The 60,572-nt window shown below is 50.9% G+C and overlaps 1 protein-coding gene across 2 annotated transcripts; it reads right to left on the bottom strand.

The window, feature by feature from the left end:
* Positions 1 to 20,377: 20,377 nt before the first annotated feature.
* On the bottom strand, positions 20,378 to 51,683 carry KIAA1755. 2 transcript variants are annotated; one of them, XM_081148675.1, is made up of 14 exons: positions 51,538 to 51,683; positions 40,927 to 41,124; positions 37,737 to 39,087; positions 37,068 to 37,265; positions 35,709 to 35,832; positions 33,086 to 33,179; positions 32,092 to 32,178; positions 30,701 to 30,817; positions 28,970 to 29,068; positions 27,637 to 27,785; positions 25,453 to 25,591; positions 25,210 to 25,332; positions 24,454 to 24,675; positions 20,378 to 21,584 (listed from the first exon to the last, which is right to left on the bottom strand). In XM_081148675.1, the coding sequence occupies exons 1-14, from the start codon at positions 51,538 to 51,540 to the stop codon at positions 20,883 to 20,885; spliced, it is 3,606 nt and encodes a 1,201-aa protein (XP_081004801.1). In that variant the 5' UTR covers positions 51,541 to 51,683; the 3' UTR covers positions 20,378 to 20,882. The 2 variants fall into 2 exon arrangements, with proteins under 2 accessions (XP_081004801.1, XP_081004802.1); XM_081148676.1 differs by having other exon boundaries at positions 40,945 to 41,124.
* Positions 51,684 to 60,572: the final 8,889 nt, after the last annotated feature.

Genomic DNA, 60,572 nt, shown 5'->3' with positions numbered 1-60,572 from the left:
GTAACAGAATGTTCTGGATTCTATGTAGGGAGTAGATTGGACTGATGGGGGAGGCTCAAACCAATGGACAAGTTAGGGGGTCACTGCAATAATCCAGGCAGGAGATGATGGTGGTAGCTGGGGTGGGGGGCAGTGAGAAAGGGTCAGGTTCTGGATCTATCTTAAAGGCAGCACAGGTCGGATGTGCTAACTGATGGAAGGTGAGAGTGAGAGAGGCATCCAAGATGATCGCAAGGGTTTTGACCTAAGGAAGGAGGAACTTTTCATTTTCTGGGGCGGGATGGCTGTGGGAGGAGCTGGTTTGATGAGCGAGAGCAGTAGTTTAGTTCAGGATATGTGAAGTTAGAGTTGCCTCAAACGTCCAAGTGGGAATGTCAAGTTGAACTTCATTAAATAAATAAATGCTGTTGCTGCTCTCCGAGGAGCACATGACTTCCACAGCATGCCCTAGACTCTCTGGTGGTAGCTTGGTCAAAAGTCGGTGTCTACCTCCAGAGCACCTAGCCCTCTACCGCTCCCTCATCTCCCACCTGCCTCTCTCCTGTGCCTCGGTTTCAGCCACACTGAAGGGTAGCTGCCTTCTCCCTGAGATGCTCTGAGTAGACCTGAAAGCCCAGAGTGAGTTCTGAGTACTCAAGGCGGCCTATATTTAAAATCAGATCATCCCTACCATGTAAAAATCCACTCAGTTGTTTTTGTACAATATAGTAACAAACAGGCAGTCTGTTTTATTTAAGTGGATTCTTATGTTTACAGAGGGCTCGAACCCATCCCTACCGCTGAAGGTGAGGAATTATTACTGACCCATGTAGTCTCTGATCCTGTTTTCTCATCTGTGAAATGGGCGTAAGGTCTTTGCCGGGGCTGAAGGGAAGAGAGAGCTGTGTCTTCCCGCCACTGGCACAGAGTTTGACAGGCTCCTAGGCTGGTTTTCTGGGGTCTAGCCCCAACCATTGATTGTGTTGGAAGCAACCCCCCAAGACTAGGTGGCTCTGGCTCCTGGTCTCCAAGAAATCAAGGGCCTAGAGATGAGCAGTGGCTTTCCTGGGTCCCATAGCAATGCAGGTCTGAGCTGGGGCTGGGGCCCAGGCTTTCCTGACCCCAGTCCAGGGCATTGCCTTCACCCCTGTCCGACCCCAACCACATGCTCACACTCTCAGGGGCTTTTAACGCAAAGCAGTCCACCCTCCCAGTCAAAGAAACAACCCATCCACCTACCCCATGTTCTACCCTGTCCAGAGCCTCCCTCTCCCCTCCTCCCCTCCTCCCTGGACAATCTCCCTGTGTGTCCTGCTGCCCACGTGTTTGGCATTACTCAGGCCCCAGTGAGCTGGACTTTCAGAGAAGGAGCTGAACTTCTGGTCTCCCACAGGTCCATGGACCCAACCAAGTGCAAGCTTATTATAGAGCACTGGCTGTGTGCCAAATGCTGTTATAAGCAAATAATCATGTACTATTAGCCTCATTTTGTAGATGAGTAAACTGAGGCCCGGAAAAGTTAAAAGGCAGAACTGAGATTCAAAAGAGTGGCCACCAGGCTCTTAACCACCATGCTATGATATCCAGAAATCTTACCTTGGTCAATTCCTGTGGTCACTGCTCCAGGCAGCCCCCTTGGCCCTAACCACTGCAAGTCCCTAGTCTAAGGGAGCCAAGCCCCTGGAGGTAGCCCCTAGGGAAAATGTGACCCTGCTTTTTAAATCAGGGAAGGCCAAAGCAGGGCCAGGTCAGCATCAGGGCAAGAAACTGGGGCCTGGCCAGAGTCATCCCCTGGTACCTTCAACCCCAGGCAGAGGCCTGGCTGTGCCAGGGGCTGGGCTGAGCCCTGCAGGCCAAGGAGGGGCCGCCCCCAGGGAAGGCCAGGCCCTGCAAAACAAGCCTCCTCCCTCTGCCAGCTCAGCCTGCCCAGCCCTGCTGGGGGCCTCAGTGGCAAAGCCACCCTCCCCTGGCCCAGGCTAGGCTTGTCAGGACATTCAGCCCCAAGACTGTGAGGCCCTGACACTCTTGGGGCTGAATGACACGTATTTTGGCCCTTTATTTTTGCCAGGGGCAAGAGATTGAGAGAGGAGCTCCAGAATGCCTGCAAGGACCTCAAATTGTCCACTTAACAACTGGGGAAACTGAGGCAGCAAGCTGGGAAGTGACTTACTCAAGGTCAATTAGCTAGTAAAGTGACAGGCCTAAGACTCCAACTCAGATCTGTCTGACTTTGAGTCCAGCTCTCCACAGCACTGCAGGACCTCACAGAGAAGGTGGGAAGAGGCTGGGAGGGTACAGTGTGTGCTGGGAACTTCCCAAAGGGGAGGGTGTCAGCAGCTCCCCCAACCCTGCCAGGTGTTCCTGTAATGTCAGGGCCCGCACATTCCTGGTAATGACAGAGTTAGGGCAGGGCTCTTCAAGACTCAAGTCATTTCCTTAGAAAATGAAAAAAACAAAAATGAAACAAAACCCAAACCAGGCAAACCAAGATGAACAGTTGCACCTACCCCTATCCCACCCCCAACATGTGAGCTACAAACTTAGCAGGGAGATCTGGAGTGTGTTCATCCATCCATCCACCAAACATATGACCACCTACTCTATTATAGTCCCTGTGCTGAGAGTTTGGGATTCAGTTGTGAGCAAACCAGTCCCAGTTCTCCAAGAGACAGAAAAAAATGCACAAATGTGGCCAGGTCTGTGTTGGGCAAGAACAGGAGATGTGGGCGCCCAGAGAAGGCACTAAATCCAGCCTGAGGAGGAATGTGGTCCCAGAAGTCTTCCAGGAGGAGGTATAATGTTAGAGCTGTGCTTTGAAGGATGTGTAGGAGTTAGCCAGGCAGGCAAGTGAAAATAGTGGGTACAAAGACCTAGAGGAGCAAGAGAGTACAACTTTTTTTAAAAATATTTTTGTATTGATTTTAGAGAGAGGGGAAGGGAGAGGGAGAGAGAGAAACGTCAATGAGAGAGAAACATGGATCAGCTGCCTCCTGCACACTCCCAGATCAAGCCTGAAACCCAGGCATGTGCCCTGACTGGGAATCAAACCAGTGACCTTTTTGGTGCATGGGGCGATGCTCAACCAACTGAGTCACACCAGCCAAGGCTAGAGAGTAGAGCTTCTTTAGGGAACTGCCAGGAAGCCAGTACAACCAAAGCAAGGCTTAGGGAAAGATGAACCATGGCCAACATGAAGATCTTCTAGGGCACCCAAGCCCTGATTGTTCATGTTTCTGACTTCCCCAGGACCTGCTCTCACCCAGACAAGGGTCAAGAAGATGCTAGTGGGTGCTGGGGACTGGGCCAAGGACACTCAGTAGGGGTGGGAAAGCTGAAGGCCAGGCAGTTTCTTTAGAACTTTCTAGAACAGATCCCTGAGCTCCTGGCACGTTCACAGCGCAGGGCCAGGGTGGCTGCTTTTCTGAACTTGTATTTTCCACCCGAGGCTTCAACAGGCAGTACAACCCAGGATGCTTAGAGTTAGGAAATGCTGGTGGCAGTGATGAGCACTTACCCCTCACTGAGACCCACGGTGGGCCTGGCCCAGGTCAGACCTTCACAAGTACCATTTCTAACTCTTGTCACAGTCTCTTGCAGAGGTGGCCAGGGAGGTCAATGAAATTGCTGAAGGCCACACAGTTGTCAGAAGCAGTTGGTGTAAGACCCAAGTATGTGTATGACTCACGCTTCAGCCAGGGGTGAAGGGGGTCCTGAGTGAGATGACTGTCTTAGGTGGGGCCTCCAAAGCAAACCCCGAGACAGGATTTGTGTGAAAGTGGTTTATTAGGGAGTGTCTCCAGAAAATACCAGAAGACCAGGGGGAAAGTGAGACAGAGCAAGGCAGGAGGTCAAGCAAGGGTGTTATCAGCCAGGTAAGTCCCCTGCTGAGCCAAGGTACAGATACCAGGGTCTCTCTATTACCCTGTACCCAGCAGACCTTAGCGGGGGACAGGGTGTGACCCCCCAGGAGTGGCAGGGGCATCAGTTCCCAGGCACTTTCAGCTCCCCCAGGGCATAGATATAGGGGCTCTGACAGTCTGAGCAGCCCCCAAAAGACATGCAGGGACAGGCTGCTGGAAATGAGTGCATCTCAGGAGCTGGTGTGCAGGAAACCGGCAAAAGACCCGAGGATATGGGCAGAGCCCAGCCCGAGAGCTTCTGCTGCCGGCATGAGGGAAGCTGAGCGACCATCTCAGTCCCCAGGCCGTTCCCTGTGGCGGCCTCGTCAACTGCATTGGCCACCTCCACACATCCGCACACTCTACACACGTTCATTCAACCAACAGTCACTAAGACCCGGCCATGCGCCCACCACGCACCAGGCTCTGGGGTCAGGGTGGTGAATGGAACAGCTTTGCCCGGTCCCTGCCCTCGTGCAGCTCAGAGCCTGGCTAGGGGCACAGATGGCAGATCGTCACTATGAAGAGAGACAGGCCCTGAAGGGAAAGACTGATTCTCTGAGAACAGAGGAACTTGACATAAACCAAGCGTATCAGTGACGGCTTCCCTGAGGAAGTGACGACTGAGTGGGTCTGAAGGGGAAAGAGGCACGACGCGGGCGGTGGGAACAGTCTGCGGCGCTTCCTGGACTGGGTGGCTCTCAGCCCAGGAGCTCCTGTGAGAGGCGGGCCCTGCTCAGGACACGTGGACAATCCAACTCCCGGGGCTGGGCCTCAGTTTCCTCATCTGTACAATGGTGCAGAAAAGGCTTGGGCTTCCAGATCTGACCCCTGGCTCTAAGTGTCACTGAGAAGTGGGAAGAATGGCCATCTCAGGATGCTCAGTGACCTCTTGTCCCTGTGACCCAGACCTTCCTCTCTGTACCCTCCATGGCCAGACGGTGACCTCTGGGCTTAGTCTGACTCTCAGGGCCCTCCAATATGACGTCCGTGTTGCAAAACAACTGCCAGTTTCCCTAGAAGTCTATCAGTTCTGCTTCCTCGCCCACACAGCTCGTCTTACCTGCCCAGGAAATATCAGGCCCCTGGGGAAGCTGAGCTTGGCTTTTTCAGAAACAGCCCTATTTCTGGAAAAAGCCTGGCCTCACTTTAGCAACAAACCTGGGTCCTGGATTCAGAGCTGACAGAGCCTTGGGGTAAGCCCTTGGGCAGCCTGTGACCTCTCGGCCGTCATATCTAATCCTTTCAGGGGCCTTTGATTCTTTGATGTGAGTGAGTTCATTAACTCGAGAAATGTTTACTCAGGACCTACTATGGCCAAGCACTGTTCTAGGCACTAGGAGAGAGAGCAGTAAAAAACAAACAAACACAAACACACACACACACAAAACACCACAAGCCCAAAACAAAACTCCTCCCCTGTGGAGCTTACATTCTGCTAAGAGAGTTTACAATGAACAGATAGACAAACGTCTACTATAATGTCGGGTGGTGAAAAGGGTTTTGCAGAAAAATGCAGAAGGATAGAAGCTACTAAATAAGACAGGGAGGTCAAGAAGTATTCTTTGAAGAAGTGACGTTTTAATAAAGACCTGAAGGAAGTAAGAGAGGGAACTATGTGGTTGTCTGGACAAATGGTATACCAAGCAGAGGAAAAGCAAGCGCAAAGGTCCTGAGGCAGGAATGTGCTTAATGTGTGAGAAATGGCAAGAAGGCCAATATAACCAAAATCCAGAGATAGAGATGGAGAGTGTGTTGGACATTGGGGTTGAATTTAGGAGTGCATTTTGTCAGTGTGTGTGTGTGAGAGAGAGAGAAAGAGAGAGAGAGAGAGAGAGAGAAACCTGAAGATTCGTAGTCTTTCTTTCACTTCCCTTCCCCATCTTGGCATCATCAAAATTAAGAGAGGAAAAAACACAGATGATTAAATGGTTTAAATGGTCAAGTAAAATAACACCTCAGTGAGCACATTATGCAAATCTATGCAATTAACATTACAAATGAGGTGAGGCCACCAGGGCCCAGGAACTAACTTCCCTGGGGGCTCCAGCTCCATTCTTGCGCCGCACAGAGCCGTCTCCGGGTGGAAGGGAGGGGAGGGTCAGCACCGGTGGGGGTGAGCCAGAGATTGCGCAAAGAGGGGCTTTCTCTCGTTACTTCCTCCTTCCCCCCAGCGCGTCAGAGGCAAGGAACAGTCATTGTCTTATTTTGCAGAAGAGAGTTGGAAAGAAAGAGATTTGAATCCGTGAGTAATTTGGGTCTCCTTAAGTCAAACTTAGAGCTTTTTGCTAAAAATGTTCCAATTTTTACTTTCTGTAAAAGGCCAGGTAGTCACAAGGCAGGCCTGACAAACTTGGTGACCAAGAGTAACCACCACAGGATGATCTGATCACAAGTTCCTAACCAGGCAGGTTTTCGTGGGCTGTCACGTCCCAGGCCCGTATCTTCCTTAGCAAAGGTCAGGCTTTACCTTAAGTGAGCTCCGTTCAGGAAAACATGCCTTTGAAATGTCAGAGTAATTTTCTTTCCCTCCCCTTAAAAGGCATGACCGCCAGCACCAGAGAACAAAGCCACGGAGCCCTCACGGCTCCCGCGTCCTCCCAGAGGCCACCTCTACGTGCCGTAAATATTCCTTGTTCACTACCCTGTTCCCACCAACGCCAAAGAAGCTTGTGTCTGGGCGTTTTCCTCCTATCCAGGCCTGGAGATGGCCCCACTGTGCTGTCTCCTGCCTCCGTAATCTACCACCGGCTTCCCTGAACTACCTCGTATCTTCCCCGATTCTTATCTTGCATATGATAAGCTACAAAACTGTCATTCTCTGGAGCACTTGAGATCGTGCTCTCCGGCATATGCTGTCAGTTTGGCTCAGATAAACTCATAAAAATTCTCTACAAGTTTGGACAGTTCTTCTGTTTTGGGTTTTGTGGGCCGTACTCAACTATGCCCTTGTAGTGGGAAAGGCAGTGACGTGTAAGTGATCTGCATTGTTACCTGGGGAACTGGGTGTCTTCTTCCCCACTGGGGGCTGGGAGTGGGATCCTTAAGAGTTTTCTGAGACTCGCATGGGTTGATGAGTGATTTTTATTTGCGTGGAATTACATCGCTGGGTTTCCAAACCATTTCCCTTAGTCAGTCACAGAAGAAGTGTAGCTGGGGCTTCAGTGAAGCTAGAAGCAGAGCCAGTGTCCAGTTGCCCTTCCCGGTCAGCTTCGGGGGAGTTGCGGCCCAATAGTCCATCGTGTGCGGGCAGCAAGGGCCTGGGAGCCCCGCCACCAGGAGTCAAGCGCGACACTCCGAGAGGAGCCAAGAGCACAAGAGGAGCAAGTTCCTTTGTTTAGGGACTAAAGTATCCCAGATTTCCGTGTACTTGCCATGGCCAAACCTATTCTGGCCAATGACCTGTTCCCAGGTGTGACTGGTGGGCAAGTTCCTTCCAGATGCCAGCCCAACTTTACTGGGCCTGTGTCTCTCTCCTCCCTGTCCAGTCCCTTCCCTCAGTGACCTGGGGAATAGACCGGTGCTCCCTGGGGAGTGTAAAGCTTTAGCTTCCTGGTGAAGCGGCCCAGATGACATGCCTATAATGGCTGGCTTCCCCCTTTGCTCCTTTCCTGTTATTAATAACTAGGTTAATTACAACGGTATCAGTATTACAATAAAACTATTTACAGCCCGGCTGGGCGTGGCTCAGTGGTTGAACATTGACCTAGAATCCAGGAGATGGTGGTTTGATTCCCAGTCAGGGCACATGCTCGGGTTGTGGGCTCGATCCCCAGTTGGGGGCGTGCAGGAGGCAGCTGATCAATGACTCTCTCATCATTGATGTTTCATCTCTCTCTCCCTTCCTCTCTCTGAAATCAATAAAGATTTTTTTTTTTTTTTAAACACCTCTATTTACCAAAGTAGGCAATGGGCCAACAAGGCGGCTGTCTTGTTGATTGCTCTGGGATCTGGTTTAATCAGAACCTCTCCTGTAGCCGGGCAGCTAGCCGCTGAAGGCTGTGGGGCCCTAGGCAAGTCTCTGGCTCCTCTGAATCTGTGTCCTCGCCTGAACAATTAGGGGGTGTTCTGGGTGAGGTCCAGCGATGAGAGGGCATGAGACTGACTACAGTGAGGGAGGGTCAGAACTTCTGGTGGGGCAGCTCCCTGGAAGGCACACTGTTCCGGTTCCACCTCTGAGTCACAAACTGCCCAGAACTTTGAGGTAAGATGACCATTTTGTAATACTCCCAGATTCTTTAGGTCAGGAATTCGGATCTGGAACTATTTGGGGCGGTTTGTCTTGATCCACGACATCAGCTGGCAATACCTGAAGGGTGACTCAGTGACTGAAGGCTGGAGCACCCTCACTTGCAGGTCTGGAGGCTGGCGCTGGCTCTCAGCGGGGAGCTCCGAGCGGCTGTCGCCAGAACACCTCCGTGTGACCCCTCCAAGTGGTCTCTCTCCACGTGGACTAGTTGGGGCTTCCTGGGCTCCAAGAAAGCAACGTGGAAGTGCATTTTTATGTTCTACCTTTGAAAGCCACATGGTGTCACTTAGGCTGGTCAGAATCACAAAGGAGGCAGGACCTAGACCCCACTGCCCAATAGACGGATAGTTAGGGTCACAGCATAAGAAAAGCACCTGAGTTTATTCCCAGGTGTTTTATTGTTCTTGTTGCAATTGCAAGAGAAATTGTCTTTGAAATTTCTTTTTCTGAATTTCATTGTTGGTATGTAGGAAGGCAATGGGTTTTTGTGCATTGATTTTATATCCTGCAACTTCACTATATTTGCTTATTGTTTCTAACAGTTTTTCAGTGGAGTCTTTTGGATTTTCTATATGTAGAATCTTGTCATCTGCAAAAAGTGACACTGTTACTTCCTCATTCCCAATTTGTATGCTTTTTATTTTTTCTCGATTGCCTAATTGCTCTGGTTAAAATTTCCAGAACTATGTGGAATAAGAGTGGTGAGAGTGGGCATCCTTGTGTTGTTCCTGATCCTAGAGGAAAAGCTTTCAGTTTTTCACCATTGAGGATGATTTCAGCTGAGGGTTTATCGTATATGGCCTTTGTTACATTGAGGTACTTTCCTCCTGTACCAATTTTATTGAGTGTGTTAATGGAAATGGTTGTGGATCGTATCAAATGCTTTTTCTGCACCGAATGATAAGATCGTATGATTTTTGGCCTTTTGTTTGTTAGTGTGGCAGATCACACTGATCCACTCATATGTGCCCTTGGAATGAACTTGATCGTGATGTGTTATTTTTTTAATGTATTGTTGTATCTTATTTGCTAGTATCTTGCTTAAAATTTTTGTATCTGTGCTCATCAGAGATATTGATCTGTAGTTTTCTTTTTTTGTGTTATCCTTGCCAGGTTTTGGTATCAGGCCTATGTAGGCCTCATAAAATGTGTTAGGAAGTATTGCCTCTCCTTCGATGCTTTGGAAGAGTTTGAGAAGGACCGGTATCAATTCTTTGAATGCAGTGAAGCCATCTGGCCCTGGACTTTTGTTTTTTTTGGAGATTTTTGATGGTTGTTTCACTTTCCTCACTGCTGATCTATTTAGATTTTCCAGTTCTTCATGGTTCAGTCTAGGAAGGTTATATATTTCTAGGAAGGTATCCATTTCTTCTAGGTTATTGAATTTGGTGGCATATAGTCTTTCATAGTATCCTAGTGTGATCCTTTGTATATCTGTGATGTCTGAGGTGACTTCTCCTCTCTCATTTCTGATTTTGTTTATATGGGTCTTTTTCTTTTCCTTACTGAGTCTAGCCAGGGGCTTGTTGATTTTATTAATCTTGTCAAAGAACCAGCTCTTTGTTGTATTAATTTTTTGTACAATCTTTTTGTTCTCTAGTTCATTCAGTTCTGCTCTAATTTTTACAATTTCCTTTCTCCTGCTGACTTTGGGTTGCTCGTGTTCCTCTTTTCCTGGCTCTTTAAGATGCAGTGTGAGGTTGTTTCCTTGGGAATGATTCCTCCTGTTTCTTGAGATAGCCCTGTAATGATACAAACTTCCCTCTTATTGCTGCTTTCGCTGCATCCCAGAAGTCTTGATATATCATATTGTCATTCTCTATATATCTTTTGATCTCACCTTTTATTTCTTCTTTGACTCAGTCATTTTTTAGTGACTTAACAAAGGCTGTAAAGGACCTATATACTGAAAACTACAAAGCATTACTAAAAGAGATTGAAAAAGACACAATGAAATGGAAAGATATTCTGTGTTCATGGATTGGAAGAATTAACATAGTTAAAATGTCCGTTTTACCCAAAGCAATATACAGATTTAATGCAATCCCCATCAAAGGAAAGATGAAACACTGCCATTTGCGACAACATGGTTGAAACTCGAGAATGTTATGCTAAGTGAAATAAGTCTGTCACAAAAAGCTAAGAACCATATGTTTCACTCATATGTGGGATATAAAACTGTAACTCATAAGGGGGTAAGGGGTAATAAAGGGTAAAGGGAGCCAAATATATGGTGATGGAAGATGATTTGACATTGGGTGGTGGGCACACAATGCAATATACAGATCATGCATTATAGAAATCTACACTTGAAACCCATGTAATATTATTAACCAATGTCACACCAATAAATTTGTTTTTTTAAAAGACTTTGGCCCATGGTTCTCTCAAAAAAAAATAAAATAATAAAATAATAAAAGCACTGAGCTCAAAAAAAAAGAAAGAAAGGAAGGAAGAAAAGCATGCGAGGACCCCATAGTGGGTCAGGGCCCAGCGTCTCCCTTTGTGGGTTCAAGGCCACATCAACGATGCCCTGGGAGCCCATGCTGCTCAGACCCCTCCTTAGAACCCAGTCAAGCTCTTTTGGTCACATCCAGCCCAAGCCCAATCTTGGATCTATTTCTAGAGCTAGTCCTGGGCTTTTCTTACTGTGGGAACATATTAACAGTCAGCGTGATTAAGCCTTTTTCTTACAAACAATGAAGGAAACAAAAGCAAACACCCCACCCACACAACTGCCCTGGTGACCCCGCATTTGCAGGAAGGTTGGCCAAGCAGATGGGGAAATGTTGAGACGAAAGCAGCTGCGAATTGCCTCCCCAAGCCAGAGGATGTGATTACATGTTGAGGGCTGGAGGTTGGAGTGGGGTCCTGGCCTTGATCCATCGAGTGGAGAACCTCAGAGCCGATGGTGGAAATAGGGCCCCTGAAAGAGGCCAGGGGCACACGTTCAGAGTGGAAGGAATCATTGAGATCAGGGTTGCTGAGATCCCGACGGGGGATGTTAGAGGCAGACCAGCCCCCAGTTAGATTAACAACAGCTTTGTTCCAGATGCCACCTCCCCCATCACTGATACTCAGCCCAGCAATGGGAAGAGAAACTAGGGCTCAGAGAAGGGGGGCGGGTTGCCTGGGGTCTCCCAGGAAACCAGGGACTAGCTGGGCCTGGAACCCTGGGTCCTGCCTCCTTCCACTGAGGTGGTCCAGCAGAGGCCTCTTATGGTTCAGAATCCCTTGCTTAAACTGGTCTAATTATTACTGATAATGCCACCTCCCACCCAGGGCACTTCGTGTGCTGAGCATCTCTTCACCCAGCCACACAACTGGCACCCCCTGAAGGGAAGGATACTGGTACCCACATTTTCCAGAGGAGGACATGTGACTGTACAGGGAATAAATGGTTGAGCTGGGGTGAGACCCCAAGCCTGGCACTCACACTCAGGAGCACATTTAGAAGGAGGGAAGTGGCCCTCCCTGAGGGCGCTGAGGATGCTGGAGTATTCCCAGCCCTTGCTCAGGTGCATTGGAGCTTTCTGTCCCAGGTCATTGGAAACTAGAATCCCCAGGAGCCCCAACCAGACTTGGCTACATCAACAGGAGCTCCTTAGGGGTGCGGAAGCAGGTGGGCCCCATCTGAGAGAGGTAGCGCTCTCCCAACACCCTGGCAGTTGGAGTCAGGATAAATTCTCCCCATTTAAATAGATGGACAAACTGAGGCCCAGTGAGGAAAAAAAGTCACCCCCACTTCCAGAGGACTTGAGAGTAGGAAGCAGAAGCTGCAGCTGGACCCTGGCTGACATTCCCCAGCGTGAGTGGGATGCATGGGAATGATGGAGAAACAGAAATGAGCCAGCAGCTCTCTACTTGCAGACTTCAGCTGGTCAGACAGTCCTCATGATTCATCCCCACATCCTGCTGGCCCTGAGGCTGCTCTGGCCTCAGCCCTCCTGGCCCAGCCTTGTTCTTTAGCAGAGAGGAGGGCACCAGACCTGCTCACACCCACCCCCCATTCCCAGGGAGGGACTGCTCTTCAGAGAAGGCACCAGATGGGCAGGGTAACCATGTAATTTATTGTCCAAACCAAAACACTTTGGGAGCTATTAATAATTATGTGGGGACAGTAGGCATTCACAGAGACTGTCTTAGGCAAACAGGGATGTCTGGTCACCCTACTGATGGGTTGTTGCTTAACCCAAGTTATTAGAAACACAAATGTCAGGCACCAAGGCACCAGCCACAGGCTAGGGCCAGAGTTCTGGGGTAGGTACGTTTTTGAGAACTCAAGTCATGGGGCAGCCCTAGGGGATTCAAATCTATATGGAGAGGTTCGGAGCACATACTCTGAAATGACACAGCCTGGGTTCACGGCCTTGTTCTATATCTTATGGCTGTGTGACCTCAAGCCTGTTACCTAACCTCTCTGGCCCACAGTTTTCTCGTTCATAAAACTGACTCACCCCCATAGAACTGTTGTGAGAATGAAATGAGATAACCCAGGTAAATCATCTACAACAATGCTGGCACAGAATGAATGCTCAGTAAATAAGAGGCTGTTGTTATTTTGTTAGTTTTATTGTTAACTAATGATGCCATGTACCAAGAGGGGCAGACCTGCAGACCATACATACAGCCCTGCCCTCGGGTTGTACACAGCTTTGTGGGAATAAAGGCCAGGTTAAGGGAGTGAGTGCTGGACATGAAGGACAGACAGAGTTTCTGACTTGGGTGGGGGCATCAGGGCAGGCTTCTTGGAAGAGGTGGCCTCTGGGCAGAGTTGTATCATAGTCCAGGCTCTTTAGAAGAGAACAACAGCTCCTATTTCTGAAGAGCTCCTGATGTCCCCCTTTCTCAGTACGAGTACCAGAAAAAGACAGTTCACTGAAGTTTGGCTTTTTATCTTCATGACCAACTTCCATGTTCTCTTTGAGATGTCAAATTCTTTGCCCCCTAAAGTTCTTTTGGGGTCCTTGAGCTCACAGTTCACCTGTCTAATGCTTTGTCCTGACTGCAAGGAACGTAAGTCCCTAGAGCTTGCTGAAGCATGAAGGAGGAGACAGGGCAAGGTGGTGCGGGGTGGGGTGGTGAACGGTGGAGCCCGTGGTGAGCAGGGCAGCCTGACCTGACTGGGGGAGGGGAGGTCGCTGCCTCTGGGCCTCTGGAGTCTGGCTCTGGCCCATCAGCTGTAGTCCTTCCCCACCAAGGACTTCTTTTGTGCCTTCTATGGACGTGGTTGGACACAGTGGCCTTGCCCTTGAGTTTACGCATGCTCAGTTCAGAAGCGGCCTAGCAGCTGATTTTGAAATCCAAATCCTGGAAAAGAATCCTGCTGGTGAGCTTGGGTCATGTGTCCATGTCGTCATCCAACCAGCTTATGGCCAACCAGCCTGCGATGTAACATCAGCAGAGAGATAATGGGGGGGGGGGGGGCTTGGACATTCACTCTCAGCAAAGGGAGGCTTTCCAGCAGGAGGGCACAGCCTGGGCAAAGGCTGAGAGGGGGATCCGGGCTTTGCGTGGAGAGCCCTGAGGGCTGCGTTGATGTCAGCTCTCCTGTGGCTGTGGAAAGGGAAGTCACCAGTGAATCAGCAGCAGGACCAGAGCTCGGGCGCCTCTTCTCCTCTAGCCCAGGCTTGAGTGCCTGAGGCGTAGGAGGGAGTGGGGGTGAGGGAGCAGGGAGAATGAAATAAAGAAACAACCGCCTTCCCAGGAGAGATAATGACATTTTAACTTGAAAATTGCAAGGAGACAGGGCTGTGGAGGCGTATGCAAATTTACATGCAGATGAGATGTAAATGAACCTGCCTGCTCTTGCCAGGCACACCTGGATGTGGCTCAGTGACAAATCCTAAAGGGCATTGCAAGGCTGTGTGATTGATTATCAAAGCCAGCTGGGATGACAACTGCCCTCCCCTCCTGGGAGCCGGGGGAGAGATGAGGCTGTTTCTAGAGCGCCCTCTGATGGGAGACCCTGAGGCATGGCCCTGTCTAATTCAGGAATGGCAAGTTTGGGGCACATCTGTTACCTCTCTACCCTGCTGGCATCCATGGCAGACATGATTAATCGATCATAGAATTTTTTTCTTACCGAGCCAACCAGGTGCTCTAGGCAGTTCCCACTTATCCATCAAAGTTGGCATTCATTCATTCATTCATTCATTCATTTTCATTCATTTATTCATCCCATCCATTCACTTAACGGTTTTGTTGAGTTTCTTCCCTGTGCCAAGGATACATTGAACAGGTAGATTCAGTTCCTACCCTCAGAAAACTCACAATTTAGTAGGCGATACAAGCATTAGTAAAATACTACAAAATGGCCATTGAGATAAATACCGTCGAGGTACATGGTTATAAAAGGCTCTAAGTACGTGAAGGAGAAGTACATGGTTTTTATAAAAGGGAGTTCTTACTCATCCAGAGAGGCCAGGAAAGGTGGCCAGTGGCTGACAGCTGAAGGATAAGGGAGGCTTAACGAGCTGCAGAGGGAGGACGGGGGAGAGAACATTCCAGGCCTTGCGACCAGGAAGAACTTGCAAGCAGATATTGTTGGTGCTACACCCAGGTGTCCTAGGATCACTTTTTGTTTCCTTGTATCCCTTCTCTGGCTTTTAAAAAAATAGTTTTATTGACCTATAGATCACATTACCATGCAGTTCCCTCATTTAAAGTGTACAGTTCAATTATTTTTATTTTATTTTACTTTTTAGTGTATTCACAGGCACGTGTAACCACCATCATCACTTCTGAACCATTTTCGTGAAATTCTTTACACTTTAGGTATCCATACCCTCCCACCCACGCTCTCGGCTCTGAGCAACTGCTAATCTGCTCTCTATCTCCACAGATTTGCCTGTTGTGGGCGTTTTATATAAATGGAATCATACCCTGTGTAATCTTTTATGACCGGCCCTTCTCTTAGCCTAAAGTGCATACGGTTCCTCCATGTCGTGTATGTATCAGTACTTTATTTTTTTATTTTTTTTTTAATATATCTTTATTGATTTCAGAGAGAGGAAGGGAGAGGGAGAGAGAGAGATAGAAACGTCAATGATGAGAGAGTCATTGATCGAGCCCGCAACCCGGGCATGTGCCCTGACCGGGAATCGAACCCCGATCGCCTGGATCCCAGGTCGATGCTCAACTGTTGAGCCACGCCCGGCCGGGCTGTATCAGCACTTTAAAAAATTTTTTTTTTATTGTGCTAAAACATACATAATATAAATTTTGCCATTTTAACTATTCTTGAGTGTATAATTCAGTGGCATTGGTTACATTCAAAATGTGCAAACGTCATATTTCCAAAACTTTTTCATCACCCCAGACAGAAACCCTGTACCCATTAAATGATAATTCCTCATTCCGCCCCCTTCCCAGGCCCTGGTAACCTCTAGCCAATTAGTGTCTCTGTAAACTCACTTATTCTAGACATTTCATATCACAGGATCATACAGTACTGATCTCTTTTGTCGTCTTAATTCACTCAGCATAACGTTTTCCAGGATCATCCGTAGTGTAGCATGCATCAGAACCTCGTCCCTTTTAGGGCTAGATAATATTCCATTTTGTGTAAATACCACACTTTGTTATTCACTCATCTATCGATGGACACTTGGTTTACCGCTGCCTTTTAGCTATCGTGAGCAATGCTGCAGTGAGCACTGGCATGCAAGTATCTGTTTGTGCCCCTGTTTTCAGTTCTTTGGGGTGTGTACCCAGGAGTAGAATTGCTGGGTCATCCTACATTGACCTTCTAGAGGGATCGTCAAACTTTCGCACAGCAGCTACACCACTTTACATTCCCACTAAGTGCACAAGGGTCCCAATTTCTCTACACCGTCTGCAACGTTTGTTATGTGCTGCCTTTTTTATTATAACCATCCTCGTAGGTGTGAAGGGGTATCTCACCGCGGTTCAATTTGCATTTCCCTGATGACTAATTGTGCTGAGCATCTTTTCATGTGCTTATTGACCATTTGTATCTCTTCCTTGAGGAAATGTCTAGTCAAGTTCTCTACACACTTTTAATTGGGTGTTTATCTTTTAGTTGTTGAGCTGTAGACGTTCCTTATATATTCTAGATGTTAAACCCTCACCATATATATGATTTGCAAATATTTTCTCCCATTCGCTGGGTTGTCTTTTCGCTTTCCTGATAATGTCCTTCGATAAACAAATGTCTTTCATTTGTATTGAAATTGATCCATTTTTACTCATGTTGCTCATGCTTTGGTGTCAGCTTATTTTACATTTTACAAAGGTCCCTCTAGTTTCTGTGTGGAGGACAGATGAGTGGGGCCCAAGTGGCTGCAGGAAGGCCATCAAAGGTATTGTTATAGCTGTCGGGTGAGGGTGGGGGAAGCGGGAGGAGAGAGAAATGGAAGGTTAGAGAGAGATTAGGGCAGGAGTTGATTTAGAGGCTCTGGGGAAGTTCAGGGAGAACTTGCAGGTTTCCAGCTGGGTGCTTGGTTGGATGGTCAGTGAACAGAGAGGGAGGCAGGACTGGGAGGGCAGATCAGGAGTTCCAATGCCTGGTCTGGCCCCCCTCTCCAGTTCACAGGTGGGGAAATTGAGGCCTAAATAAGTACAGTGGTTCACCCAGGGTCCCCCATCACATGCCCTAGGGAATGGGACTCTGGAAGTCCAGCCACCCAGCCAGAGCAGTTACTCTCCACGGGGTCACAGGCTCTGGCCTCAAAGAGCTATTTTTCAGCTGGAAGAGGGTGGGGTTTCAGGCCAGATGACTTTGTCCCAGGCTGGTGCCAGTTCACAGCCCCCAGAGAACAGAGCAGCTCTGTTTTACGAGGGCTGCCTGAACCCTGACCCCAGCCAGCTGTCCTGTCTGGGTCTGATGTGGGTAACTTGAGGGTATAAGGGTGTGGGTGCCCACCTTAGAATGCTGACGTGATGGAGGCTCACCCACACTCCTGGGCTGGCATCAGTCAAAGCCAGGCTCAGATTCTGAGGTTTCCCCTCCTCTATCCCTTCCCTTGCCATGCAACCTTAGGCAAGTCTCCTCCCCTCTCCAAGTCTCAGCCTTTCCATCTGTAAAATGGGGACATCCTAGAGTATGACTTTTGTGCCCCTCAAAGTTGTAGTAAATGTGGGACGAGGAAATGGATGGGCAGAAAAATACTCTGAAAACTGTAAAGTGCCTACCTGGGCCCAGTCCCACTTGTGCCCCATGCCACTGCCCAGGGGACTTCTAAGGCTTTGCTCCTTCACAAGACACCAGCCCTCTGGAAAAGAAAAAGGCCTGGTTTGGAGCTCAGGGCTCCAGAGCTCTTATTATCCTGGCCCAGCAGGCTTGACCAACCCACTGGACAGATGGGGGAAACTGAGGGGCAGCCATCTGCTCAGAGTCACCAGGCTCTTAAACCTGGATTCAAAAGCAGGGCTCTCTGAGTCCAAAGATGAAAAAGATCCTTATCCATCCAATATCCCCATTGGATAGACAGGGTAAACTGAGAGCCAGGGAGGGGAAGCAACGCGCCTGGGGTAACACAGGCAGTCAGGGCAGAAGTGGCACATGAAGTCCCGAATCCCAGGCCATGCTCCTTCTACCACCCCTTGCCCTAAAGGCCCACCCTCTAGGAAGCAGGGGCTGGCTTAATCCAACCCCTAGAGCTTAAAAAGGGGCTCCTATCACAGTGGGATATTCATAGTCACTGGCAGACTTGGGGTTCCTTGTTAGCTATCTTCCTCCCACCAGAACAGGCTGCACACTTTCTCAAATATTCCAGAGAGAGAGATTGGAGAGAGAGAGAGAGAGGAAAGGAGAGAGAGAGACATCAATTTGTTGTTCCACTTATTGATGCATCCATTGGCTGATTCTTGTATGTGCCCTGACCAGAGAGTGAACCTGCCACCTTGGTGTATCGGGACAATGCTCCTACCAACTGAACGACCTGTCCAGGCTCAGAGCAGCCTTTTAGGGGCTGAGGCTTCACTGACGCAGAGCATTGTTGTCACTAGTAGGGAATCTTGGGGGGAGACCACCCATGTACCCACCATGGGCAAGTTAGGGCAAAAGTCAATACATCAGGTCTCTTTGGCCTTCAAGAGACAACTGGGTTCCAGAAAACTAATTAGGAAATCTATACGATTCAAAGAGTGAAAAGCCCCTTGGGAAATTATTGGCGGCCTTGGAAATTTGTTCCTTGATTTGTCAGGTAATGGAAACAGGGGCTGGCCGTGCTGATACCCAATTATAATACTAGATACCATTTAATGAGCACTTTCTATGTTCTAGGTACCTCTCTAAGGGCTTTCTACCTATTAACTCCTTTAATACTTACAGCAAGCCTCAGCAGTCTGATTATTCTCATTTTCTGGTGAGGGAAGCAAGGCACAGAGAGGTAGCATAGCTTGGCCAAGGATTCGCAGCTTGTGAGTGGTGGGGCCTGAGCAGGAACTTGGTTCATCCAACTCCAGAGCCAGCCGTGTGACTGACCACGGGACCACACTGCCACGTGTGCTACAAGAGACTGGATGTTAGTGCTCTCCAAAGGACCAAGCCCAGCTCAGCCAAAGCCCCTGGGTACAGGGCAGTGACCAGGCACAGCAGGACTGCTGAGGGGACAAAGCTTGTGGCCACTGCAGACCCAGCAACCAGCCCAGGCTTGTCCAAGAATGAGTTAAAAGCATCCGTTGTATCGAGTCCCAGCTCTGCCACTCGCTGCTTGTCACTGGGCCAGGCCCCACCACCTCTCTCTGAGTCTCAGTTCCCTCCTTATTAAAATGGGGTGAGATTAGTACTGGCTTCATAGGGTCATTTTGAACAATTCGACGAGCCCCGTAAAGCTCTTAAAGGGCTTAGGGGCACACTAGGCACAAAGAAAATGCAGATAAATGTTAGCTATTAGTGTTAGTTATTATTCATTATTATATTTCATTTCTGCACCTTCCCCCCAGGGACTCCTGTAAGTAGACAAGTTGTTTTTTTTGAGACAGAGGGACTCACAAGATGGCTTTGGGGACCCCTCCCTCCCAAGGATTCTTGGATCACCCATCCCCCTCCTCAGCCCCCCTCAGCCCTCACAGTAGCTATAGTCTCTCTGAAGTCAGTTTCCACCCTTGCACCCCAGGTATCCTGGCTCCCTGCCTGTGGTCCCCATTTGCTGGATGCTGTTGCTATGGCAACAGCATTTTCAGAGCCTTCGGCCCCCCTCTGAGGTGACAGGCCTAGATGGAGATGGGCTGATCAGCTGTCTCCTGCAATCTCAGGCCTGTCTGGATGGAAAGCAGGAGAGTGGAGTGTAAGAAGGAGAGCTGGCTTGGGGTGGGGGCTCGCTCAGCCCTCAGCCCCCAGTGTGTGCAGACAGCGAAGCACACTGCGCCGTGTCACACGGCAGACACCTGAGCAGTTGGCTACAAATGCAGATTCCAGCCACCGATGGCCCCAGGGGCTGATCTGGATGATCTGGAGTGGGACCCCTAGGAAGCTGCCTTAGGCCCAATCTGCTACTGGCTCTGAAGCAGACAGGCCCCAAACCACACTGGATGAAATCTTGTCTTGGAAGGTTCCTGAAGTCATTTTGGGCATTGAGGTGTGTGTGGCTCTCTGCTGAGACAACTCCCAAGAAACCCTGTGTGTCCTCCTGGGCCTGCTCCAGTCCTGCCTCCCTCTCCTTCCACAGCCTCATCTGTGGGAGGACGGTACCCCACCCTCTTCCCACAGCCAGGAAAATTCCAGGGCTGGGCTGCCAGAGGCCCGCTGGTAATGCGCCCTAGGGCAGAGGCTGGGTCCATGCTCTCCTGGGGCAATGAAGTTCAGGGAGGGCGCTACAGGGCTTACTCTGGGCGGGGTGAAAGGCTCGCTGTCTGCCACTCTAACTTCAGAGGAGCAAAAGCCTCTGCCCATTGTCCCCTTTCTTTCTGCCAGCACCACCTGCTGAAGGAGACATGGCTCCCTACCCTTGTCCCAGCCCCTACCACCAGCAGAACCGGTGACTCTGGGCACCAGAGGCTGTGCTAAAGGCAGGTGAAGCCTGGGGGGGCAGCGTCCGAGGAGTCATGGTGGGGAGGGGAGAAGGCAGAACATCAGGGGTTGAGGGTGCTCTCTGAAGTGCAAGGATAAGGCTGTGGGATCCTTGAATTTGGGATCTATGGCGGTTGGGGTTGTGGAGCCAGATGAGAGAGCAGAGACATAGAGGACATTCCCTCCCCCCACTCTCCTTCCCTTTGCCCTTCCCCCACACTAACCTCCAGCAGGTGACTGATTCTCTTTGCCAAGGCCAATGGCACAATGAACAGCATGCAGTAATTTGCTGGACAACACCCCCTTTATTCCTTTCCCAGTCTCACCTCCCGCTCCTCCCCCAGTGGTCCTGGGGATGAACAGCCAAATACACGTGCACCTGGATCCTAGCCTCAGGGTCTGTTTCAGTGGGACCCTAAGACCAGAAGCCACTCCCAAATCTCACTCATGGTTCTGCACCAGGGCAGCGATGCCCTTTGTGTCCCAAGGGGAAGCTGTGTACCCCTGAACTCCGGCTGGGCGTGTGGCCTGCCTAAGGCTGAGACCTCTGGAAGGGTTTGCACTGGGGTGAGGGAGCCAACCCCACACTCTGCTGCACCCGGCCCTGACCTCCCGAGGGTCAGTCTTCCCAGAGTTCCCTGGTGCCGGTTCTTGGCCCCTTAGCGCAGGCCATGCTCACACTGAGCGCTCAGGAGCCACATCGTGATGGGTTCAGTCCCTCCGCAGCTGGTCCCAGCCCAGCACCCCTGGAGCTTGGTGCAGTAGTGGGGGCTCCCAGCTAGAGGGAGGCAGGGGGGCTTGTCTGAGGCGAGTCCTCCAGAGACGTCCGTGAGTCTGTCCCCTCGGAGGACGAGCTGCCCCCGGTGGGGTGGGGGATCTGCCTCTGCCTGGGGAGCCGCTGCCAGGAGAAGAGGGTAGTGAGAAAGCGCTCGGGGGCAGGATCAAGGGGCTCCTGAGGGCCCTTGCCTTCTTCAACCTCTATGGCCTGGCCTGCGTCCAGGGGCAGAGGGCCTGCCTGCAGATTTCTGTTCTGCCCCCATCTTGGGGCCCAAGGAGGCCAACGGGGTTTTGGTGAACGATCCAGGCCTAGGGAGTCTTGGAAGGGCAGTTCCTGCCTTCCCTTGGAGGCGACTTCTCCATTCACACCCTGGCCCTTGGCAGCTGTTCCTTGTAGTTCCAGGTGTGCCAAGTGGGCAGTGGGGCCCAGTGGGCACGGACACTGGGCCAATGCCTTCTTCAGGAGGGTCTGGATCTCCCGGTGTCTCACCTGGGCCTCCTCCCACAGGTCCTGGCCCAGGCCATCCTGGCTCAGGGAAGCCACCTGCAACCCCATGGCTGTGAGCTTCTCAGCAGGGAACTCAGACGACAGTCGCTGCAGGTAGCGGTGGAGGCGCCGCTGGTCCCCACTGCTGGCCTTTTGATCCTTGCCCAGCCTGAGCTGGGTCATCAGGTCCTGACAGTCCATGTGGAACCAGGTCATCTGGGAGACAAGGGAGGGAGGTGGGGTCAGGCTAGGAGTGGGACCGCGGGGGTTCCGTGAGGACAGGATGGGCTCCTCTAAGCAGAAAGAGGACTCGAAGACTAAGCACTGCTGGATTAAATTAATAACATGCCCCCAAAATGCTAGGGCCCCCAGGTGGCCATGATTTTTTTTTTGGCCATGATTTTCTTTGCTGACAGTGATGACAGTGGTGTCCGTCTCTTCCCCAGGGTACATACACCGGCCACAGAGAACCAGTCCCCAGCACCCTGGGAACTTCAGGCAGTCAGTCTAACACACCCATGGGCCAGTAAGGACTTGTGCCTCCCTGGGGCTCAATTTCTCCTTCTGTAAAATGGGAGGTTGTACTAGGTGATCATAAAAAGCCTTCTGAGAGCTGAATATTCAGGCTCCTGGACTGCATTAACCCCTCCTGGGTGGTGCTGAGGGAGGAGTCTGACTATCGTTTGTTGAGCACCGCCTGTCTGCCAGGCTCCGTGCATCTCCCGTCTGATCAAACTCAACTGTACCAACAACCCTTTTGACAGAGGAAGAAACAGGCTCAGAAACGTGAAATCACTTGCCCAGGTCACACTGCAAGTCAGAGAGGACCTGGGGTTTGAACTCAGAGAATATCTTCCAAGTGTCTCCTTGCGCAGGAGAAACTGGTTCACGCAGGGCCAGGCCCTCGCTGTCATCAGCGAGACCATCAGCTAACCTGGCCCCGCAGCCCCCTCGCCCCAGCCCCTCTACCCCATTTTTGGACTCTTCCTGTCCTCACTTTACCCACAAAATACCTGCAGGCTGCAAAGGGGCCAACACCTTCCCAGCAGCTGTGAAAAACATAATCTTTCTCTCCATTAATTTAGAAGCCGACAGTGAGCTGTTAGGCTGTGGGGATTGCAGAACCATTTTCTCCGAGGAAACCATCTTTCCGTGGATTAAGGGAACTTGTCTTTAGATAAATGGCTTCATATTCGAGGAAGCACACAGAGCTCATGGCTGGGAAAGGGCTCCATAAATCTCCGTTAGCGGCACCACCGTGTTGTTATTATTTAGTGTTGAAGCTGCTGCACGTGCCGTCCGCCCAGCTGGGACCAGCACTGGGCTGTCCTGGGTGTCTGTCTGTCTGTCCAGGACTCCATCTTCCAGGCTGAGCTGGACAGAGATGGATAACACCTCAGAAACCATCTTGCCCAAACCCTTGTGAGGGTTGAAATTCAGGGCCAGAAAGGAGAGGGGGCTTGCCCAAGTCAAACAGCAAGAGGTGCCACGTGGGACTTCCGATCAGGGCTGGACCCCCCTTAGGATTTCTAGTCCTGGGTCAGACTGCACATTCCCACACACAGTCACAGCCTTCCTTCCTCCAGCCACCCGGCCGGCCACCCACGGCGTTCACCGAGCCCCTCAGCCCTGGCCTCATGCCAGGCCCGGTGGACCGGACTGGTTGCTGCCTTGGGAGCTCACCTCATAGGCGACAGACAAGAGACAAGCAGGTGACGAAGCAACAGGGTAATTTCAGATCACAAAGGGCCCCATGATAGGCACAGAGTGATGAGGGAGAACGGGGGCAGGAAGGGTCTCTGAGGAGGGGGCATGTGAGCTGAGCACTGAAGAAAGACAAGAAGCCAGTCCATCAAAGGGAGGAGTGTTCCCAGCTGAGGGAACAGCAAATACAAAGCCTCAGAGCAAGAGCAAGTTTGATTTCTCCAGGGAAGGGCAATGGGGCTGAAATTGGCTAAAATTGATGAGCAAGGGAGAAGCTTCCGATACCCTTCACCCATGAGGCATTACTGTTACTAATGATAATAATATTGGTGTTAAAAATCATAATTCCAAATTTGAGCAAAGTCCAGGGTGGGTGGGTGGGTGGGGGTTACGTTTAATCTAATTCTCTTGGCAATTTCATTCTACCTGGGAAGGCTGGCACTAGAGTCAGATGATCTGGGTTTGAATCTCAGCTCTGCCACTTCCCAGCTGTGTGACCCTGGCTGAATTCTTTGACCTCTCTGTGCTTCCTTGTGCTCAAAATGAGTATAATAATAGTACCTGCCTCCTAGGGTTAGTGTGACAATAAGCGATGTGTAAGATGACTGGAACCAGGGCACATCATAAGAACTACAAAAGCATTGGTTGTTATCATCATCATCATCATCATCAAAAGGAGTGGAGGCCCAGAGCAGTGAGGCTGTCTTCGAGGTGACACAGCCATGCAGGCACACGCTGCCTCGCTCTCTAACTTCTATACAGCTGGGAGTGGGGGGATCCCTTTGATGTCACGGCCCACATCTGCCTCCCTTGCCTGCTGCCCCAGGGAGACAGAGGGTGGGCTGTCCTCCCCGCACCCCTGGCGTGATTGACCAAAGTCCCTCCCACTGCCCTCTGAAGCATCCTGTTTTCTGTCCCCTATATGATCGGCTGGTGTGACAGCTGAGAGGCTGGGGTCAGGCTCTCAGGCTGCTCCCCTGTCCCCCTAAGCCTCAGCTTCCCCATCAGAAAATGAGGAGTTTGGGAGAGATTTAGGAGAGGTGAGGGCTCTAAAGTCAAATCCTGCTTGACCATCAGCCCTCTGGGGACCTTGAGCCTTTGGGCTTCAGTTTACTTTTTGGGTCACAGTTTCCTCATCTATAAAATGGTGAAATCTGAGGGTCACTGGGAGGTTGCCCGGTGTAGTGGGTCAAGCTGGGGTAGGGGATCAGCTGGACCTGGATTCAAGAGGGTGACTTAACCTCTCGAGCTGCAGTTCCCTTCTGGGAAATGGAGGTAACGGACTATGGAATGAATCATGCAAAGAGCCCAGTGCCGTGTCTGGGCTGCTCCCTGCCTCCCAGCTGGAGGGGTGGGCCATGCAGGGGGCCACGAGCCTCACCTTCTTGCAGAAGTGGTACAGCTGGAGCAGCGTCTCCAGGTCTGTGCGCTGCCGCTCGGCGGCCATGTAGAAGTGGGTCAGCTTAGCCTGGAAGGTCCGCTGCGTGGACGCAAAGGCTGCCAGCTCCGGCAGCTCTGTTCCCCCTGCATTGCTGGCCCCTCCGGCTGAAGATCCCAGCTGGGCCGCCTGCTTGGACAGCTCCAGGCCTCGACGGTACTGGGCCTGAGTGGGGAGAGGAGGGGCGTTCACTCAGCTCCCACCGTAGCTGAGGCCCCCCCAGAGTCAGAAACCTCCCACTGCCCCGCTGCTGAGTGACGAGACTCCCTGAGCCTCAGTTCCCTCATCTATACAGTGGGGACCCGGGCCTTTGCCGAGGCGGTTTACTTCACTTAGCTGGGACCCTGCTTAGTGTCATCTTCTTCTGGAAAACTTCCCCGACCCCAAAGTCTTTGTGTCCCCACAGTTTTCCCTTTCTGTCTGTTTCCCTGTTTGTGCCCTACCTCCATCCCCCCCCCCCGGTTCTGGGGGTTCCCTGAGGGATTCTGAGATGAGTCGTCTTTGGATTTGGTGGTCCCTGAAAGCTTCCTGGAGGAGGGAGCATCTAAGCTGAACCTGTTATGATCCAAGCTGGTCCCCTCACTGTCTCCAGAAGTTTTCTTGCGCTTGTCCAGCTCCACACCTTTGCCCTAGCACGCTGCCCCTCTACTGCCCTCTCTCCCTCTGCTCCTGTCCTGTCGCTCAGCTGTGGGAACGCACTGCAGCCTGGAGGAAGAAGTCCTCGAATTCGACGTGGGCTCTCTTCACTGTCTCCAAGCTCCCGTCCCTGGGGGTTAGCGCTCGCAGGCACCGGCTTCCTTCCTGCTCCATCCAGTCGCTGACCTGGGACAGGGAGGGAGGTCTGGATGTGAGGGGCTCATGTCCTTACACCAGAGCAGGAACCTGGCTGGGGCAGGCCTGGAGCAGAAGCGCCACATCTCCCAGGCCAGTCTCCCCTTTCACCTGCTGGATGGCCGTTTCCAGGTGGCCCATGCGGACACGGAGCTCCAGCCTCCCCAGGAGGTGATTAGATGCGGTGACCAGGACATGCAGCTGCTCATCCACAAGACTATAGAGGGCAGCCGCTTCAGCCAGGTGGCTCCTGGGAGGCAGAGGAGGGTGAGAGAAGGCCCGAGACGCACCCCTCCCCAGTACTCCTGCACAGTATAAGCCTGCCCCCCCACCCCACCCCCCAGTTCCCAGTGATTCTGTGGCCCTCACCTGGGTATTCTGGCTGCTGACTTGCTGTGTGACCCTAGGCAGGTCCCTACACCTCTCTGGGCCTCAGCTTTGGTCTTTTATGGGCCCGGGAGGATCAGCAGACATAGCAGGAAACCAAATGACCCTTCCCTTACCTAGGAGGGTATGAACTGAGTTGGACAGATCTGGGTTCAAATCCCAGCCCTCCTGCCTTCTAGTCATGGGACCTTGTGCAAATTTCTCAACTTTTCTGTGCCTCTGTTTTTTCATGTCTCAAAAGTAGAGGTAACAGAACCCACTTCACAAACTGCTTGCATGGATTAAATGACCTAACACACCTTGGCTCTTGACCCTGGCTACAAATTAGAACCTGCCCTGGGAGCTTTAAAAATCTCGATGCCCAGGCCTACCCCAGGCCAACTTCAGGTCTGAATGCGGCCTGGACACCAGCACTTCCTAAATCTCCTCTGGAGGTCCCGGGGCAGGGGATGGAGGGGATGGGGGGGAGGGCAGCCAGGGCTGAGAACCAGCCTTCACATATTCAGAACACTTAGCACAGTGTTTGCTGCTTGTTATTTCTATTGCAGTGAAAGTGAGTAGCTATAAGACCCCCTCACCTGGGTTCCACTTTAGAGATGGGAAAACTGAGGTCCAGAGAGAGGAACTGACTCTCAAGCATGGCAGTCTGAATTGGAACCCAGCCCACAGCTTTTTCTGAACATAATTTTTAAAAATGGTCAAGCCAGCAAGGCATAAATGAAGGATTGTGGAGGGGATCCAGGACTGGTAACACTTGGGTAAAGGGAGGAATCTCGAGACTTTTCCAGCACCCCTCAAATCCCATCCACCCTCCTCTGCCCTGGGGGGTGGGGTGGGGGTTACTTCAGACAGAAAAGGAAAGAGATGGAATGAAAAACCTGCTTGCCTGGAGGGAGTCATGCTCTGGGCCTCCCCACCTGACTGCCACTCCCCATGGGTCACTACCCTTCCAGGTGAAGGCTCAGGGTGCATGAATGGGATGGAAAATGCCCCTGCCTGGCAGAGGGAGGGGGGAAGGAGCAGTAGGCTGGAGCAGCAGGGACCCATCTGCAGAACAAACCTGCATAGCGGCTCACATGGGACCACAGCGCCCCCTGGTGGAGCTTCCAGTGAGCAGTGGCCTGGAGGGGCCTCCGGTTGACAATAGGGGCCTGGCACCCAGCCATTGAAATGGGGACATTCTGGGAATCACAGCACCATCAGGCTGCATGAGGGGCAGGGAGACAACTCCACACCTGGCACCAGGGCCCACTGCTGCCCAGTGTTCATGTCAGCATGACTGCCTGTGGGCACAGCTCAGGGTGCTGTGTTCAAGTTTCTGGGCCAAGATGCCTGGGTTCAAGCCCTGGCCCCACCACATCCCAGCTGTGGGACCCTGGGCAAGTCACCTAACCTCTCTCTGAGCCTCAGGCTCCTCCACTGTAAAATGAGGATACTACTAGGATCTACCGCATGGGTAGGAATTAAACGAGTTACTATTTGCAAAGCCCTTAAAACAATGTTGTGCTCATACTAAGTGCTATTTAGGTACTGGTTAAATAAACAAATTGTCCTTGAGTTTATGCAAACTTTGGAACTGTGTGTTCTTTCCAGGAATATTTATTCTGTAACTCTGAGACCCCTCACCCACCATGAGGCTCTCCTGGACAGGCTCAGCTCAGTATCTGGATCAGAGAAAGTGCTTAGTCTATGAGTGTGACCAGAAACAGGCAGGGCTGTCCTCCAATGCCCACCCCAGGCTGAAGATGACCGGGGCTGAAGGAGGGCAGCAGAGAAGGGACAGGATAATATGGGCCCTGTGCACATCCTTACTCTGGGCATCTGCAGGGCCCACCTATGTATCCCCAGCTCCAAACCCCCATCCAGGAAACAGGGTGGGTGGGAGAGGGAAAGGCTGGGTGTCTGTACCTGACATCTGGGTTGAAGTCCAGCCTGCTGGCCTCCTGCTGCAGCCTGGCCAGGGTGGCTCCGCCTTCCCGCTGCAGGCTCAGCAGACCTGGGTCCCTCAGCACAGCCTCCATCAGCTCTTTGGACTTGTTCAGACACCTGGAGGCCTCCTGCCAGTGTAGGGAGGTCGCCTGAGAGCCAATCCCCACTCTCCCTCTAAACTTACCAGGGCTCCCCACACCCTGATCGTGCCCAACTCCCCTAGTTTAGCATTCAAGGTCCTACAGAGAGTCTATTCTTTCAATCTCTAAAATATCTCCTCAAGCCACTCCTCGCATTGCTACAGCAACTTCACTGGTCCAAGTGCCATCATCTCCTTCTCTTTTTTTAAAAAAAAATATGTTTTATTGCTTTTTAGAGAGAGAAGAAGGGAGTGGGAGAGAGAGAAACATTGATGAGAGAGAAACATTCATCAGCTGCTTCCTGCACGCCCCCTACAGGGGATCAAACCCACAACCTAGGCATGTGCCCTGCCCTGGAATCAGATTGGTGACCTCTTGGTGCATGGGACAACCCTCAGTCAACTGAGCCCCACCAGGAGGTGGGGGGTGGGGGATGGGGGCATGCCATCATCTCTTGCCAGCACATCCATCCCAGCCTCCTCACTAGTCTTCCTGCTACACTCTGGCTCCCCCTGCAGTCTGTTCTCTACATGGCAGCTGGAAGGATCTCAAAGTGCAAATTTAGTCATCCCTCTGCTTAAAACTCTCCAGTGGCTTCCCCGCCCGCTTAGAAGGAAATCCCCAACCCAGCTCCTCCTTGATACAGTCCCTGTTGGATCCAGAAGATCTTCTAGTTTTCTCCTCACCCCTCTCCCCCAACTTACTCTGTTCCACACTGGCTTCATGCTATTCCTGAACATACCAAGCACAATCCCACCTCGGGGCCTTTGCACATGCTTGCTCTCCACCTGGAGCCCAGTACCCCTCCTGTTCCTCCTTCTCATCCTTCAGGCCTGAATTTAAATACCAAACCTTCAAGGAGCCCCCCTCCCATTATACTCAATCTTATTTTCACAGCATTTGGCACAATTTGTAACTAGATGTCCATTTCTTTGTTCACTTTTTAACAACTCCCTCTACCACTGTACCATGAACCCATGAGGGCAGGGACAAGTCAGCTTGCCCCAGTCTGGGTCTCTGGGTGCACATAGTGAGTGTCCCATAAATACTTGTCAAATGAATGAATGAAAGACAGAGACGATCATGCCCAGCCTGGCTGTCCTCTTCAGTGAGCCCTCGGTCTGTGGAATCTGGGGTGCGTCATGACTTCCCCATTCCATGCTCTGGCTCACCTGTGCCCCTCCAGGGAGGTCACCCTTCTCAAACTCCTTGATGGACGCCTGTAGCAAGGAGGAGGCCCGGCGGAGGTCAGCAAGGAAAGGATCCGACTTCTGTAGGACAGAAGGCCAGAGTGGGGATGTCAGCCTGGGCCAGTGAGGAGGGCACCTCCCTCACCCAGGAGGACACAGTGGGGGCATTAGGTGGTGGTTTTCAGACTAGAGCTGCATCAGCATCACCTGGAGAGCTGGCTAACATCCATGCTGCTGAGCCCCACTCCTGTGTTTCTGATTAGTTCCTCTGGGGCGGGGCCTGAGAAAGTGAATTTGCAACAAGTTCCCAGATGATGCCCACACTCCTGGTCCAGGGAATACACTTTGAGAACCACTGGTGCGGGGATTGAGAGAGGGAGAAGACAGGCCTGAGCAATCCCCAGGCCAGCGGGGATGCCTTGGGGGAGAGGGGAGGGGAGATGGAAGGCAAGGGTGGGGGGACATCCTCTGCTGAGTCCCACTTCAGCCCAGCTCCACCACTTACTCGCTGTGAGGCCTTGGGCAAGTTACTTAACCTCTCTGTGCTTCTGCTTCTTCCTCTGTAAAATGGGATCACAGTAATTCTTGCCTTGGTGTGAGGATCAAACACCACTACCAGTTTTATATTCTGGGTCTATAGATAAGATTTCATTTAAACGGAAGGTTTTAAAACAAAAGCATAGTTTGAAAGTCACTGAATTGATTGGAGAAGGCGACTGGGGCCCAGGGGACAAGTAGGAAAGGAGATTTTTCAGTGCCCTTTTGTACCGCTTGAATTTTGAACATACTGCCTATTTCTAAACAGACATGATTTTACAAAGAGGACCACGTTGTAGATTGTTATAGACCAGTGGTTCTCAGTGGGGATAATGTTGCCCCCTAGGGGACACTGGCAATGTCTGAAAACAGTTTGGTTGTCATGGTCAAAGTGGGCAGAGGCCAAGGATGGTGCTAATCATCTGCAATGCACAAGACAGCTCTCAACAACAAAATTATCCGGCCCCAAATATAAATAGTGCTGAGGCCGAGCAGCCCTGGTCTAGAGGAAGCCCCTGTGGACGCTGATGGACACGGCTTCAGTGCAGTTTGTGCTGGTAATCTCCTGCATCCTGCTGTGTGAGCCAGCCCATCCTGTGTGTTCTCATGTTAACCTGGGCATGAAATGCCCCCTCGAGGGCTGTGGCAAAGAGGGATTGAGGCCACACAGGAAAGGAGCCCCACGCTGGCAGTTTCTTTATTTCCTCCCTCTTTCAAGAGGGAGTGTGTCTGCCTCCCCCACCAGACCCTGAGCTCCTGAGCTGTTTGCTGGGTCCACAGAGCAGATATCTGTGTTTATTTTCAGTTAACATACACATAGCTCTTAACCTGTGCCAGGCACTCTTCTAAGCTCTTTATTCCCATTAACTCAATTACTGCTCACAACAGCTCCCAGAGGAGGTACTGTGATTACGACCCCCCTTTTTATAGATGAGGAAAAGGGCTCAGAGAAGGTATGTAACTTACTCAAGGTCACACAGCAGAGCTGGGGTTGGAACCCAGGCAGTAGGGCCCCAGAGCCTGAGCTCTCAATCACTCCACTCTGCACTTTCATTTTAAACGTTTGTTGAATGACTAGTTTTGAACCTGATGGTGTGGATGGACCGATGGGACAGGATAGTGAAGGGAGGAAGAAAGGGAGTGAGGGACAGGGTTAAAGGCTGTGACGGTCGACACCTGGAAGAATTGCACCCACTCGCTGTGGCAGTAGGTGAAGGAGCCTTCCAGGGCTGTGGGCAGCTGGCTGGGGTCCACGTGGTGGCTGAGGGCCTTTATGGAGGTCAGCACCTCTACCTGTAGACAACAGAAGCAAGTCAAGAGGACCGGGAGTCAGTGTGGGAACAGACATTTGAGAAGGTCCTGTCCAGATCCCGGCCCCAGCACCACTCCACTTCCCACAGGTAAGTCTGGCCCTGGCTTTAAGAGTTGCTTCCTGGGCAATGAATCTTCTCTGGGAATTTTGAAAAATCAAAATTCAGAGCCTTACCCTGGGTGAGGAACAGCCAATAGGCAGCACTCGCACTGCGACTCTCCCAGCCTGCGCCCAAGGCAGACATCATTAATCAAGCGCAGCACTTGCTCCCTCTGAGCAGGGCTCTTACCCAGCCCAGCTCTCCAGGCAATCGCACAAATTGATTGAAGCTGGCCCTTGTCATGTAATTTCTTTGTAATCCTTGTACCATTCTCTGGTGACCCACCAAGGTACTGTCTCCTTCTTGAGAAAGGTCACCAAATCCTAAAAGTCTCCCCTAAAACGTGGAGGAGGGGCTAGGTGACTGCGTCTCCCAGGCAGATACCTAAACTTGGAACTGGGCAGGTTTGTGGTTTAGGGGTCCCACTAGTTATCCCTAGTGCTCTAAGTGTGGTCCATGGACCAGCAGCAGCAGCATCACCTAGAAGCATGTTAGAAATGCAGAGCCCCAGGCCCCGGCCAGAATTATTTCATTGGAACTTGCACTTTGACAAGATCCCTAAGTGACTCATAAGCACGTTAAAGCTTGAAAAGCAAATCTCTAGCTCACAATGTGCCTCGTCACTAACCAGGAGTAAGGGGCTCTTTAAAATCATTTCTTAAAGCAGGGCAGAGCACAGGGTGCCCACACTTATGACTGGGGTACATAGCACTAACTGAAGGGAGCTGCCTGCAAAGTCCCAAATCAATTCTGCATCTGAGCTGGAGATGCTGAGAGAAACTAGGGAGAGAAACACTGGCAGATTGGGAGGAAAAGGCACCTCTGCCTCCACCCTGCTGTGTGGCCTTGGGCCTCAGTTTCCCCATGTGAAAAGAAAGGGGAGTGGTTGGCTAAATGCAGCTTTTCAAAAAGGTTCCATGCCATGTGCAGCTCTCAATTGCGCGGTGGTGCCACCACGCATGGGTAGGATCGCCAGAGAGAATAATTCTGTGACACGGGGCGGGGGGAAAGCTGTAGCACATGGAGCCTTGTATTTGCTGACTTGCACTACCTTATTTCAGGGCCTCTCTTCGCTGGTGACTCCTGCAAATCTTCACTCAGCTCAGCGCAAGCCCAGCATCTCCTCTACCTCGGCTGACACTGCCAGCCCCTCACCTGGCCGTCAGGTAATGTCTCCAGCGGAAGAGCAGCCTCCTTCTCGCCCAGGAAGAGTATGGCACTGATGGGAGCTGGGTCCAGAGCCTGTAGGAAAGAAGCACTTCAGAGCTGCTCTGCCCAGGCCTTCTCTGAGCCACTGAGCTTCCCCACCAAGGTGCAAGCAAATAGGCCACAGGGCCGGGGAGAGGAGGGGTCCCCGAGGCTGGGACCCTTGTGTGGTATGTGTGAAGGGTGTCTTTGGACATCAAGGTCCAAGCTGTGTTGCAAACTTCCTAGATGACCCGCCCCCTCTGGGCTTCAGTTTCCCCATCTATGCAGTGAGCAGGAGATCAGGCCCTAAGGTAAGCATAAGCCAAACTCCCATTGAATCTGCTGCCCATCATACCATCTGGTTAGGAATCTCTCCCCTCCCCCATCCTCAGGTCATGAGGTTCATGGGACCTAAGTCTAAGCATTCCCCTGGTCACAGAGATTGGTTGATGGGCAGACACCTGAGCCAGCCAATCAGGGTTAAGGAGACACAAGAAACTTTTGCTGGGACTTCTGGGGAAAGAATCTCTCACTTTTTCCTACTGAACTTGCAGGAAAGCCCAGCAACTCCTCTGCCTCTTCTAAGTTAGAACTTAGCAGCTCTGACATGTGAACTTCTGGGAGCCAGACTGCCACCAAGAGCAGGGCCTGGCTGAGAAGGGCACCCTCCCAGGAGAACAGGGCCAGAAATGGAGAGAAATGGATCTTGGTGACAATATGTGAGTCCCCAAATCAGGCCATACTTGAAGTTGGATTTAAGTCCTGGACTGTGAAGTCACATGAACCAATGAACAGCCTTTCTCTTTAAGCGTGTTTGGGCTGGTGTTTCTACTAGTTGCAACTAGGAGTCCCTGCCTGGGGGCCCTGGACCCAGCTCTGAGCCCCCTGGGCTCCATGAATATCAGAAGGCCTTTGGTGCCCCCAAGACTTGCTAGGCTGATGTTGTCCACCTGCCACTCACCTGGGTGGCCTTGAGGGCACTGACCAGACCAGGGTGTAGAGGCTGGTTCCTGGCATCAATCATCAACACGAGCCCCTTGGTTTTATCTTCTGGCCTGTGGGTGGTAAACAGAATTGGCAGTCTTGCTGGATAAACCAGGCCCTCTAGAGGGAAGGAACTAGTGGAAGGTGAGGGAAACTGGCTGCTAGAAGCCTTGATTAATTGGTGGACTCTTCATCCTGCAAGACCACGACCCAATGCCCTTCCCTCCAGGAAGTCCTCCATGATTCTTCTCCAGAGCCCATTGCTCTCTCTTCAGTGCCCCCACAGTACCACACACAGCCCTCTCTTACACCCTAATAACCATAAGCACTATCCCAGTCGCAGTGGGTAGGTCACCCAGCACTCACTCATCCTTTCTGTGTAGGCAGAACTCTCATTTTGTTCAAAAATCCAACTTTCTCCATAAGACCATGCGCCCCCCCCCCCAACCACAGGGGCTAGTTTCTGATTGGTTGAGGCCAACAGTATAGATCTAATTCCTCTGGCCAATGATTGGTTTAGATAGGGGTCATGGGACATATTTCTGGCCAATGAGACCTGAGGAGAAGTTTGCTGGAGGTCTCTGGGAAAGAAGTCTCTCCTTCAAGAAGTTCTTACAAAGAGCTGTAAGGCAGAGACGCAGAATGATAAATTTCCTTACCAGGTGAGACATTTTAAATTGGAACCTGTTACTTGCAGCCAAAACACCCTAACTCATTCGCACTGCACTTTCAGCAATCACCTTCGATTTCCCAAACTGGCCAATTGTCAGGACTTGTTAAAATACCGATCCCTCACCCCACCCTCACCCCATCCCCCCAGACATCTGGGCCTGAAGGGTGAGGCCAGAAGCCTGTGGGCTTCCAAGTGCCCTCGGCCATCCTGCCAGTCAGGCAGGTTGGGAAAATAAACCCACTGCCTTCAAGCCTTACAACGAGCCAGTTCGCAGACAGAACCAGAGGTGGCCAGCGAGAGGTGGAGCTGTGGCACTGCTGCAGTATCTGGTCACCTGGGCAGGTTGTTTCATTTGGCCGGGAGTCCATTCCCCATCTGTAAATGGGGGTAATGCTGGTTTTGGCCTCATGGGACTACGGTGAACACCAATGAATTCATTACTGTAAAGCACTCAGTGACCACGCAGAGTGAGAGGGAGGTAAATGTCTGCTATTATTACGATCTTTCAAGGGGAAACTGAGGCACAGAGCTTCAATGTGAGAATTGAGGCACAGAGCTTCAATGTGAGAAGAGGTTCTCACAGGTGACAGCAGGTCTCTGACTGCATGTCACCCGCCTCGTCTGCCTCTGGCTATGCCCCTGCTGAGAGAGTAATTTGTTTCCACACCTCAGCCACCAGCCTGGAGGCCCCTAGGGCACAGGACCCACTGTGAGGAGCCTCTGGGTCCCTAGAGTGCCCCAGCACGAAGCCAGGCCCAGAGCAGGTGCCCAGCAATGTCGGTAACAGCAGCAGAGGAAAGCAAGCCCAGCACACAGGAGCCCCGAGCGCACCACCTCCTGCAGCCTACACAGCGGCTGACCCCCACCTCTTACGGACACACTTGGTCCTCAGAGCCCACTTGGTCATCCCCCTGTTTTCAGGTGAGCCTCAGAGAGGGGAGGTTAGTGCCTCAAGGTCACACAGCAAGTTAGTGGGATTCCAGGGTTTTGTGTACCACGCTGGCCACTTCTCAGCACCAAATAGGGGGTCCCATCTCCCTGTCAGATCAGAAAAGCCACTCCACCTTGGATAAGAAGAAGAAAAATCTCAGCGGCCAGCTGATGGTGGTGATGCCTCCCATGGGGTGGCGTGCATGGAGAAGGTTCCGTCAGTCCCTCCACCCCCTGTCCCTAGTAGCAGAACCTCTAGGTTGGGTTGGGGTCTGTAGCCATAGCCCTGAGCAAACACCACTTTTGAGGCTGTCTGATTAGGGCTGGGACTCAGAGGAGGTCCGAAGGGGTGGGGGTTAGAAATCAGCCCAGATCACTCATCACTCACTCAATCTCTCACTCATTCTTTCACTCTCTCACACATTCATTCATTCACTCAATCACCCTCTATTTGTTCAACAAATATTTATAATTCAGATGTCAGCTCTCAATTATCACCTCCTCGGAGAAGCCTTCCAGTTGGAATTAGTCCCCTTGCCCTTCTCACTCTACAACCGGTGGTCTGCAGTCCAGCAGCATCAGGATCACCAGAAAACTTGTTAGACATGCCAATCTCAGGTCCCACCCCAGACTTACTGAACCAAGAGCTCTGGGGGTGGATCTCAGCGATCGGTTTTAACAGCCCTCCAGGTGACTCTGACCCAAGCTCCAGTTTGAAAACCACTGGCCCACAGCAGCCCAGTTTTCTTCACCGCACAACACTCCTGAGAGTTGCCGCCCATGGTTCATTTTTGGCTCATCGCCTGTCTTCCTGACCAACCTGAGATCCTGATGCCAGGACTAAATGTGTCCTGCTTTGTCTCCAGCATCCAGCTGGGGACTGGCTCTGGGAACAGACGACTGGGAAGGATATGGTGTCTCTCTACTCAGTGCCTTGTCCTGAGCTCTGGGCTGAGAAGTGGGCGGGGTGGAGTGGTCAGCCAGCCCAGCCTCTTACCTGGGGACAGCGCACAGGTAGGAAAGCAGCTTGGTGACCTCTGAGGCTGTGCACCATGGTGTCTCCCAGGCCTCCTGGGTGGTTGACACCAGAAGCAGGGGCCGCCCCTCCCTGTCCCGACCGCCTGGAGGAGAGAGGACACATGTGCACAGTGAGAGCTTTGGTGCAACCCTCTCTACCTGCTCTGTGGCCTCCAGGCCTTTGCCCACACTGGTCCCTCTGCTGGAAATGCCCTTTCTCTCCCCACCCTCCCCCCGTTAACTCTGGACTCTTATTCATCCTTCAAAACCCAGCTCAAAAGCCACTTCCTCCAAAATGTCATCCCTGAATTCCTCCTCCATGCAGAGGTAGCCTCACCCTTCTCTGGACTCCCTCTGTCCTGGGCACCCTGGGAGGAGAAGCTCGTGCAATGAGCTCTGGGGTCACACAGACATCTGTCCTCCCGCAGCCCCCTGTATGGCCTCATGGTCACAAGGTTTTTTATACTGAGTTGTAATAACCTGTTGATTTTCTCCACCACTAGAATACAGGCTTCCTAAGAGCAGAGACACATCAGACTTGATCCCTGCTGAATCCTCAGTGCTACGCTCAGGGCCTGGCGCACAACGGGTGTTCAGTAAATATTAACTGCAAAGGTGAATAAATATTAATAATGTGCTAGATGCTGTTAATGCCCCCCCAGACCTCCCCATCAGGCTAGAGCACCCATCCCCCCACAGCTATAAGTATTGGCTGTAAATGGCTCATAGATGCCCTCTTCTCTGAAGAACTACCCTGGGCTGAACTGGATCATGGGCTCACCCTGCACCCATCCCAGGATCAGCCTCAGTTGTTGACCAACAGATGCAGGCACAGAAGGCCAGTCCCCTGCACCTTCAGATGGAACCAGCTCTGTGGGATCAGGCCACAACCTTGCTTAGTTCCTCCCCAACCCTGACCTGCTTCCCTCACTCCCCTTCTCCTGGGGGCAACCTTCAATAAAATAAATCACTTTCATAAGGATCCCTGTCTCTGGTTCAGCTTCTAGGGAACCTGACCTAAGACACCCACCTTGCCTGCCTCGTTGAAAGTAGAATGGTTGTACATATATATATATATATATATATGTTTGGATGGGTAGATAGATGGGTATGGGTGGATGGATGGATGGATGGATGGATACCTAGAAATTGCTTTTATATGTATAATTCAACTTCTTCATTGGAAAGATGAGAAACTTGAGTCACAGGAAGGCTCGGTCCAGAACACAGGCCTCCAGAACTTTCCCTGTCTTCTTCCACACCCACCAGCATCTGAGGATGCTCAGAGACTCCCACCCCAAACGCCCTACCCTTCACCAGCCCCTATAATCCCGAGGACCTGGCAGGCACGCTATCTTGGAGTGGACGATCTCCATACTCAGAGCCCCAATCCTGGGCTCGGGCCCTGGCGGCTCCTCATCCAGAGTGGGGCCTCTCTCTGGAGGGCCTGTAGAAGCTTCTGGGAAATCAGCCTTCTCTCCAGTCAGTGGGCCTGAGTCAGCAGCTGAGCCAGATGCTTTTGTCTGAGTTGTCCCAGCTGGAGAAAAGCAACAATAAAAGAAAGGGTGTAAAGCAGAAGATGGATTTTCCCAGAAGGGGATGGGGAATGTCCTTCTGACTAATAATCATCACAACTATTGATCTCTTACTGTGTGCCAGGCATTGTGCAAAGCTCCTTCCTCCTGGTGTCTCTGAACCGCAAAGCAACTCTGTACGGCAGGTGAGATTCCCACTACTCAGAGAGGGAGACCTGAACCTTGAGAGGTCACCTTGACCAAGGTCACCCAGCCAGTGTGTGGTGAACCTGGGGTGCGGACTCAGGCTGTCATAACACCTTGCTCGATTCCAGAACCAAAAGACTTCAAGCCCCTTGGCATGCTACCTCATGCTCTGAACTGCTGAGACTGAGCAGCCCAGGCGGTCTCTGTCCCTGACAGCCCGCACCACCTTGTCACTTGATCCCGTCCATGAACAGTTCCCCTGTCCAGCTGAGCAAGTGGCGCCTTACCTTTCCCCAAGCACTTGGCTCGGTTGGGTCTGGGAGAGTAGAGTGAACACAAGACCTTCCGGGGCCCGTCATGCTGGAGCGGGGCTTTCTCTGGGGGCCTGGGAGCTTGCCTCTGTCCCTTCAAGAATGAGAATTTGAGCCCAAGAGTTGGGGATCTGGAAGAGGATGTGTTTCGACTAGGGCCAGTCCTAGGCTTGGGAAATCTGCCGTTCCCTTCTTTGGTCCTCTCTCCCATTTTGGTTTCAAGGGCTGGAGCAGCAGGAGGAGAAGCTGGGCATAGCCGGGGAGAGGCTGCTTGTTCTGGTCCAGGCCTGAGCTGTTCCATATTCTCTGGGTTTCCCAGGGGTCCCTGTGTCTTGGAGGCAGCTGCCTCTTCTGAGGCATCTGTCCTGAGGCCAGAGGCACAGTGTAGTGGGCTCTCGAGGACGTTGAGGTAGGGTTCCTGGGGCTGGCCTTCTGAGTTGTGGGAGGGGGCTCTATGGTTGCCCTTTCTCCGCAAGCCCAAAGCGCAGGGCTCCTCCTCCAAGCTTGCCATCTTTTCACAAGCACACTTTTCCAGAGAAGGTTCCTCACTGTCCCCTGAGAGAGGCAGCATCTTTTGAGAGAAAGGGATTTCTTTAGTGCCAGATAGCTCCTCCAGTGCCCCAAGAGGACACCCATGGGGTGTGTCCACCTTCCCACTTGGAGATTCTCCTCTGCTTTCTTGGGAAAAGTCCAGGAGAGCCACATAATCTCCCTCTAAGACCTGCCTGGCCACATCGTCCATCCTGAAGGCCACCTCCCCAGGCCTGGCTTGCTCCACCTTGATGAGTCCGGGGTATTTAATCCCATGTGTCCTGCCCTTACCCTTGGCCAAGCTCTGGCCAAAAAGGATCTGGCTGCCTGGTGACCTGGCCTGGTGCAGCTCTTGAGAGCCACTCAAATCGAGTGCCTCTAATTGAAGAGAACCCCAGGCCGGGGAGAGGACAGTCATTGCTTGGGGTTTGTCATTCACAAACTCTGGGCTGGTTATCTTGGTCCAGGGTATAGGAACAACCCCCTCTTCTGAAGCTACTAGGCAGTTGTGTAGGGGACTTCTCTCAAAGTCATTGTTGAAGGCCTCCAGCCACTCCTGGGAAAAAAGTGTGGAGTAGGATGACGCAGGAACAGGCTTCATGTCCACTGTGCGGAGGTCTAAGGAGAGGCACTTGATCATGATGCAGACGGACTGCTCCTCCTGGGGCTCAACTTGAAGGTAGAAGTCACCTTGGCGCAATAAGAGGGGGTTGAGGGGGGCCAGGTGGACCACAACCTTGTCCTGCAGGCACAGCGGCCAGCCCTGATGCAGGAAGAGGCAGTGTGTGTAGGGGGCCTGCAGAGAGAAGGGGGTGATGTCAGAGAATCTGGCCCTGAAAACCCCACCTGTGGGTCTGCTCCCTTCCCTCTCCAAGAAGGAATCTTGAACAGGTTGGGGGCTAAGGTGAGGCAAGAGAGGTGCCTAGGATGTAGCATCCAATGCCAGGGTCCTGCAAGTCACACAGCCCTGAGAGTGAGTGCCTCTGAAATGTTGCACCTTTGGTGCCTCTTGCTTCACCCTGGTCCTGGCCTTGACCTTAAAAATACTTGCTAGCCTACGGGCCTGAGGGAGAAAAGCTTGAGTTCCAGGCACTAGTTAGCAAACACCTTTCCCATAAGGATCATCCCACTGACTCATGCTCCCTTCTCCTCCCCCACTATCCAAACTCCTTTCAACCCAGCTCAAGCCTGAGCCTTCTGCTGTAAGGAAACTTGGGCTCCAAGGTCTGAATTGTAAATGTATGCAAATTAATTAACTTCTTTGAGTCTCATTTTTCCAATCTGCAAATAAGAATAATGATGCATATTTGGATTATTAGGCTGGTATGAGAAATAAGGGCAATGATATATATATATATATAACTTGATACAACAACTGGCATATAATAGGCATACATTTAATACATATTAATTCCTGCTCCCTTTGATAACTTTATTCTATGAAAAATTGTGGGGATTTTCAATTTAAAAAAAAAAAAAAAAGAGGTCATTTACTGCTTTTATGCCATTCTCTAATTTCTAAGTAGGAAAATTAAAAAGCGAAATAGAAACAACAGTGAGTGAAAGTCAGGAAATCTGACCCTGCCTCTAATTTGCTGGATGACTTTGAAAAAGGCATTCCACTATTCTGGGCCTGAATGTCTATTATTTGTTTGTTTCTTTATTTGTTTATTAGTTGTTTATTTGCCATTAGTGGTAACAATATGGCAGGTGAGGCAAAACTTTAAAAAAAAATTTTTTAGAAGAGTTTATGCGAGTAAATTTTCTATATAGGTAGTAGATAGAGCAAGTTACCCTGGAGCAGGCCTGGACCCAGTAATCCCATTTAGTTGAGCCTCTTCAGTGGGCTTTGCCAGACCAGTGTTCAACAGTGATACCGTGTGGCCACAACAGAAACCACTCTCCACCAGACTGACACAGTTTATTCTCTGTCTGGCTTTTGGAAAAGAGTCTGTAGACTGAGTAGATCCCAGATAATCTTATATAATCTGGCTGCTATGATTGGTCCAGGGATGGTCATAGGATCCAAGCCTTGCCAATCAGGATCCTTCCTTGCAATTTTTCTATCTGCAGCTGATGGGAAGGAATTCATTTTCCTCTCCAGGAAAGGATTTAATCCCAGAGCTGTTCTGGGCTCCAGCCTTGTGGGAACACCTAGCATCTAAGAATGATGCTAGCAAGCAAGGAGAAGCAGAGACAGAGGCAGAAAGGGTCCTTAAGGGAATTGATCAGTGGACAAATTTGGGTCTGAGGCCAGATCACCCTGTCCCTAGCTGAGCAAGGACCTGTCATTTGCAGTCAGTGAGTCCTGCCCAAAACATTTTTCTTTCCATTTTGCCTCAGGAGACACCTCTTGAGATGTAGGTTTGAAGGAATCTGGGGAGAAAGGCCTCAAGGGCTCCAGGAAAGGTCTGGAACATTCTCTGCTATTTACATTGAAGCTGCTCTGCTTCAGCCAAGGCAGCCTGGGGATGCCCACAATGCCAGCCCTAGGGCAGGCTCCTGGGGGCCAGGGAACCCACACGGATGCCCTTTATCCAGGCTTCCTTCCTGCTAGTGAAAGTGCAAACATGATGGACGCCTAAAGGCCAAGGGGCCACCCTGCTCCATTTGGAGGGCATCTCTTCTGACTTACACAGGCTGCTTCGCGTACTTGCTCACACAGGCGCTTGGCAGGGATCAGGAAATCCAAGAGGAAGCGCAGCCCATCCCCTCGGAAGTCAGAATCCAGGAGATGGAACACCTGGCCCAGGACAGTGGGCGCTGTGGCCTCAAACGGGGGATAGAGGCCTGCCAGGGCGTTCTGGATGGCTGCGTCCAGGGATGGGGGGTCCTGTGGGGGACAGGAGGGGAGGGTGAAAAGTGATAGTAGCAGTAATTACAAGGGTAGTGGCCACTTCCTATGACCTTCCAGGCCCCATATGACTAAGTCCCCTGCTAACTCCCTCATCTCCTCTCCTGTTCCTTCCCCTGGCTCACCTCCACCAGCCACATTGGCTTTCTTTCCTATTTCTCCAATACCCTGGGGACAATCTCACCTCAGGGCCTTTGCACTGGCTGTCCTCTCTGCCTAGAGTACTCTTCCTCAAGACATCCTCATTCCCTCACTTCCTGCATGTCTTTGCTCAAATGTCATTCTCTGATCCAAGGTGGAATGGAGGAATGAAGGCAGGCATCCAGGTCAGGGCCAGAGGAAAAGGGGTGGTCAGCATCCCCAAATCCCACCACCTGGATGACCTGTAGACCTGCATTTTGGAGCTGAGCTACCACTGAAGCCGAGCTTAGATCAGACAAGCCCCAGTAAGTGGCGGCTGTTTTTTACCACTGAGTTTTGGGGTGGTTTGTTACACAGCAGTAACTAATTGATATAAGTCAATATAATTAATATATGAGCTCCAGACTCATATATCCAGCTGCTTTCTGGACACCTCCCCTAGAGGTCCATCAGACACAGACCATCAACATATTCAACTCAATACAGTACCCTCCTAAACCTACTCCTCTCCCCGTGTCCCTACATCAGTGATGCCCCACCATCCAGTCAGCTGCTAGGCCCAGGAGTCTGCTTATCAAACAACCCTCAGCCATATCCTGCGTAGTCATCTTCTTTCCAACAGCTCCCCAACACATTTGCTCTGCTCTGTTCTGTTCCCTTGCCCCCACCCTGATCCAGGTCCCCATCATCTGTCCACTGAATCACCTCCTCATTGGCTTCCAACCTCTAGTCAGCCTCACTTCCAGCCATTCTCCACCAGGATCCCAGAGTAACCTTTCTCAAATACAAACCTGACCTGCTTAGTCTCCTGCTTAAAACCCTTAAAGGTTCCCCACCGCCTTCAGTGACCTTGCACCTCCCCAGTCTCACCTCCAGCCTCACTGCCCTTCTCATGCTTCCGCCACAATGACACGTCACCTTATGTGGCAAAGAGAAATGAATGCTGCAGATGAAATAAAGGTTGATGGTCAGCTGATCTAAAGTAAGGAGACTATCCTGGATTATCCAGGTGAGCTCCATCCTATCACAAGGGGCCTCAAAAATGCAAGAGGCACAGAAGAGGCAAGACCCAGAGGGAAATGTGACTATGGAAGAAGGATCAGAGAGATGCGACGCTGCTGGCTTTGGAAATGGAGGAAGAGCCCAGGAATGTGAACAGCTTTAGAGGCTGGCAAACACGAACAAACCCATTCTCCCCAACAGTCTCCAGAAAAGAATGCAGCCTGCCAACACCTTGATGCGAGCCCAGTGAGACGCACGTTGGACTTCTGCTCTGTAGATCCGCAAGACAACTGATTCGCATTGCACGGATACTAAGTCTATGACCACTTGTTTCAGCAGCAATAGGAACTAACACAGCAGGCACTGGCTCCTGTCCCTCTAGGGGCTTCATTCCCTGGCACAGAATAGGTGCTCAGTAAATGTTGTGGAAAATTGAACAAAATGTTCCTCTCTCAGCCACAGTTTTTCCATCTGTAACATAGGCAAGTTGGACAAGGCCAGAGGTTTCCATCCAGGTACAATAACGGAGTCCATGGATATGCTTTCCAGCTCTTAGGAAGCGGAGTGGAGGCCATTCTGGTTGCCCCACACTGGCTGCCAGCTCTGAGTCCGTCCATCGCTGAGGAACGTAAAGGAACAGGAGAATAAATAAGGGCCTTCGTTTACATAGTAGAGGTCCCCGGAGGTGGGGCAGTAAAGCAGGGCCTTAGAGGAAGGCACTTCTCCATCCCGGCAGGATTCTAATGCCAGGAGGCTATGAAACAGGGAACGCTGGCCTAGGGCGTTTAGACAAATGGCAGTGTCACCGCTGTGTCTTCACACCCACACGGTGCTGGGCACAGGACAGGCCCCCATCACTATGTGTAGAATGAATGGACGGATGCCAACAGCCCCCACTCCGAAGGAAAGAGGGACCTGGCACTGATTTGGTGGTAAGCTCAGAGGGGGTGATGTTCCAAAGGAACTTAATGTCGAAGGTACACATGCCCAGGAGGGGTATTTTCACACTGAGGTGGAGGGAGGTCTTTAATTTGGCAGATTGGTGGCTCATCTGGCTTGGTAATCTCTTCCAATGCTCCCCCAAGCAAGGCTAAACTCCAGTAGTTGTTACCCCTCCCCACCCCACCCCCATGCAATCCTAATGACAGCAGTGGGAATGGGAACAGGAATTTAGAGGACCACATCTAACATCCGCCAACACAGACACAGGAAGTCAATTAGGCCGGCACCCCTCCCCTGCCACATGCCCCCCACTCCACACAGCTCCCTCCGGGGCCCTGGTTCCCCTGGCTTCCACTTTACTGTGCAGCCCTGGGTAGGTGCCTTCCTTCCCTGGGCCTCCTTCCTTGGGTGCGCATGGAGTTGGCCTATTGGTTTCATTTTATTTTTGGAAATTCAGTCATTTACTGGCACCTTCATGGATGTTAGCATGTCCCAACACCATTTTTACTATTAGCACTTACTGTTTTTCTTCCAACCCACTCACTTTTTAAAAACTTACATAACTCTATTTTAGGTGGAGACTCGATGTCACCCATACTGGTTGTGAGAATAAGGCCAGATTGCCCAAGTTCAAGTTCTGGCTCTGCCACTTACTGATCATGGGACCTGGCAAGTTACTTAACTCTTCTCTGCCTCAATTTCCTCATTGGTAAAGCTAGAGATCGTAATAGTACCTGCCTTAAATGATAAAATAAATGTAAATTCTCTGCATGGGACGACCACTTAGTAAGCGCTCATGAAGCAATAGCCATCACTGCTATTTCTGTGTTCATATTATAGTTATTATTATATCACCACTTCAGATAGAAAAATCAGGATCGACTGACATAAACAGAGCAAAACTCCAAAAATGAGCCGGCGATGCAGCGGGTAGTTTTGATATTATTTTATTTATATAAATATATTTACACTTATTATTATAATAGCTATAGTATATATCTTGTATAATTATATATTTATATAAATAGCATAACAACTAAATAACAAATAGTTCTTATGTAAAACGGTTTTTTACTGCTCTATTTCTATAAAAAATAAACTATTAAAAATTCTTTCTCAATCCTCACCTGAGGATATGTTTTTGTTGTTGTTTTATTGATTTTAGAGAAGAAGGGAGAGGGAGAGAGAAAGAGAGAGAAACATCGATGTGAGAGAGAAACATCAATCAGTTGCCTCCTGCACACATCCCAATCGGCAATTGAACCCACAACCTGGGTACGTGCCCTGACCTGGAATTAAACTCAAGACCCTTCAGTGCACAGGACAATGCTCCAACCAACTGAGCCACACTGGCCAGGGTTAAAAAGTAACCTATTTTTTAAAAGAAAAAGTAAATAATGAAAACAAATACTGCCATTAAATTCTAGAGACAGCTGGTGACCTCCTAAAGGCTCAACAATTTTCTCTCTTTCTTTCAAAACAGATAGCCCTGCATTAGAAAGGTGTTAAAGGCATCTTATCACCAGAGGAAGGAAGAATTCTCTCTGGGTCCTCAGGAGATCAGAGGAGAATTCAGAAGGGGCTGACTCTCACCACACGATTCCATGTTATTCAGTTCCAGTCTGTGATAACCTGTGTCCCAGCTTCAGTCTGCATACCAACCTCTGGGAGCAATGAGCTAAACCATCTCTTCCTTGGTGTGCCTCAGTTTCCCCATCTGGAAATGGGGATTCTAGTTCCTGTCCTGTCTCACTCAAAGGTTGATCTGGAAATACAAGGAGATAACAGATGTAGGGGATCTTGGGAAAAGGAAAAGCTGTTGCTGCTGTTGGTACTGTTACTAATGACTTATTTTTACTCATCCTGTCAGACCAAGCTCAAGCCCAGCCTCTGTGTAAAGACATCTCTCCCCTCCTGGTCCCTTCCACTTACTGTCACCTCAAGAATAACAACAGTTTCCAGACAGCTACTGGGCACTAGGCCCTCCACTCATACTCACTTGCTTAGCCACACAGAGATCTTAGGGGCTAAGCAGGAACATCCCGTTTTGCAGATAAAGAAACTGAGGCTGATTTTGCCCAAGTTCCCAGAGAGAAGACAACAGAGCCAGAGTCTAACCCAAGTCTGGATCAGCCAAGTCTGCCCTCCTCTCTGGTCCCTCGTGCCTGGTCTGTCTTGGGGCCACTGACAGCCACCAGCCTCAGGGGTGGCCTTCCCCACAGCCTTGGTCTGTGATAGGTAAACAGCCTCTTGACGCCCACTTGAAACAGATCAAGGCTGCAGACTGGGACGCCCTTGGCTTCCCAAGTTGGCTCGGCTGCCTGCACAGACGGTAACCATTTAAGGGCAGCCAGGAACAAGGAAGAATGTTCCGAGTTAAGAGGACTCCGAGCTCTTGGCCAGAGTATTACCTGCCACAGGCTGAACCCCAGGGGCCCATAAGCTGTCCATGTATTGGGGAAAGCACGCCGTGAAGGGGACCAGGCGGCTGCGGGAAGGAAAGCTGGCGACTCTCCATCCACAATCAACCTGGCAGCCCAGCCTGGGAGCACAGGAACCCAAACACCGCCGGCCAGACGGGGGCCCCTCAAAATGATTTCCATGAAACCTAATCGACTCGTTTCCATTCCTTCTCAGTGAGCGCAGCCCGGCTGGGCCTTTAACTGCTCCCCGGCAGGAGCCCAGGCGGGAGACAGCACGAAGCTGGAAAGGAAGAAGGGAGCCGAGCCAGGGCCAGGGTGCAGCCCGCCCCTCCCCTGCAACCCCGGCTGGGGAAGGAGCCCCGAGGGGACGGGCCGAACCGGCCCACGGGCCCAGCGATACAATGCTCCCGGACCTCCTGGACTGACACGGGGACCTTGCACGGTGCCGAAGGACACAGAAAAGTATCTGTTCCCAGCAGTTCCATCTGGGCAGGGAAAGAGAGAAGAGGACTGGGTATACTTCTGTGTCAGTGTCTTTGTGATGAGCCTCTGTTATTATTGTAATCCTGAGTATTATCTTTCTAGAGCAAAATAAACAAACGCGAAGTGCACAGGTTGGTGCATTTTTCCATACGTACACACTCCTGCAGCTCCTACCAGCTCAGCATGCAGGATGGCCCCACCCCAGAGAGGCCCCTCCCAGACACCCTTCCCCCACCCCAGGAGGTTTTAAAAGAGAAATTCCCACACAGCCTGCTCTCCTCTGTGGAAAACCGTGCGTAAGCCCAGAGACCATCAAAGAGTGTGAATGGTGGTCCTCCCTGAGGGCTGCCAGGGGAAAGGCACCATTTTCATTTTCTTCGTAGTTTCACTGGATTTTCCAAACATTCTGTAACCAGCTTGTAGAGCTTTTATAATCGAGGGGGAAAAAATAAAAGTGCGATCGTGTGTGTTTTTAAGGCTGGTTCTCTTCTGAAATGGCCTCACCAGATGTTGTTAGTTGGGCCTTCTGAGATGTGGCTGAGCTTTTCTTAAAGGTCCAGGTTTATCGTTTGCTCCAACGGGCAAAATTTTAGGATCACTTAGCATCGGCACCTCCTAGCTTGGGAAGGGAGAGGACTGAGAAAAGCCGAGGTGGGCCGTGTCTTAGGGCTGCCCTTAACTCCTGCTGTCCACAATGGCCGAAATGCCTAGGGAAGGTGGGATTACATCCTTGACTCACTGGGTGACCTGGGTATCAGTTTCCCCATGTGTAAAATGGGGCATTGGTGGCCTGGATGGTTGTGACTCAGTTGGTTAGGCATTGTCCCGTGCCCCAAATGTTGCCGGTTCAATTCCCGGTCAGGGCACGTGCCTGGGTTATGGGCTCGATCCCCAGTAGGGGGTGTGCAGGAGGCAGAGGATTGATGTTTCTCTCTCACATCAATGTTTCTCTCTCTCTCCCCCTCCCTTCCTCTCTCTCTAAAAAGCAATAAAAAACTGTTGAAAAAAAATTTTTCATGGGGGCATTGTGTTTAATCTATCCCCAAGGGCCCTTACAGCAGGGCCATTCTAGAATGCAGGTATAATTAGGCCCAGGGAGAGTCTAAACCCGCAGCCACAGATGCAAATGCCTACAGGAGCCTGACAGGTGACATGGATGCCAGAGTGCACCAGGTGTGAGAAAACAACCCCTCTAGACCTTGGTGAATGGCCCCTGGCAGTCATCCTCAGTGTCTGGGAAGCAACAGGGAGAAGTGGAGCCTAAAGCAAATGCCTCATCTCATCAGCTTTAGCGGAGTGTTGCCTTAGCCTATGCTCTATTGATATTTTAGTAAAACCTCCAATTTTTTAAAGGTTGGCCAAAACAAACCTATCTGTGAGCCAGATACAGCCCAGTAGGTGTCAGGCTGTGACCACCAGCCTCAAGTACCTGGGACACTCCTCTTGAACTTCTCCAGGCTGGAGATTCTAAAGCCAGCATTCTGTTGCTCTGGCTGCCAGAAAGTTCTAGCTCACATCCAACTAAAACTTCAGCTTGAAATCCTTATTCTTGTGTGGGTGGAGGTATGAGTGAGAATTGGCTCCTCATTAAAAAACACACACACACACACAAAAAAAAACTTTCAGAAACTGGAAAAGACATTTCAGTTGCAGCAAACTGAGGAGCAAGTGGGTGTCAGAAGACCCATGTTTGAGTCCAGCTCTGTCACGTATCATCGGTGTGCCCCTGAGCAGGTCACTTCACCTCTCTGAGCCTTCGTTTTGTGTTTGTTCCTTTCTCTCCTGTCTCCTTTGCCCCTGCCCTACGGTTCACCATCTCTCATCCAAAACCCATGAGAAAACGGCTATAACTGAAGTTTCCTCTTACTGAGCAAGCCTTCTATGTCAAGCTTATGCTAAGCACTTTCCAGGTATTATTTTATTTCATCTTCCAAACAAGCCTATTGAATGGGTATTTTTATTACCATTTTACAGGCTAAGAAACTGAGCCCAAGGCTCTACTGTCAGTTAATGGCAGAGCTGGGGTATGAACCTGTGTAGATAACTACCAGCTCTTCTGCCTTTTCCCCAGGCTCCCTGCCACCAAGCCAGGCTCCCACTGGCCACCACAGTGGCCTTCGTAACCCTCACAGCTCAACAGTCTTGAGTGGCTCCCCATCGCCTAAGCAACTCATCCTGGCATTGGTGGCCCATCAGTCTACACCCAGCATACCTTTCTTAGCTCTTCTAACACACTTTGCACTCTAGCCAGGGCTTCCCAACCACCACCTGCTGCAACCATGAGCTTTCCTCGCTACCCACACGTCCTCATTTATTGTTTACTTAATATTGTTTATTATTTACTTCACATTCATCTTTTGGTCAATTCATTTTCAACTTAAATTTATTTGTACCTTTTATCACATTTGTGTGCTAATTTAGATTATTTCCTAATACTCATGAAGATGAAAAGCTGTAAAATAAAAAATGTTCATTTAAGTGGCGTCTAAAGTCTCTCATCCGAGGTAGTATGCTAAGTGAAATAAGTCAGACACAAAAAGACAAATACCATATGACTTCACTTAAGAACAAACAAAATAGCTCTTTGCTAAAGAACAAAATAAATGAACGAGCAAAATAGGAACAGACTCATAGATACAGAGAACAGACTGATGGTTGCCAGATGGGAAGGAGGCTGGGAGGCGGGGTGGAAAAGGTGAAAGGATTGAGAAGTACAAATTGGCAGTCACAGAACAGCCATGGGGCTGTAAAGGACAGCGTAGGGAACACAGTCACTAACATTGTCATAACTACGTATGATGCCAGGTGGGTACTGGAAATATCAGGGGAACACTCTGTAAAGTATGTGATTGTCCAACCACTATGCTGTACACCTGAAACTAATACAGGAAAATATTGAATGGAAACTGTAATTGAAAAATAAAATTAAAATAAAGAGCATGAAAAAAAGAAATACTAAAATGAAGTCTCCCCTCCAAAGTGCCTGACTTTCAGAAGAACTGTGTCCCTCCCTGGACAGGCCGAGCTCCCTCCCACGCTTCAGAGCCCCGTTCCACCTGCTCCTCTCCTCTTCTTGTGACACATGCACTTCCAGGCAAAGGGATGGACTCCCACTGCCCATCACACAGCCCAGCATTCTCAGTGAGTGGGCCTGCCCAGGGCTTACACATCTCTCCCGCAGGTCCTTACACAGGGCCTGGCACACAGTAGGTGCTCTGGGGGACTGCCATGAAACAGGTACTTTGGCAATGTTGAATGAATTGAACTGGGCTCTAGCGGTTTTCCTCAAAGTGTGAGACAGGATCACAGGTGGCCCACAACACAATCTGGGGAGGACATGAGTGCAACATGAAACCACAGTAAAGAAGTTTCTCCAGTTCTCTCTGGTCCTCTTGATGACACCAAAGAGAAAGTCTCAGCTCAGTGCCAGGATATCTTAACACCGCTCAACACTTCATCATTACTCCTTTTAACAAAAAGAAAGCAGTCCTCAGGCTTGGAGTCATCCGCAGCCAACCACACCCAGCCAGAATTTTCTAACATGAATTTCCCTTCGTTATATATATTCTTACAGTTACTTTCTGTTTCTGATAAGGGATTCTGATTTCTCATGGTCATGATATAAAATTTCCTGTTTATGTATATTTTTAAGTTTATAAAGTATGTTTATATAAATAAAAATATTGAACAATTGATAAGTTGTAGATTTTATTATTTGCTATATCCAATCAGTGGATATGCAAAAATTGTTCTGATGATACTGAAATTACAGAAATGTGGGACTGGATAAACCCTAAGCCCCTTTGTCATAAGATGCTCTGACACCGAGCTGCCTCAGAACACTAGATAGCCATCAATCAAATCATCCCACAAAAATTACAACTGTGATTGGTATCCTGAAGGAGAGATGTACTGCACGTTAGAGTGAGAGTCAGGAAAATCAGGAAAGGCTTTCCTGAGGAGGTGACATTTGGATGGAATTGTGCAGGATGAATGGAATTCACTAGGGGTAGGGGTTCCACCCAGCAGATCAGCATGTACCAAGGCCCTGTGGCTGGAGGGAACATGAAACGTAAGAGGCTCTGAACCAAGGTCAGGGTGGAGTATAGAGGTGATGCCAGAGAGATGAGCAGGTGACAACCTTTAATACTTAAAGACAACATTGAGATGGAAATCTGTTGTCTGTGGAGTGAAAATACCAGCAGGTTTCCTCTTAGAGTTGGTATGAGTTACAGGAGCTCCGCATGTAAATTGCCCCATGCAGGGCCTTGCCCATGGTGAGAGGTGAAGAACATTAGCTTGTGAGGGTTATTGTCAAACAGCTCCAGCAGCAGTGTGTGCCTACACCTGCCCTGCTGGCGCATGAATTTAGGAGCCTGGTTTTGCAATATGTCTGTGGTGGGTACACAGGTGTGTGCCCATATTTTAGCAGTGTGGGAGAGCAGGTGGACAAGGTTTGCATGTGTGAGAGGGCATGTGTTCAGCCGTGTGAGTCAGCAGGAGCTTGCTTTGGGGGGGGGGGGGCGGCGTGAATTCATCTCTACATAGAATTCTTCTGTGTGTGGACGTGCACATAGTGCAAACCTACACACAGTCAGCATGGTAGTTCCCAGTCAAGGGGTTAAAGCCCTGGCCTGGCCTCACAGCCCTTTTCCAAATCCCCACCACTCCTGTGAATCTGTGAATCTGCCTGGGGCTCCGGGCCTGTCTGGAGCTGGGCTGGGATTCTCTGAAAACAGACTGCTCTTTCATTCTCTGTTCACACACACAGGCACACACTCACACGCGCCTGTCCCAGCCTTGAGGTGCCAGCGCAGGAAGTCACAGTGCCTGGGTATTGCCCTCCCTCTCTCTCCTCCCCAGTGCCCATGGGCGCACCTCCTTCAGGATGATGTGGTATCTGACTCTCCTGCCCTGAGTCTAAAACAGCAAAGCCACCCCACATTTTGGGGAGCAACTTCCTCCTGTCGCTCCTCACCCTGAGCCCTCCTGGCCCTGCACCGCCTCACTGTGCCAGAGGGGCCTTTACCCCCCACCCCGTCGAAACCCTGCGTGGGGACAGCGGGCATATCAGACCCGCGGCCCCACGTCTAAAAGGCAGCACCACCCCAAGTTTGGTCCAAGGCCCAAGAGCCAGGTTTCCAGCTCTGATCTGCGCCGTGGGACGGGGCAATGCCCAAGTCTACGAGGCGCCCCGTCTTGCTCAGCCACCTTACACTCGGCGGACGGGGGCCCGGGACGCCCAGGGACGGGCTCCGCCCCGGGCCCCAGCCCACCCCGCGGGCGCGGGGCAATTAAGCCCAGAGCCCCGTGAGGTGCTGAGGGTCGTCTCGGAGCAAAAGGTTGGGGACCCCGCCCAAAGAAGACAGAGGGAGGTGGTCCAGGTTTCGGCAGGCGTTACCATGGTGACGGGCTACAGGCAGCGGCGGCTGCTCCTCCCCCGGCGCGGGGTCAGTCCGTCCGCGGGTCCGTCTGTCCCGTGCAGCCCGGCGCCCAGCCTCGTCTCCGAGGCGAGGCGGGAGAGGCGGGAGAGGCGGGCGCAGGAGGCGCCGGGACGCGGGCGGGAGCGAGGCTGCGGACGGCGGGAGGCCGGGCCGCCGGCGAGGGGCGGCCGCGGGGCGGGGCGGGGCGCGCGGGGCGGGGCGGGGCGGGTCTGCCCGCCGTCCCCGCCCGGGTGCGAGCGCCACTCCCCGCGTGGGTCCCGGGTGGGACGGCGGCCTTTGCGCCGGCGCCTCTGCCCCCGTCCGCCCCGCCCGCCGCGCGCGCGGAGAGCCAGGCGCCCCCCTCCGGCTCCGGGCCGTGCGCGCTGCGGGGGAGCCGGGCCCCCTGCAGCCGCGCCGGGGGGGAGGGGGGGGGCCTGCGGCCGCGTCCTCCCCGCCCCCCCCGCAGCCCCCCGCCCCCATTTACAGGCCCGCACAGCGAGGCGGAGCCCACCGGTTTCCAGCCCTCTCCACGTCCGCATGTCATTTGAGGGATGCGGGCACGAGCCTCGGCTTCCCCATCTGTAAAATGGGCTTGATTTTGATACAGCGTTGATGATGGCGGTGGGGATGCCTGCCTCTCGGATTTGGCGGCGAGGAGTAACCGTCCTGTGTCTCGCGGGTAACCACTGCCTTCGTGAGCTTGGCCAAGCCATTGTTCCTCAGCTTTGGAGGGAGACTGGAAACTAGATGAGTCCTGGCTGGATGCCTCTAGCATCTATCCATTGGTTTAGCAAACATGGTGCCAAGCGCTGAGCCAGAACCAGTCCGAGTCTCTGTCCTCAGGTGAGGTACAGCCCAGTGGGGGGAGATGGGCAAGAAACGGATAAACAGAAACGAATAACCAAAGGTGGTAACTGCTAAGGAAACAAATGTTGACGCTGGGAACTGTAAGGGGATCGACCTAGAACTGGTGGTCTCTGAAGGGCCAGAGAATCCTAGATCTGAAAGGAGGGAAGGATGGGGGAAGGGTGTGTGGGGAGAAACAGAGTTCTAGGCAGAAGGAACAGCATGTGCAAAGGCCCTGGGGCAGTATTAAGCTTAAAGAAAGTGGAAGATAGCAAATAATTGAAAATGGACAAGTGTGGTACTAGGGGTTTAAATTCAAAACCCAAGCCTTATTCAAAGCTCATCTTTCATTCCACATAGGTTCATCAGTCTTTCAGCAGAGAGAACCTGAGCTAAGAGCCAGCCCATCTTGCTGTGTAACTTTTAGCATGTCCCTTCATATCTTTAGACCTCCATTTGCTCGTTGTTAATTTGGGACTAATAATCTCCAATAGTTCCACTTTGCCACGAAGCCCAGAAGATCCCTTGATAGCATTTACTAAGTAACCAAATAAACCCTCTCCAGCCTGCAGGAGCCAGCCTGGATGGTTTTGGTATCACTACTGCAGACATGAGTTTGGGAGAAAACAGGCTTGCTGATTGATGGCAGGTGCAGAATTCCATTGAGAGTTGGAGGGTTATAGCTTGGAGGTCCTAGTGTCCCAGCTTTGCAGTGAGACAGAACTAACATAACAGCTAGTATTCTGGGTTTGCAAGTAACAGAGAATAATTTTGAGATAGTTAAGCAGATAAATGATGGATCGGCTGGGTATCAGAATCAATGAGAAGGCTGGGGGGCTCTCCTCTGAAAGCACTGGAGCGAGCAAGATGCTCCAGGGGTCTCATTGGCAGGAATGAACTGTAAACCCTTGACGACTGGTGGAATGACATCTAGACAGACAGACACACCAAAGTAGAACTTCCTACATGTCAAGTACTTCTCTAAATGTGTGACAGTTATGAGGTAAGTTCTACTATTGTCCTCGTTTTACAGATAAAGAAACTGAGACACACAGAGGTTATGCACCTTGCCCAGTGTCAGGTAGCCAGTAAACTGTGGAGTCTGGAACTGGACAAGGCTCTCCATTTCCAGAAATGGTGTTATTAATTAACCTTCCTGTGCTGTCTGAATGACTCTCAAGCCTTGTGTCACTCCTTGCTAGACTCAGAGACTTAAAAGAAAGATTCTGATCATGTGCCCGAGATTCCCTAACCCTGAACATATCAGGACTAGTCGGTCACCTACAAGGAAATTAAGACTCCAAAGAAGGGTGGGAACGGAGGACCTGAAATGACTTATAAACAAGTGTTCATTGCAGTCCACCCCTTGGGCTTCTCGACATGCTTTGCACATCTATTCCCATGTCTGTTCTTCCAAAAATACTCTACTGACACAGTACAACTCCACATGCACCCAAAATGTGTGCGCACACACGTACACCCTCATACTGTGTGACCTCAAGGAGGTTCACCTTTTGGAGCCTCAGACTCATCCTTTGGAGACAGAGAGAATACTATTTGCTTCCTCCTAGGACCATGGTGGGGGCTGAATAAGTTAATGAAGGTGAGGTGTTTTGCACTGCATCTGGTACCCAGCAGAATTAACGTAACAGCACATAAAATGGTGTTGTTTATGTTAGGAGCCAATGGCTGTGAAGTCAGCCTCCAAATATACAGGCTTAAATGTTAGGTTGGACTGGATTCATCACTCAGGGACTTTCCAGAGGGTTTTCCAAGGATTGCTCAAGTATTTATTTCCTCTCTCTTTGGTAAATGAGTAACTGAGTCGCGCTCCAGTTGCTGCACTAGATTTAGAGAAATAACAAAGCGCATCACTGGTCTTACACATGGTGGCGTGGAGAAAACAGGGAAGCAATGTGGAAACGGGCTCTGCTCCCCACTTGCTGTGTGGTCTCACATAGATCCCTCCCCTCTTGGGCCACAGTTTCCTCAGCACAAAATGGATGTTACAGTCCTCTCCTCGTGAGACTTTTGTGAGAATCCAATGGAATAATTCATTGAAAGGACCTATCCTATGTTCCCATCAAGTGGTTCTGATATTGATTATTCTGATATTCCCAGGGCCAGGTGCCAGGACATCTCACCAGGGGACAGTCTCACTTGGGGGAAGAGAGTTGCCTAATTTAAACAGACTGTCATGAAATTCACTAACTCACTCATTCAATAAATATTTATTTGTTCCTGTTATAAGGATAGGAAATACTTGGCAGAGGTGTGGACACTCACCCCTCTCCCACTCACGGTAGACACCATTCATCAATCATGGAACATCCCGCTGAACCTAGAAGCAGCCTCGGAATCCTCCTCAGCACAGAACCCAGGCAGCTCTGTTTGAGTGGCCAGAATAGAGTCAATGCCTGCCCTGGACTGCAAGGAGAGGGGAGAAGTTCTTCAAAGAAACCGGAAAGAGGGAGATGGAGACACAGGTTAGGTCAACACAAGCTTTTGTCTACTTCATAAACACTGGAAAGAAAAAGAACAGAAAAGACATGGTTGTCTCCCTTAATGGCCCCTTCTTCTTGCAGGGGAAATTAGAATGTCTCAGTGAGCTTCCTGATGTCAGATCTGGGCATGGGAGTGGAGGAGACCTGTGGACACACAGGTACCTCAGACACTGTCCCACCCTCTCCGAGGATGCCCAAAATCTGGTGGCAAGGGCAGAGATGGAAACAACCCATGAGAACAAAACCTCTTGGAGCCCCCGAGAATGAAAACTTGCCTTGTTCAGTTGTCCTAAGTTACAGTAGGGAGATCCACCCAGAGAAGGGATGGCACACAGTGCCACACTGCTCAGCCAGGACAACGACGTGCCACATTTGGTCTGCTCCTAAAATTGCTTCCTGTAGAGGAGCCCATGGTTATGTAAGGGGCTTCATTCAAGCCCCTGCCCACCCACTAACTCCCTGGAGGGTCATGGAGGTTTGCCTGAATTCTCTGAACTTCAGTCTCCTCAGCGGTACAATGAAACCACTAACCTCTGCTGTGCCTCCCTCCCCTGCTGGCTGTGAGGCAAGAGCCACGAGCATTTGTCATGTCCTGCAAGGGACAGGGGTCATGAGACGCATTGATTGATTGCCCACTCTACGCCAGGGACAGTGTGCTGGGTGCTGGGTGCTGGGGAACACGACAGACCGTCCCTGCCCTTGTAAAGCTCACAGTGTAGTAGGGGATCAAATCTGTATAATGAATGCATTGTGCACCTGGCAGTACAGTAGTTAAGGGGGGAGGGGGAGCACATATCAAAGGAACCCAATAGATTCTAAGAGTCTGGTAAGGCTGCTCTGAAGGCTTAAGCTTAGATATGAAAAGAGGAAGAATTAACTAGTAAAAGAAATCAGGGAAGAACACTGCAGTCAGAGGGAACAGCACATGCAAAAGCCCTGTGGTAGGAGAGCAGACTGGAGGCACAAAAGAGGCAGAGTGAGAGGGATAGGGACCTGAGAAGAAGTGGGAGAGGTGGACAAGGCTCTGCAGATCACAGAGCCCTTGAATTTCTCCTTAGAGCCATGAAAAGTCATGGAGGGAATTAAGGATGGAGTAATGTGATCACTAGAGGAATCAAAAGATTCCACTAGCCGCTGGGTGGAGGAGACAGTGGAAGCCGGGCAGGGGCTGCAAGAGGCCCGCCAGCAAGGGAGCTGCCGTGGAGGGCCGGAGAAGGGTCTAGCCCTAAGGCCAGTAGAAACCAAGGCCAAGGCCCCCTGGGGGACTTGGGGCTGGAGGCCCAAGACATGGGGTACTGAGGACCGTCTCCTACTGTCCCCAGCCCAGCCCTTAGCTGCTGCCTCTCTGGGCCCTGCATCCCTGGGGTTTCTCTTTCCCCCCCAGTCCAGCCCTTTGTTATTGTGGGACAGACTCCATCAATGACTCATCCAGGACTTGGGTTTCTTGTTCCAGCCATCCTCCCCCCCAACCCCCCACTTCCCTCTACTGGGAGTTCCTCAGGGCCTGCAGGCCTCACCCCTCACCATCATGGGTGGCAGCCAAGAGCCCTGCCAGCTTGGGCAGGGGGTCTAAGAAGGAAGGAGCTGGGAATCTGCCAGCTTCAGGCACCATCCACACTTTCCTGCCTCTGTGATTTTGCTGACCCTTGTCCCCCTGCCAGGAGACCCCCTTTCTGCAAGTCCTGTTTATCCCCCCTCGACCACCTCCTCTGGAAATCCCTCCCTGGTGCACGTGGTCTTTTCATGCATCCCTCAGGAGCTCACCTTTCGGTGAGGGAGACAAGGGATTGCAATGATGGAGCTGTGGGCACAAATACAGTCGGGTCAGAACCTGAGGAGAAAGCCAGTAACAGACCCCAGAGGTGGGGTGGGAGGAGGTTTCCCACAGGAAGGGACATTTGTACCCGGGTTGTGAAGGAGGAATAGAAGTTTACTGAGGGGAGAAAGACAGGGAGGCATTGCAGGCCGAGGAAACAGTGTGATTGCAAGTGATTTCCGTAATGTGTGAGAGGGGCCTAGTGCATTGTTGAATGAATGAATGTTTAGGGAGAACACTGAGAAACTCGGTGTGGCTGCCTCAGAGTTTGCAAACCGGTGGAGTATGGGACACACCAGACAAACAGAGGGTTTAAAAAAAAATGAATTAGTTGTCAACATCTAACAATAGAGAGAATTCACATAAATTTCTGGAGCTGGGCAGCAGCTTCTCCTTTCATTCAGGCCCGTGATACCCGGCTCACCAGAGTCTGAATCTGGTTCTAGTCCTGGACTCTCTGGGCACTCGAGTTTCCACGCCCCATCTAGAGGTTCCAGGTTCTGAACTATGAGCTGCTCACAGGCCAGGCACACAGCAGGTGCTCAATAAATGTTAACTAGATGGATGAATAGTGTGGTGATACTAAAACGTGTCCACAAATTTCTTAATACGCCCCCCCTTCCTGAGATAGAGCCCCCTCCGGTGCGGGCTGGACTTAGAAACTCGCCTTTAAAGAATCAAATGTAGAGGAAGTGACTTTTGAGACTAGGTCATAAAAGACATGTGGCTTCTGTCTTGCTGTCCCTTGGATATCTGGCTGTGGGCGAAGCCAGCCGCCATGTTGTTAGGATGCTCAAAGAGTTCCATGGAAACACCCACGTGGCAAGGAACTGAGGCTTCCTGCCAACAGCCAGCACCAACTTCCAGCCATGTGAGCAGCCACCTTGGAAGAGGGCCCTCCGGCCCAGTCAAGCCTTCAGATGGCTGCACCCCAGCTGATAACTTGCCTGCAAACTCAAAGAGACCCTGAACCAGAACCACCCAGCTAAGCTGCTTCCAAAACCTGATCCATAGAAACTGTGTGAAACAATGTTTATTATTGTTTCAGATGTTGACATGGAGGCAATTTGTTATGTATCAATAGATAACTAACACAGATGGATGGATGGATGGATGGATGGATGGATGGATGGATGGATGGATGGATGGATGGACGGATATAGGGTGTTTTAGGGAGGGAGGGAAGAAGGGAGATTCCATTGGGAAAGTGTGTAGGGATCAGATCCCAACTGAGTTTGTCATCCTGAAGAGCTGGAAGTTTGTGACCTGGGAGTGCCGTGTTCATCTCCAAGGTTTAGGCAGGTCATTCAGGCAGCCAGGTAGGGGAAGATGGAGTTGATGAGCCTTAAGGCTGAGAGGTAAGCAAGAGTCTGGGTCAGTCATCCTGGGAGGCAGGGTGCCCTGCACCTCCAAATCCAGCTTCCTCGAGCAGCAGTCCCTCCCAGTCCTCTGCACCCCACGGCCCCAGCTCCGTCATTCCTCAGCCCTCTGAACTGCGGAGGTCAAGACTTCAGCATTTCTCAGAGGCCAAGTCATTCTCCTCTCTCAGAGTCTTCTTTGTGCAGAGGAAGCAGTTGCTCCCAGCTGGGGGGGGGCTCGGGGTATGGGCAATGGCTTTCACAAACCCAAGAGGGAGTGAGGAGCTGACTCTCTGTGAAACCCCACCGCCCCTAGGCACATGGAGAGCCGCAAACACCACCCGCCCACTGGGGTAGCTCAGCCCCCGGCCAGTCTATTGGGGTTTTTGGAAATGACCCACCACGTGTTCTGGGGAAACGTATAGGAGAAGCTTTAATGCAAATCAAAGTGCACTGAATTGCCATTTCTCACCTATCAAACTGGCCAAGGTTCAAAAGCCTGGCAACACATGGTGAGCCTTCGAGCAAACAGGTCCCCTGATTTTTGTGGGTGTCAGTTGGCAACAAGCCTTACAGAAGGCAAATTGGGAACATCTAACAGAATGACACATGCTGTACCCTCTCGCCCAGGATTCCTACTTCTAGGATTTAACCTAAAGATATAACTACACAAATATGAAAAACATGTGCATACAGTTATTCATGGAGGCGTTATCTGTAGTAGTTAAATGTTTGATTACCCAAATGTCCATCCATAGGTAACTGGCTGAATGAACGATGGTACCACAGAAGGGAAAGCGCGGCAGCCATATGGGCGGGGAGGAGGAGCTCCGTGAACCTACATGGAGTGATTTACAGCATATATTGTTAAGCAAAAACACAAAATAGAAGCAAAGTATAAAGCACTGTGTATAGTATGCTACCTTTCATGTAAGAAAAAATTTTTTAAGCATTTCTTTATTTACACACATACTTATTTAATTATGCAAAAGAAACTCAGGAAGTATAAGTGACAAACTTATTGAAAATAGTTACTCATAAGGAGTTAGTGGGAATGCAATGTAGGAGAGAGATGGGAGCGAGATTTTCCTGAATATATTTTAATACAGTTTTGACTCTTTAACAGTGTAAACATTTTACATTTTCAAAAATAAAATTAAATAAAAAAATGAAAACAGAAACCCAGAATTTGAAAACAAAGAGAAAAAATGAGCTTAACTGTATATCAAATTGATACATACTTGAGAGAGTATGAATTCATGCTTAGCTTAAGATAGATACAGATGTAGATAGATAGGAAGATTGATAGATACTTATAGAAACATTTATAGATCTTGTGTATACAGAAGTTAGTATATACACATATATTTCCTTGTTCCATCAGCTGAGAAGGCTCAAAAGCAATGACACCCCAGTAACAAGTGCGCCTAGCACCCAAGTCTTGGTTTCTAATACCATCCTCCAATAAAAGAAGCCAGAGCTTTTGGGAGAAATGGCTGATTCTAGGGCTGGAGTAGGAAATAGCCCAGATGAGTCTGGAGTACCTAATAGTGCCAGAAAGTAAGGACGCACTCAAACAAACAAAGCCCACGGTGAGAGAAAGGGAGGGAACATAGGAACCAACCCAAAGAGCTTCTAATAACCAAATTTGGAACAATTTGAGCCAGAAAATAAACTATTATACTGATATAAATAAATAAGTGGGAGAAAAGAGACGAACCTCCCATGCAGAAGGATTCCAAATAATAATTTATGTAGATACTCTGCCCTCAAGGAGATGGAGCAGAGCTCCCCAGGCCTAGCGTATGATCACACGCAGTGACTTCCTCCAAAGAGCACAGCATGGAAAGGGGGGGAGAGAGTGACACTGTGGCGGAGAAACCTGACAAACACTACATCTGCCGGGTGACCAAGGTCAACATCAACAGCAATAGGTCCTGGTGATAGCGTGTGCCATTGATATGCTGTGCAGAATAGAGTAACTGAGTTACAGGCTGCCTTAAACACCCTCCATTCTGCCCCCTCTGCCTGGCAGAGATGCCCAGAGAGAGCAACAGTCTTCTTCAAGGTTACACAGCCTGTCCCTGGCAGATTCAGGATTCAAACTCACTGTCCTGACCAGGGACCCACCCCCAAGTCCCAGAGAGCTGGGAATGGCAGGCATCGAACAGGCCTCTTTATGGCATCATCAGAGCTGCCACTGGGGACGTTCACTTTCCAAAGGAGGTAAAGGGCGCTCAGAAGGCTTTACTGTGTAGTGGCAGGGCTGCAAAAAGTAGGAAACGGGGCTCCCCAAGCCACATCCCCCACAAGGGTGGCAGCTTAACCTCATTTACCCCCATTTCTGGGATTCCCAGCCCTGAAATATCTCCTTACTCATGGGGACAGCACCTTCCCCCTTCCCCCCATGGCCCCACTTCAGGGGCTCCGGGGTCACCCAGGGTCTTTTCCTGGGCAGATGGTGTTGTGGCGGCAGCGAGAAGGTGGGG

This window comes from Miniopterus schreibersii (genome assembly GCF_964146895.1).
Source record: "Miniopterus schreibersii genome assembly, chromosome: 10".
NCBI lineage: Eukaryota > Metazoa > Chordata > Mammalia > Chiroptera > Miniopteridae > Miniopterus > Miniopterus schreibersii.
Note: the sequence above shows the minus strand (reverse complement) of the source record. Positions and strands in the feature narration are given on the sequence as shown.

Excerpts from the sequence above, each read along its gene's own strand:
- KIAA1755 (XM_081148675.1), bottom strand. Across the intron at positions 32,179-33,085 it reads GTGCCCTCAAGGCCACCCAG|GCTCTGGACCCAGCTCCCAT; the intron begins GTGAGTGGCAGG and ends TCTTTCCTACAG. Across the intron at positions 24,676-25,209 it reads ACTTCTTCCTCCAGGCTGCA|GCCCAGTACCGTCGAGGCCT; the intron begins GTGCGTTCCCAC and ends CTCCCCACTCAG.